Raw genomic sequence first — 72,089 nt, forward strand, 5'->3', positions numbered from 1 at the left:
TAAGCAGGGGTCTGCCTTGGACTAGAAAACTGCTTCCTTATTAGGCCCTGATCTTTGTCCTGAGTCACGATTATAGAGAAAAACATTTTGTAGGCAGTTTTTCTGGGAGGTAAGGTTTTTGGCTTCTAGAGATTATCTCCAATGCTTTTCACTGCTGGAAGCAACGCTCAGACCATTGTACTTGGAAGATGAAGTGGCATGCTCACAAGGCACAGTGAACAGTGAAATCGTTCCCCATCTTGGTGCAAGAAAATACCTCCAACTTTGAAAAGCATATGCGTGATCTGGTTATTTTTAAATGACTATTAATATTTTAAAAGAACCAGAGGTTTCCTCAAGCCCAGAAAATGAAAACTGGTGGGAAAGGCGTCCAGATGCCAATTCTGGGCTGCCTTGTTTTCAGTTTTCAAAGGGATGTGAACTGTTTCCACAGGGAGCATGAACCAAGGGACTCTAGGACCCAGAGGCTGCGCGGTAGGCTAACCGGGCGCGCGGTAACCTTTTGAGCTCCCGCCTGCGAGAGCTGTCACAGGACGCAGGTTCGCGGCCCGCCCGGGGACCGTCGCCACAGAGACGCCACAGGCGCTAAAACGCGCGGCGCGCGTGGGCGTGTCTCGGCGGGGCCGCGCCGCACGCCCCACCCCGGCCAGGTCCGCCGTACCCAGGTCGAGCTCCAGCGCCGGCCGGTCGGCCGGGCCCGCGTGCCCTCGGCGGGCAACGCTGAGCGCGACAGCCGGTACGGGCTGGGCATGACGGGAGTCCCTCAAGCAACCGCCTGCCGCTACCGCCGCCACCGCGTCCGCCCGAGTAGGCGCCGCTGACGCGCGGAGATGAAATTCCCGGCCTCCGTGCTGGCATCCGTGTTCCTGTTCGTGGCCGAGACGACGGCGGCGTTCTACCTGAGCAGCACCTACCGCTCGGGCGGGGATCGCATGTGGCAGGCGCTGACGCTGCTTTTCTCCTTGCTGCCCTGCGCGCTTGTGCAGCTCACACTCCTCTTCGTGCACCGCGACCTCAGCCGCGACCGCCCACTGGTACTGCTGCTGCACCTGCTGCAACTCGGGCCTCTCTTCAGGTGCGTGGGCCACAGACCCCCGCGAGCTCCCCACCCACCTGCGGGAACCGAGGGAGCTGGGCGGCCTTCCGGTAGGGACAGGTGGCTGGGCCCAAGGCGGGCCCGCCCTCCCCCCTCCCGTTCACCCCCCCACACCCAGTCCCATCATTCCAGTCACAGGAATACGACAGAGTCCTGGAATAATGGTAATAAGACCGAGGCGCACTGCATTCCAGTTAGGTTCCATCACACGAAATTGCCAATATTTAGCTGATTCTGACCAACAAATAATTGCAGTTTCTCATGGTTCATCCGCCTTAGACGCATTGCTTTCTCTGAGGTCTGGGCTCTCGGAGGTATTGGTTTGTGTGTCTGCAAACCCTTGGGAAGTGTGTTCTCAGCTGCGGTTATAGCCATACCATATACAGGCAATTAAAAAAAATTATCAAGAGGCAATAGCTTGAGGCGCTGTCTCAAAAAAATAAAAATTTATCAAGAATATGGAGCTTACCGTGTGCCAGGCACTGTTCTAAGAGCTTTACAAATACTAATATATTTAATTTTGATAAAGAAGTCTAGAAATCCACGCACCATTCTTTTTTCTTGGTGGTAGTATGAATATTATGGGGTGTGGAAAGATAAGGGGTTGTAGAAATGTGTTCAGGCCCTGTCTAACTTATAAACATCTCGTGAAAACTGGTACACGGTGTCCCATGAAGATTAAAATTTACTATGTGCTAAGCAATGAAAACCTGTTGGTGACGTTTCTGAAAATTAATTTTTATTAACACAAAGCAATTAGAAATATGTGGTAATAAATTAGATAGACTTGTGGTTATCTAAGGACCCTGAAAGGAGTTGAAAATGAGGTGTTTTCATATCTGTCATCTCTGTAGGAAAAGCAAAACAAAGGGTGTCTACCTGGATTAGAAATAAATTTATACTACTGAACTCCAGAAATCTATAGCGAGAACAAAGGCCAGAGACACCTGAGCTGGCAGAAAATTCAGCTAGGCCGGAACTTTCCCTACCAGTAAATCAATATCTCTCTCTCATTCTCTCTTACACGCGCACACACACAGAGGTGAACAGCAAGATAGATTTTACGAAGCCCTATTATAAAACTTTTGTACCTCATATTAAAGACAGCTGTCCCAGATGACACTCAGACTGCTGACTTGTAGTTTACGCCAAGTCACTGCAAACATGGTGAACAAGCTTCCCAGCCTCCAGAAGCCACACAGTCCTAGGAAGGAAGAGAAACAGTTACACTGGCTGGAGTGAGTTGTTACTGACATCCTGATAATCAGGCTAGAAGAGTTAGGGGATAAATGGGGTGAGGGGAATTTAAAAAGTCCACAATCTGGAGCCAGATAGGAGAAAGTTAGTCCTCTGTAGCCAAGTAAGCCCTGTGGTCCTATTTGTATTTACTGTACTCAGTAAAATAAATGCGATCTGACTTTGGACAAGGCACTCATCATTTCTTAACTCATCTGCAAAAAGAAAAATCATATTTAAATGGGGTAACAGGAACAGGGAGACTGCTATTTCCCAAAAGATTCTTGTGCTAGGTGATTTGTAAGTACTTACATCCCTCAGTTCATTGAATCCTTACTGTGAGGTAAATGTAACTCCTCCCATTTTATAAATGAGGGAAATGAGGCCCCAGACCATGTTCCTTCCCAAGGCTTCTTAAAAATGGACTTGAGTTAATTATGTTCCCTTGGCTTAATGAAAGAAAGCCAAGAGTATGTAGTACATTCTATAAGTAATTCCATTCTTAATAAAAAGTTTGATCATCTTGGCAAAATTAAATAGCCATCCAAGTAAATGATAATACCCTACTGTTGCTACCATTTAAAATATTTCTAAACACTAAGAGTAACCCAAGGAAAAATTAATGACATAATATTATATATAAAAACAGGATGACGGGTATAAACCTGAGCTCAAGAAATATGTCAGGATGTTTAAGAGTCAATAGTTTTTAAACAGTGGAGTTAGGGATGCTTTTAATATTTTCTTAAAAAAAATAGGAAAGTATTTTTTATTTTGTATATAAATTTAGTTTTTTAGTTATTATAATAAAATATTTAACTTCATTAAGGAAAGAAAAAGGTTAGTGCTTTGAAGAGATTACTTCTCAGCTATATAAAAGTTTCATCACAATAAAAAGACCTATTTTGAGAAAGTTTTGAATGGATCATTGTCTTCTTGGAGGAAAAACAAAGTAAAAGATAATAAAACAGCAATAAACTCCCTTCCTTCAACATGGAGTCTCTCATTCTATTGCAACAGATTTATTTCGAGGAGATATTAGGCCCATGATCTTAGAGCTGAGATATACAAAATACAGTTTCAATTCTCTTAGCTTCCAGATGAAAAGAAAAGCAATTTGTTGTTTTATATTAACATGACTTACTATCTTGCTAGAATTTCTTCCTGCTGACTGACTCTATTTTAACTCTAAGACATCAACTTTACATAAATGACAAACCTCTTTCCCAAACAAATGACAAACATTTTCCCCCAAAAAATGACAATCCTTTCCTTACTGATTGGATTAAGTGATATTTCTAAATTGATTTTGGATAGTATGGGTCTATTTACCTTTGGGTGGGTAGTAGCCAAACTTATGTTCCTTTAGGTAGGTGCTGTGTTTGAGTTCACATAGGATGATGGCTCGGTTAAACTGCAATACATTACACTAATGAGTCTGGGATAAATACAACTAACTAGGCTGTGCTCCTTCTTTGCTTTAGAGCAGCGTTTCTCAATCTGTGGGTGGCGATCCACAAGAACTGTATTAAAGGGTCATGGCATTAAAAAGGTTGAGAACCACTGCTTTAGAGAGACATAGTAAGAGTACCATATTTCACTTATATTAGTCTTATATCTAAAACTGTAGTTGCAGTCTTGTATTTAAAACTCCAGTCACAGAAACAATTGCAATAGTTTCTATGTTAAGCCTGGGATTGAATGATAGGAACATTGTATAATGTCTTGTTATTTTTTTACAATTTTAAGGAAAATCTTATTGTGAATTATAATAGATATCCTGGAAAACTAGAGAGGGGAAAACATCTCTTTCTCCAATAAAAGCATTAACAAAAACATTTCTGTTTATTATTATTTTATAGCCATGTTAATTTTAATAAATTAATTGGGGAAAGGCATGGTGGCTCACGCCTATAATCCTAGCACTCTGGGAGGCCAAGGCAGGTGGATTGCCTGAGCCTACAGGTTCGAGACTAGCCTTAGCCAAAATGAGACCCAGTCTCTGAAAAAGCCAGGCATTGTGGGGTAGGCACCTGTAGTCCCAGCTACTCAGGAGGCTGAGGCAAGAGAATCACTTGAGCCCAAGAGTTTGAAGTTGCTGAGAGCTATGACGCTATGGCACTCTACCGGGGGCAACAAAGTGAGAACCTATCTCAGAAAAATTAATTAATTGGGTGATACTTGTGGCTCAGTGGGTAGGGCACCGGCCGATATACCAAGGGTGGCAGTTTCGAACCTGGCCCCGGCCAAACTGCAACAACAACAAAAATTAATTAATTAATTGAGAGGAATAAATATAAATGAGTTTCAGGTTTAAAGAATTCTCCCCATTTTTCTTACTGATGTAAGGAAAAAAAATAGTATGTGAAAAATCTGGGTTTATAAAGTAAAGAGTAAGGAGTTATAAAAATCTTTCTAGAACAATGCACAATGATTCACTATAATATTTGCCTCTACAGTAAACTTTCAAAAGAATTTAAAATAATAATAGTCTACATTCGAAGGGTACTTTTTTTCATTCACAAAGTATTTTTACAGACAGTATTTAATTATTTCCACTGTAAAACCTTGTGAGCTGTCATTATCTTATTTTTACAGTCCAGAAATTGAGATTCAGTGAGATTAAGCAAGTGACTTTTCAAAGGTCTTATGGCATTTTCTGTTTAAGCAGTTTGGTTCTTGTTTAGCCTCACAGAGCACATGTCATATGAAGATAACATGGCTTATAGGAAATCATAATCAGCATTTCTTTGGAAAAAGTATTTTTATTAGGGTCCCAGATACCTCAAGCTATTTTGCTAGTATCAACATGCATGGTTTCAGCTAAGGAATAAATTCCTTCTGTTATGATGCTTGAAAAATGTGATAATGATGCTTGAAAGTAGGATAAAGTGAAAAATATAGATCAACCTGCTGATTATCTACATTGGGATCAGCAAACTGTGCCCCCCAGGCAAAATCCCTCACCTATTTTTGTAAATAAAGCTTTATTTGCAAACTAAAGCTTTATTTACAAAATCTCATGATCAGGCAGTGCCTTTTGCTCAAAGGAGTAGGGTGCCAGCCCCATATGCTGGAGGTGGCGTGTTCAAACCCAGCCCCGGCCAAAAACAAAACAACAACAAAAAAAATACTTCCAAAAATCTCATGATCTCAGCTCTAAGATCATGAGTCCAATATCTTCTTGAAATAAATCAGCTTTACTTATTGTTTATGTATAGTTTACAACAGCTTTTACACTATAGAAGCAGAGTTGAGCAGTTACAACAGAGACGGTGACCTGCAAAGCCTAAAAAACTTACTCTTTAAAAATTCTTCACAGAAAAAAGTTTGTCCTGGTATACAAGATATTTTAAAACTACCTTGAATAATTTTGATGACGTTATCTAATTTCTGGCCTTATTAGACTGTCCTCCAAGTGAAAAAAACAAAACGAAGAATAGATTTGGAGTAATTAAATGAGTCGTGCAGAATTCCAAGAACAATAGTTTGTTTCATATCAATTTTCTTAGCCAGCAGTGGCAGAGTTTTGGGGCCTTTCACAAATTTATTAAATAGATACTATGTGTAGAACTCTGTGATAAGATGAATGTATTACCTGGGGAAACAGGGGTTTGCAAAAGGGTCACGTGGACTTTAGGGCTACCTGTCCCATTAGCTCATTCTGGGACCTTCTTTGTTCCCATCTATTGATCATGGAATTTTAATTTCATCTAAAGTTCCATAGAATGCTTCCCATTTCATACAGCCTCAAGAGAGTTGCTTTCTCCTCTGAGCCCTCATTACATTCATTCAGCTCTTAACATTTGTTGGTGTTTCATTTCTTTGTTTTGTTTTAGTCTTCAAAAACCTAATGTTTGATTTTATCATGCAACTAAAACATTTATTGTTGAAATGAGAGAAAAGCAGAAACAGATATGCATAGTGAAGAAAATAAAACTTCTAATTCAATGGGGGCGGCACCTGTGGCTCAGTGAGTAGGGCGCCAGCCCCATATACCGAGGGTGGCAGGTATCAACCCGGCCCCAGCCAAACTGCAACAAAAAATAGCCGGGCATTGTGGCAGGTGCCTATAGTCCCAGCTACTCGGGAGGCTGAGGCAGGAGAATCACCTAAGCCCAAAAGCTGGAGGTTGCTGTGAGCTGTGACAATACAGCACTCTACGGAGAGTGACAAAGTGAGACTCTGTCTCTAAAAAAAAAAAAAAAAACAACTTTTAATTCAATGTCTAAAGAGAACAATGTGGTATGCTTGTACACTATTTCTTGGGGAAAATAAGTCCTAATTTTCAGTGTTTGCTGATTTCTCTAATGTGTATATTCCCATCATGTCTGATTGAGCTACCAGTTGTTTAAAATCTGGCTCATAAAATTACTGTTTAATTGAGCCTGTAAATTTACCCAGGGGATGTGCTATACACCCTCACTTTGTGAGTTACAACTTGAACTTTACCTTGGAAATGACAATAGTGAAACTTAAATATTTGTACCAGCATAGTAATTTGAAATTAAAAAATTTATTTAACATTTGGCTCTCTTTAGTCAGTGTGAGCCAGCTTACACACTTCAATTTTTTTTGTGTGTGAGGCACTTGTATATATTTTCATATATGTGATTTTCTTTTCACAAAATTGGAATTTTATTTATTTTATTTTTATTTTTTGAGACAGAGTCTTACTCTTTTTCCCTGTGTAGATTATCATGACATCACCATAACTCACAGCAGCCTCAAACTCTTGGGCTCAAGCAATCCTTTTGCCTCAGTTTGTCTATTTTTAGTAGAGACAGGATCTTGCTCTTGCTCAGGCTGCTCTTGAACGTCTGAGCTCAAGCAGTCTGTCTACCTCAGCCTCCCAGAGTGCTAGGATTATAGGCATGAGCCACCGTGCCCAGACAAAAAAGGTAATTTTCTATTGTAATTTGCTTCTTTCATATACCAAATATGGTAGAAATATTTATATATTAATATATATGTTTGTATAATCAATTTTAAAGACTGTATAATGTTTCTTTGAATGGATATATTATGATTTTTTTTAAGTTTGGAAACCGTTAGAGTATTCCTATAATTTTGCTGTTACAAGTAATGCTACAATTGAAATTCTTGCAGTAGGGTTTTTTCCTAAGTGAGATAAAATATGAGAAAATATTTTATATGCCAAAAGTGCTATAAATATTAGTTTTCAATACTTATTGTTCTTATAATGTATATATCCCATTATCTTATTTAGTTTGTGAGCACCTCCAAATGAGGCAGGGATATCCTGCTGTCTGCAATCCCCATAGCCCTTAGAAAAGTGCATCTGCATTCCTCATAGATCTGAGAATAAAGATCATCAGTATTCTGTCTTGTAATCCTTGCTGTGGTTAGTGGTCCAACAATGTAAAGTGGCTAGGCCTCATATAGTCCTTAGTCATAGATTTCACTTGTCCCTCAGAGAAAATTCAGTTGGACCAACAGGGCATGAACTCATGGCCTGAGTATCATTTACCATTACCTTCAGCTGAACAAACTGGTCCGTGCTGTATTACTTGCTTTTTATATAATATATTTAAGTGTCCTTGACCATACTGGACAAAAGTATAGTAGATAAACCTGTGTGTCTGTATGTTGTCTGTCTGTTATTTCTCTCTCTCTCTCACACACACACATACACACACACTCCTATGTACCTTATTTTTCCTAGGAGCAAATGACAAAGGTAATAATCAAAAAATATGTCCACTTTGTACTCACCAGAAAGGTTCCTGCATTTTCCTCTCTTATGTCAAGGTTTATTTTATTATTTTTAAATGGGAAATGTATTCTTGTTGTCATAGCGCCTCAGGCTGAGAGTATAAAGTTACCATTCAGTAAAATAGATGAAGCCATAAAATCTTCGAGCAGCATCATAAGGTTGTTATAAAATAACATATTTGAGGGTAAAAGTCCTTTAACAATATTTAAATATAAGGCCATGAACATTTTTCTTACTCGCAGTGAAAACCCATTTTTCTCCAGCATTTTATTATAAAAATATTCAAACATACAGAAGAAAACTTAAAAGACAGTGAACCACTATCTAGAATCTACAGTTCATATTTTATTTTACACATCTATCAATCTATTTGTGTATGTGTATATGTGTGCGCTTCAAAGTAAATTACGGATATCAGTACTTTACCCCACTTAAGAATCCTTATCATTACCTAGAGAGTAAACCCCAATTTTGAAAGCCAGGTATTATCTCAGTGATACCTGGCAGGCCTCCAGGTGTGATCGACTTTTTTAGCCCTGCCCTGTAAAAGCTTATAAGAACAGAGCGATAGGTAATAAGTTATGGTTTTCCAGTGATATGGATGACAAGCTGCCCTGTGATGGGGGATTTCCCTACCTTAGCTTCTGTTTTAACTGAGATAGTTTGAGGTACCTTTTGGATGTGGAACTTTACACACAAACCACCCCACACAAATTATATTATCACCATCTTTTGCAGCAATGTAGCAAAGTAAGTATTATCTCTCCTTTGTAATTGAGGGAAAAGGATGAGGGTAACTGACTTACTGAGGGACACACAGCTAATATGCACAAGGAAAGGAAATAGAACATTTTTCTGTGGGTTTAGACCCACAGAAAGTGGATGCAAACCACTTTCCATTGTCTTGTAGATTTTCTTGCCTCAGTGGCCTTCAGTGCCACCTCTGATTTAATTCTCACTGACCTGCTGGAGGGCCTCAAGAAGACTTTCTGCTCTGGTCTGGTCCTTGGAGTGGACAATTTAGAGCAGTGGTTCTCAACCTGTTGGTCATGACCCCTCTGGAGGTTGAACAACCCTTTCACAGGGGTTGCCTAATATTAGATATTTACATTACAATTCATAACAGTAGCAAAAGTATGAAGTAGCAACAAAAATAATTTTATGGTTGGGGTCACCACAACATGAGAACCTATATTAAAGGGTTGCGGCATTAGGAAGGTTAAAAAACAGTGATTTAGAGGATTGACTACAGTTCAGAGTAGCCAAGTCAAGGCTTTGAGAATCAGGTTAAGTATAAGCAGGATGAATGTGAAAAGACAGACAAAATCCTGTCTACCTCTAATTATTATGACTTGCTGGTTTGTTTCCAGGTGTTTTGAAGTCCTCTGCATCTACCTTCAGTCAGGCCACAATGAAGAGCCTTATGTCAGCATCACTAAGAAGCGGCAGATGCCAAGAAATGGCCTCTCTGAAGAGATTGAGAAAGAGGTGGGCCAGGCAGAAGGCAAGCTATTTACCCATCGATCTGCATTCAGCCGGGCTTCGGTGATCCAGGCTTTCCTGGGCTCAGCTCCCCAGCTGACCCTGCAGCTGTATATAAGCGTTATACAGCAGGACGTCACTGTCGGAAGAAGTATGTATAACTTTTTTTAAATTTCTGTCTGCATTTGAGGATCAAAATGGAAAGCAATGCATACTGTTTATTTTGTTTCAAGTGAAATTTATTCATAGAGGCATTCAGTCCTGCATCTGTGCTCTAGTACTATGCTCAAAACTTAGCGAGTTAAAATAACATTTGTTTTGCTTATGAATCTGCATTTGGGGCAGGGTTCCAAAGGGATACCTCACCTATGCTCCACTGTGGATCAACTGGGGTGACTCAAAGATAGAAGCTATAATCCAGCATAGGCCCATTCACTCATATGTCTTAATGAGGGTCTCAGGTCTTTTCCATTTGATCTCTCGATATGGGCAAGCTTAAGCTTCCACATAGCATGATGGCTGTTTCCAAAGTGAGTATTCTAAGAGTGAGAGACGTTCAAGTAGAAGCCATATCACTTTTTGTAATACAGCCTTGAAAGTCATGCACTTATGCTGCCTTCTCTTTGTTAAAGGAATCACTAAGTCCTGCAGATGTTCAAGGGAAGAAGAAGGAAGTAAACTCTGACTGTCTTTGGGAAATAGAAGGGTTCTGGAAGATCAGATGGGACCAAAATACCATTGTGGCCATTTTTACAAAACATAGTTTGCCAGAGGCCGAAAATACTTGTATGGCTGCCAGAGACTGATTCTCTTGGGATTTCATCTCTTTCAGTGATAGCTCTAAACTAGCTGAGATAATTGGTTTAATAGCCTTATGGAGAACAGAACAGAGCCACTTTCCTGTCTTAGAGTTCTAATAGGTTTATCAGCTTTTAAGTGAATGCAGTTTTCCACACTTTGGGCTATTCTCATATCATCAATTGAAACCAGATTTTGGTTAAGTCAGGGTCCCCCCGAAATCCTCTATTTGCATTGGACACAGTGAAAAGCCTTCAAATGATAAAGGGAAATAATTCCTCCCAAATATTATAGGTAAATCACAACTAGACATTCTGGTAAGTTTTGCTATAGGTACACAAAATGATTTAAAAGACTTAAGCTGAAAAAAATACATATTTAAGAAAAAATTTAAACTGGAATTAAAGAAACACTCTTGTTTATTTCATTGTGCATTTTAGAATGCCTATATTTTAGACTGGCAAAATTTCTTAATTTGTGGTGGGTTCACAGGATATTTGCGTGTTAGAGCTGTCTTTCTTATTCAGGGTGCTTGAATATGATTCTTAAGGTATGAGTCAGGATTTAAGTTAGAGGGCTTTAACCTTGGTGGATTAATATTTATATGAAAATGTCTCCCACAATCCCTGTTAGACAGTAGGTGCTATTGAAAGGGGAAAAAAAAAACTATATTAAAATTGTAATCCTCAGTATCTACCCATAACATTTATTATCTTATATATGGTATCTTGTATCTCTTGTAATTACAAAAGTTAAATGTGACTTGAGTATCACAATTTTAATAGAGTTTTTTCTTTTCTTAAAATGCATATATAATATATATATTATAGATACATATTTTGGCACCCTTTGTGTATAGCAGCATCCTTGTTCTCTAAGGACTTAGGACTGGAATGGGTCTTGACCAACCTGAGTCCTCCACATGCCACAATACCCTTTTCCAAGTGTATTACTTTTTCCATGAAGCAGGGACACAGCAAGAAACCAGATGCAGTAATAGCCTATTTGATTTTTACAAGTAGATTCAATTTTTTTCACGAGTTTTTGATAGTGAAGACTGTCCTATAGTTGAGGGATTGGTGAATTATAACCTATGGGCCTAATCTGAGCACTGCCTCTTTTTGTAAATAAAGTTTTATTGGAGGACAGCCATGCCCTTTCATTAAAGTGTTGTCTGTAGCTGTTTGGGTGCTGTGACAACAGAGCTGAGTAGCTGCAATAGAGACCTATTGCTACCTATGTAGCCTAGAAAGCCTAAAATATTTTCTATCTAGTTCCTTCCAAAGAAAGTTTGCCAACCCTTGTATTTTTTTTTCCCCCCTTTGGCAGTTTTTGGCCAGGGCCGGGTTTAAACCTGCCACCTCCGGTATATAGGGCCAGCGCCCAACTCCTTTGAGCCACATGTACCACCCAACCAACTCTTGTAGTTTTTCAAACAGAATTCTGTTCAGGAAAAAATAAAATCTCTTCTGTAAATTGTTATCAGTGTCACAAGGGATACGTAGTATCTTCCAGGAACCTGGAAAAATGTAAGTCCTTTGAAAGTTAAACAAAATATATAATATTCATGTAGAAAAAAAATCAACCAAGGAAGGAAAATCAGAGTTGTAGATTTGTTCTAATAATTATGTTGAAATATGACAGGTATATGTAAATGTAAAGGAACAGTGACAAAAATATATAAAATGTTGTTTATATGTGAAAGCATATAAGGACACTTATAAAAAATAGAAGATACTTTATTTAAAATAAGTGTTTTTAGGTACATTGTTAGCAAGTGAAAAACTAATAAAGTATAATGAAGTTTAAAAAACAATAAATCAAATAAATATGTAAAAGTAAGTGGGCATGATTCTGTTAAAAAGATGTGTCCACTTGTTGATTAACCCCAACCACTGCTTTAACATATTAAGGAAAGAATCCCTCAACCAGGAGGGTCAAGAAAGAGCCTTATGAATGGAGAGCATGGACATGGGTTTGTCACAGAAGCAAATGCTGGTAGTGTATGTCATATGGTTAGGAATGCATTTAATGCAAGAGACAAATACCTGACCATAGGTTTAAGCAACCCAGGGTTTATTTTGTTCATCTAACAAGAAATTGGAGGTAGGCAGTTGCTGGTATAATTTCAACAGTGGCAAATAGATGTATAAATCCATTGGCCTTTCACTTGAATTGCTACTGAAGCTCTAACCATCATAGCTGCATTCAAGACAGGAAGAAGGGTTGAAGAGGGAAGGACAGGTGTCTTTCTGCTTTTTTCGTAAGTATAGCTTTTCCAGAAACCTCTCTAATAGACCTTACTTTAGGTCTCATTGAACAGAACTGATCACATATTCACTTAGTTGCATGGGATGCTGGGAAAGCCAGACATAGAAATGATTGCTCCCAATGGTTTAAACCAGTGTTCCTCAAACTTGCGTGATAATGATCAGTCACCTGGAGGCTTGTTAAATATGTAGATTATCAGGACTTATCTCTAGAATTGTGATTTCTTAGGTCTAGGATTTTATTTTTCTCTTTCTTTTTAAAATAAGGGCCCCAGGTGATTTTATAATCAGGGAAGTTTAGGAACATTGGATTAGACTAGTCATGGCCTGCCTGGGTTTGGGCTTGTTGCCACCTAGACTGAAACTGTGTTTTGTTAAAGGACAGTGAGAGGAGTGGATATTGAATAGGCAACTAACAGTATCTGTAACACCACCTAACACAGTCCAGACTAATAAAAGTGTCTATTCTCTTGACAAGAGCAGCAAATAGAGTCCCATCAGAACCTGACCCTATTCAGTATTCAAATTATGTAACCCTCTCCTCTCTCTCTCTCTCTCTGATTCTGTGCTCACTGAGCAAACATTGATGAATATAGCCTCACAGAGTTTGGCACGAAGGAAAGGAGGTGGTACCAGCTACATGGTCACTAGAGAGTTTTGTTTTGTTTTGTTTTGTTTGTAATATCATTCATGTAAATTTCACCATTTTAAGTATACAATTCTGTAGGTTTTAGTATATGCACAATGTTGTGCAATCATCACCACTATCTAGTTTTAGCATATTTTCATTACACCCCAAAGAAACCCTACCCGTTAAAAGTCACTCATCAGTTACCCTGCTCCTACCCCTGGCAATCAGTTATCTATTTTCTTCTACATGGATTTGCCTTTTGTGCATATTAGAATCATACAGTATTAGAAAGTTTTCTTTCTCATAGTTGCTGAATAATGGACGCTGTTTCTGTGTGCTTCAATCTTGGAGTTTGGTCATCCTGAGACTCCCTGAGTTTTGTCATATCTCATTAGGGGCATGTTCAGGTCTCAGGCCCTTAGAGGATGGGTTGGGCTGAAGCCTAGGTGAGCACACCAAAGTTACTATGCTCTGTGAAGGCTGCTGCAGCCTGCCGTTTGGGCTTTCTTCCATTCATGGTGGTAGTGTTCGTAGTAATCATGACTGCTTCATGAACTCTTGCTTTGTGCCAGTCACTGTAATGGGCGTCATTGTGTTTCATTTTCACAGTGTCCCTGTGAAATAGATATTATATCTATCTTACTAAAGAAGGAAATTGTGCTCACTGTCTGCCAGAGGTGCCAGGATTTGAGGTTAGGTTTGTGTAACTTCATTCATGGATTCAATGAGCATTTCTTGAGTGTATTCTGTGTTTCAGACTTGGTGCTGATCTCTGAGGATAAAGCAGTGAATAAGTGATTGAGTGACAGGCCTTAATCATCTTGGAATAGGACAGACAAACAGGAAACAGATGATTAAAATCATATATTTATTTTATTCCAGGTAATCCTTCAAAGTGAAAGTTAAGGGACCTATGTGTGGGTATTTTGGGGGAACCTAAATGAGTCTGAGAGATGAGGCAAAGATTTCCAGAACTTAGGTTTAAACTGAAAACTGGTAGATGAGGAGAAGCCAGGTAAAGGAAAAGCAGGAAAGAGTATCCCAGGATTTCAGGCTTTATCTCAGAGGCAGTGGGAAGACACTAATAAGTTTTAAGCAATACAGTATCATGATCAGATTCAGTTTTAGAAACTGATTACTCTGGACAGTTGTTGGAAGGCAGTGAGGGAAGAGACAGGTAGGCCAGTAAGTGGGCTGCTACAGTTGTCAATTTAAAAATGATAATGGCTTGAACTAGAATAGTCAGAGTGGATTATTGAAACAATATTAAGGATGTAGAAGTGGAATGCCATGATGACTGACCGGAGATGAAGGTGAGGCAGTGGGAGATGTCAAGAGTGGTTCCTAAGTTCCTAACATGGGCAGTTGTGGCTGTAGATCCCAATTTGTATTGGTACAGCACTCTGGAAAAGGAACAGGTGTGGGGTGTATTTTTGCTTTCAGTTTCAGACTTTCCAAAGAATGAACAAATTCGAAAGATTCTATTTAACTCATAAGAGAACAATTATCTGTTGAAACCAGCTCAAAAGATAATCCAAAGGACATAAGAATATTGCCTAGGGATATTGAAATGAATATGTAAATAGAAGTAAAACTGGTTCTATTACAATGTAAGAGGTGGGACAGTTGAACCTCTACTGTAATAGACATTCAACATGTCTATCAGTCATATACAACTTGGCAGAGGGATGTAAATGAGCTCACAAGAAGTGCAAGGCCAGAATCGGAGAATCTGGAGAAGTACCTGAAGACAGGTCAGTATTTCCATTAAAACATTCTTTTTTGCTATAATGTTAAAGTTAAGTAGAAATTCAGAGGTCCCTCAAAAAAAGAGTCCAATCATTAGGGTGACCAGATTCCTGTCAGAAACATTTCTAGATCAGACTTGATCAGGGCTCAGAGGATATTGATAACATTGCAAAGTCTGTGTTGCCACAAAGGCAGCTCCCTGACCAATGAGGGGCTGGAGCCCAGGGATACAATGGACCGAAATAAGCATTTGGTATCTTGAAAAGCCCAGGCTAACAGGAAAACCAGAAAGGGCTGATAGGGAAAAACCCACCAAGACTGTGTGAGGGTGAAAAGGAGCCTTAGAAAGGAGATTCTGTCCTTCTCCATAAAAGCCTAAGTGTGGTTCCCAATTATCCACATGGACCTTTCTCTGCAAGAGGGTCTCTATGCCCAGCACCTCAGCTCAGCCATGCTGCTGGTGTTCTCGAGTATCTGACTGCCAACATCCTGGAGCTGGCAGGCAAGGTGGCAGACAACCGCAGGGTGTGCATCACCCCTGAGCATGTGGAGAGGGCAGTGGACCAGAACCAGCAGCTCACCTGCCTCTTTGAGGATGGCACCCACGCTCAGGTTGAGGGAAGGCCCCAACCTAGGAAGAAGTAGAAATGCCTGGGTCTCTGAGCCTGGCAGGATCTCAGCAGCAGTCTTATCCAGCTCCAAAACTACCACAGAAGAGGGATCCCAGGCTGCCTCTATGAACCCAGGCTCTAAAAGTGTTTAAATCCATGATAATGCTCCTGGCCCTCTCAGTATCTGTCACTTAGGGTAGGAGGAGTCTATGAACCATCCAGGGGGAGGCATCCCATAGAGAGTTGGGGGTGGAAGGCATGGTCAGGGAAGGGGGGTGTTTGAATCAGTGATTTCAGAGGTATAGTTTACAGTGGTGACTGTGTACGCAGTGGCCCCTGTGGGAGCAGCAGGCTGAGGGAGAGAAACTTTTTCATTGGCTCTGAGCAGGGAAGGCTTTGGGAGGCCAGGGACATAGCTAGGAACTTTGGTGGAACTAAAGACCCTGACTGAGGTGCAGGCAGCTTCATTCACACAGGAAAGGTCTAAAGTCAGAGTGCAATGATGGCCACAGGGGTAAGGGGATGGGGGGCACTGGCTGGCATGAGCTTAGTATGCCAGGGGGCTCTTACATGGGGACTGGGGGAATACAAAAAAAGGTTATGATCAGCTTGTTTTAAGTTAGAAATAGGTATCACATCAAGTGCTGTAGCAATCTGTCCCTTTGTCTATGAGTGCCCACATTTGAGGTTCTCACTATTGACCCAGTCATTGAGGGCCTCCCAGCTGCCTGCTGACCTTTTACAAAGGGCTGGTCATAAACTGCCCAGCCAGCTGAAACAGCAGGATCAGAGGACCAGGGTTCAAGATCCCAGTTCACCATTTTCTGGCTATGTGATATTGGATGTATTCTTATTCCCTCTGAGCTACAATTTCCTCATGTGAATAATGGGGGTAATAGGAGTCAAAAGGTCAAGTCTCTTGTAAACTGCTGCCTCACACAGCACGTGACACAGAGGTGACCTTAATAAACATCCACGCCTGTCCCCTTCCCTAGCCCCAGTCACACAGGAATGCCTCCCCAGGGTGCAGCTGGGCCTGGTTCTCAGGTGACTACTGGGAGCTTGGGGCACTGACTGTGAGAACCACAGCCTACCCGACCCTGTGCAGAGATAAGAGAGGGCCAGGAAAAGGAAGAAGGCAGGGCAGAGTTATGGGGCAGATGGTCCCCACTCTGCTTTCCTCTGTGCTTCTCCTTCCTGGTGACTCATTCTCTCTCTGCCTCTGTCTAAGCAGAATGAATTGCCTTGGACTTTGGCTAATCCACAGGCGTGTCCTAAGAATGAAGGAAATAGTGTTGGGATTGTGCTAAGGGCTCTTTGAAAGACATGCTTGTCTAAACCCAAGAAACCTTTCTTGCCCCATGATGCCCAGTGAACCCCATATTTCCAGATACCTCACTGCCATGTTGCCTGCCCATAAATGTGTGATTCCTAAGGAGAGCTGTGAAGCTCTTCCAGCATTAGCCAAGCTCATCTATTCCTCTTTGGTGCATCTGATTAAGTAGCAAGCAGGCCTTTTCCCAGAAAATGCAGGAAGAGAGTGAACTTCAGGTGATATTTGATGGTGACAGCATTGTTCCCCCCTCTCTAGAAGCATCTTTATGTGTGGGCATGGGTTTCTTATAAGCCTGTGTCTTTTCAGTCAAAAAAGGGTGTCTCTAGGTTGGTTAATTCCAGATAATTAATCATTACATTTCCATCTTGACATGTTGAATAAATAGCTGTTTTATGTTTAAAAATGATTTTGGCTGGTGGCTCTGGCTGGTAGCCCAAAACATAGACTCCTGGGTACTTCATTGGAATATACATCTGAGGAATTCATTCAAGACCCGAATGGCTATAGTAGGCAGGTTAGCCACATTGGGTTAGCTGGTCTGTGTTGGAAGGTGGTTACCTTATAGGCCATGTGCTACTTGACTCTCATGGTCACTGTAAGTAGCCAGGCTTCCTGGGCTCTTTCAGAATCTCCATTTGACATCTCAGGCAGAGTTTCGATGTTGGGCATAAATGAGCCCAGGTTGGCTAGCCCTCTGCAGACTCAAGGGGCAGGGGAGGGTCAGCAGAGAGACACTGCCATTCCTCTAAGAATCATGCTCAGCTGTGCTTATGGGTTTCATAGGGGACAGCGGGCCAGGACCAGCAGAGCTTCAGCCTAATCCAGCCCCTGCCAAATCTCCCTGCACACATGTAAGGAATCCCCTCCTCGGGGAGCAGGTGAGGGAGGCAGAGAAGGAAAATTGCTGCTGTGGGAAGGCAAGAGCCCACCTGAATCTAGGCCTTTTATGCATTTCTAGAAGTGGGGTGTGGTGAGGAAGGATTCCTTCTAGTTTGGCCCCTATAGAGAGGTGGAGAGGACACCATTGGCAGTCATGCCCTGTGGGAGTTGGAAACCTAAATCCCCAGTGAGTAAAGACAGAGGCTGGGAAGGGTGTGGCTGCCAAACAGGCCTGTGATCACAGACAATGTCAGTGCAGGCCAGGGTCAGACATGACTGGAAGAGATGAGCCAAGAGCTGAGCCTAGGAGCAACTTGGAAGATAAAGTTGCCTTGGTGTTGGCAGAAAACAAGGCCTGGTTACCAGGCTGGCCTCCTACCAGGAGCATCCTTTGCTATTGGGAACAGAAGAATTTTGATGGCCTAGATCCCCTGGTCCCTGCATGTGACATTTCCTGTAAGATGTAGCCATGGGGCGATAGCATGACTCTTCAGAAATGGCCTTTGTTATTTCCAAAATTGGATTCTAGAAAGAGGGGTGCTTTTCCTAACTTCTAATAAATTATTTCTTAAAGTACAAATTACGGAGTGGCAGCTTACAACTGAATCTGTATAGCAGATGGAATTGCTAGTCCGACATAGAAAACTTAAAAGTCCCCCAAACAGCAGATGCTAGTGTGGATGTGGAGAGAGAGGAGCATTTACACACTGTTGGTGGGTTTTCAAACTAGTACAACCTCTATGGAAAATCATATGATGATACCTGAAAGGACTAAAAGTAGAACTACCATTTGCTCTAGCAATACCACTGTGAGGAATTACCCAAAGGAAAGAAAAAGTAATTTTATCAAAAAGATACATACACTTAAATGCTTACTGCAGCACAGTTCACAGTCACAAAGATGTGGAAATAGCTCAAGTGCACATCAATACATGAGTGAATTAATAAAATGTGGCATATGTGTACCATGAAGTACTACTCAGTCATAAAAAAAAATGGTGATCTAGTATCTTTTGTAACAACCTGGATAGAACTGGGGGTCATTCTTCTAAGTGAGGTATTATAAGAATGGAAAACAAACATCACATGTACTGAATACTAAAGTGGAACTAGTTGATCAACACTTATATGCACATATGGAACTAAAACTCAATGGGAATCAAGTAGGTGGGAGTGGGTAGGAAGGGTTGGGTAAATTCACTCCTAATGGGTACAATGCACATGTTTTTGGTGAAGCACACGTTAAAACTTTGCCTTAAAATCTACAAAAACAAATTATGTAACCAAAACATGTGCATCCCTACAATATTCTAAAATAAAAAACTATAATAGTAAAAATAAAGAAAGAAAGCCAAGGAAAGTGACTGGTTAAAATCAAACAAAAAAGAACTGCCAACATTTAAAAATTAAGAACTTATTATTTGAAATTCTTGATTTCTGGCTTTTCTTGAGAAAAGAAAATGGGCATACACATGACTATAGTCGAATAGAAATGGCTTGCTGCCGCTCCATTAAAGCTGGGCCTCTGGTTTGCAGCGGCCCTTACTCCTCATTAAGTCTCATCACTGACATACTTCATTAATTCATAGTAACTGTCTGACCACAATAGATACTTGAGTTTTTTACTGTGACCATAAATTAATTCTAGGTCCACAGTGTTCAGAAGGATCTATCTTATTTAATGAAGTAACATAGTACAGTGCTTCTTAAACTATCTTTGGTATAGGGCCAGTATTAGCAAAATTTCTTGTTTTTCTTGTTCCAATTCATTGTGAACTGGTATGTGGTTTTGTTAGTAATATGCAACTCACATTTGATTTGTGGGTCCAGGTTAATACCTGGACTGGTATGTACCCTGTTCAACAAACGAGACCACTCCTTTAAATGTTGTGGCAAAACCAGATTGCTATGGTTCCTAAATGCCAATTTTCAGTTTCTATATCTGTTGTAGGTGACCAATAACAAATAATTCATTGACCTGTACAGTCCACAAACCATAGTTTTAACAGACTGAGATAATGCATTTGTTTTATTGTAGTCCTTTATGAGTATAATTTTAAATCTAATTAAAGGAAGTGACCAGGACCTGCATTTGGTATTTTTTTCTCTTTCAGCATCTTCATGAAAACAGATTTGTTCTTATATTTAGGATTTTAAAATAACACTGATGAAAATGTGGCTAAATTAATTTTGTTAAGGTAAAATCTACTAAGGAAACCAGTTAGCAACAGAGAGATATATTATATGTGTACTACAGTAGTTAGATTTTTGAGTTCTAAAATGTAGGATGAAAAGAATTCACCAACTGAAATGCGGAAGAGTTGGTATCCTGCAGTATCCTTTACTTGGGGGCCTGTCGGTTTCCATGGTTGTAAAATAAGGAGGTTGGACCAAATTATTTCAAGGGTCAGCTTAAGTTGTACAGTTATCAGACTATGATCTTTTCCTAAGAAAATGTCTCTACTTAAATTAGATAAATGAGAGACAGAAGTTACAGGGATTTGAGGGGAACCTCCATGTTGCATCTGAGGTCACCAAGGCCCAGTGATATATCTGCTCTCCAAGGGTCACATGATGAGTGGGCAGCACATTGGAATGACAGCCCCGCCCTTCTAACTTGTTTGAGGCTTTCCTCTAGCCAGAAAATGTGCCTCAAGATGGAAAGTGTTGAGTATTCTCTGGAAAAATGCAGCTCGAGTCTTCAATATTGAGGAATTAAGGTAGCCTAGATTTTTAGAAAAGCACTCAACAAGAACTTTCACTTGTGTCTTATTTGGGGCTGACCAGACAGATTGGGAGGAAAGGACTGATTTATAGTACGTGACTTCAGACTGTGCCAACCTAGGTCTTCTGTTGGACATTGTGTTAAATTGAGTCATAAACACAAATACTTCTCAAAGATGTTCTGGAAATTCTGACTGTCTGCTGACATCATCTTAAATGTAGTTATGTGGTAACATGAAAAACCTGTGCCTAAAAGCCAATTCTTTGAGGTATCTGAGGTACTGTTCTTTTTAAGGGGCTCTGAGACAGTTCTTTATTGAAGATAAAATCTCTGAGATTTAGCTGATTATAGGGCCTTTAGGATAGCAGTGTAAATTAAAAACTATCTGGAGATGATAGAGACTTACTGTGCCTTTGGTTCACTTAGGACAGTGGTTCTCAACCTTCCTAATGCCTCAACCCTTTAATACAGTTCCTGTGGGTCGTGACTCACAGGTTGAGAACCACTGACTTAGGACATGTGATAATTTTCATAAGTGACAAGTTTGGTGGGAGAATATCACTAACATAACATAACTGCAGAGGAAATTTTTGTGACATTCAAAATAAGGTAATAAAGCCAACATAATAAAAGGATTTTGTACAAACTGCCTGTAGGCGTAATGATTCAGCCAATTTTCAAAGAAGTCTAGAATAGATTTTAGACATCTGTATATTAATAAAGCTGTATAGAAACATTTGATGTGAATCTTTAATTAAAAAGCACTGGTGACATATGTTTGATAAAATTTGAAAAGGAAAGTTGTGATAAAATACTTTTTAGAAATTTACTGAAATGATGGCTGATAACACTAATTTTCTTGCCTAATATCATGAGGGAAAGCTCCATCAGGACTCTCATAATTAGAAACATATAAATAGACAGTAAGTTCATTGACCCATCTTATAGGACCTTCCCATACAACCTAGAACTTTGGAAACATTTATATTCATAATATTTTTCCTGTTCAAATTTAATCTAGGGAAGGATGAACACCTCTTTTGATCTGACATTTTCCATGCAGCCAATCAATGTTAACATAGCTAATGAAGCGAATTTTATATAACATATTTCTCTTCATAAGGTGAAAAAAATAAATCTATTTATTTATGTTGTTGTTTATCAGCCCCAGGCAAGGCTTGAACTCACCACCCATGGTGTGCAGGGCTGGTGCACTAACTACTGGCCTATAGCAGCCAGCTTTAAGCCTTCTTATTTTTTAAGGACTCCCTGGGAAATCTGAAAGACAGTTTAAAGTAAGAAAGAAATTGTGAAGTTAATTTTATCTCATTTTGGAATTGATTTTGGAAGGCAAAATTGAAAAGTTGCTAGAAGATTTGAGAATTAAGAGAGAGGATCATGGATGCCTGAGTACATGAACGCTTGTAGCTTGGCTATCTGTTAATTAAAGTGAAATACAAAAATAAGTAAGTGAGGTGATAGTTATGTTAATTAGTTTGATTTAAGCATTCCACATTGTATATCAAATCATCACATTGTACCCCATAAATGTATGCAGTTATGATTTAATAAAAATTAAGTAAAAAAATAAAGTGAAATACAATATTCAGACAATTATCCAGAAGTCCTTAGCATGTTCACTAAATGCAGAATTGATCTTCATTTATTTTAAAGAGAACAATTAAGGGCATTATAAAAGTCAGAAAAAAAATATTACTGTGGTATGGTACAGAATCTCTGCTATTTGGTCAGGATTGCATTGGTGATGTGGTAGGCTGAATAATGACCCCTCAGATTTTCAGATTCTACTCTCTGGAACCTGTGAATATCACTTGATATGGCAAAAGAGACTTTACAGGTAAAGAAAATGAGATGTGAAGATTACTGTGGATTACCCAGGAAGACCCCTAATGTCCGTATAAGGAAGATGTATTGGCAGGTTTGATTATAGAGAAGACAATGTGAGGACTGAAGTACGTTGCTGCACTGTTGGCTTTGAAGGAGCCAGGAGCCAAGGAATACAGTTGTACAAGCTGAAAAAGGCAAGGAAATAGATTCTTTCCTAGATCCTCTGGAGGAAACAAGGCCTTGTTGACCCCTTGATTTTAACACAGTGAAACTTATTTCAGACTTCTGATCTCCAGAAGTATAAGAAAATAAATCTGTGTTACTTTAAGCCATCATGTTTGTGGTTGTTTGTTACAGCAGTCATAGGAAACTAATACAGGCCAAGAGTAATCTTTTACAATCTCCTATTAAGAACAGACTAATACTTCAAGAAAGCCTTTTCATTTTCAGAGGCAAAAAACTAAAATCTATGTTTGTTTTGATGAAATATTTGATACTAAACAATTTACTATCCCTTTTTGACAGTCTTACAAATAAACCCATCAAAAATGAGTCAGATTTGGCAAAATGTTAATACAAAATGTGTTCCTTTTCAAATAATCTTGCTTCAGACCCTCCCAGGGGTCCTTAAACTTTTTAAACAGGGGGGCAGTTCACTGTCCCTCAGACCATTGGAGGGCCGAACTATAGTTAAAAAAAAAAAAACAACTATGAACAAATTCCTACGCACACTACACATATCTTATTTTGAAGTAAAAAAACAAAACAGGAACAAATACAATCACACTGCCGCATGTGGCCCGCAGTCCTAGTTTGAGGACCCCTCTTTATTCATTCAGATTTTGTCCTTCATCATTCTTCTCTTTCCTATTCTAGAATACGCCATTTTACTTTAGGATAGAAATATTCTCTTTTGTCCTCAATTAAAAAAATCTCATTATCTTGAGATTTGAGGATTAAGAGAGGATCATTCATGTATATTAATTATAACTTCAAAGCAGTAACTCGTATTTCACGAAGAAAATTAAGGGATAGATAATTGTGTATTTCTGTCATTATGAAAGTCTATCACATCTCATAAATATACCTAACCGAGCTTTATTCAGCCACATAACTCCCTTATTCAGTTTCATAATGTGGCAGAAATGAACATGTTCATTTACAGACCCAAAGATAGAGCCTCTTTGTAGCATGTAAATATAAGAAGCAAAAGTATACAAACTGAAAGTATACTCACTAACCAATTTTTCAGTATTCTATCCTACTTAGAAATGATCTAGAAAACCACTGAATATCCAAGATCTTTAGTTGTTTAAAGATTTTTTAAATGCTTTTCAAACATATACTAAAAAACTTCCTTACTGTGGAAATATAAATTCATCAAAACAGTGATTCTCTTTGCTTAAAAACAAATTTGAGTTTTATAATTTTAAAAATTCAAAAGGAATAATTCTAGGTGCTTTGGTCCGGAAGCTGTATAAGTTTAGGAAAAATATACCCAGGAAGCATAAAATAAATGTATTCATAAGTGAATGCTATATTGAAGTTTTATTTTGACAAGAGCAGAAAGGAATAGATCTGTGCTTTATTTTATTTTTGCTTTAATCAGAACTCCGTGATTTAATTTATATGCTCAAATGTTGTGGCTTTGGGACGAGCTTAATCCCATAGTTGGTCTATATTGAAGGATGGTCTAGTAAATTTTTCTAGACTCAAGACTTCTTATACCTAGACAGTATATTTTTAAATATATAAAGCAAGGGTTTGATATTTTTCTTTTTATATTTTCTTTTCTTGGATTCAAGCCCAATAGCAGCCTATTGAGATAATTTTGAATTACAGTTTTATTTATTTTCCCAGTTCTGTCCCAGCAATAAGCTTATGTCTTCATTCAGTAGTTGATAAGATTGTGAAACTAGGACAGCCCAAAAGCCAGAACTCCTCACTACTTGAGAAATACTTCTTAGCCTGAGATGAAGTAGTAAAGAGTATGAGTACAGATTGTTTATTTTTTATTTTTATTTTTTGAGACAGAGTCTCACTATGTCACCCTCGGTAGAGTGCTGTGATGTCACAGCTAACAGCAACCTCTAACTCTTGGGTTTAAGCGATTTTCTTGCCTCAGCCTGCCGAGTAGCTGGGACTACAGGCACCCGCCACAATACCTGGCTGTTTTTTGGTTGCAGTTGTTTAGCTATGGTTTAGCTGTCCCGGGCCGGGTTCAAACCTGCCACCCTTGGTGTATGTGGCTGGTGCCATAACCACTGTGCTACGGGCACCGAGCCATACAGATTGTTTATTGTGAGCCCGTATAACTGCACTCATATTACTATATTGCTCTCATTTTTCTGACTTGTCCACAGGGATGTCAGCATATGGTTGTGGTTTTTTTTGTTGTTTGTTTGTTTGTTTGTTTGTTTTTTTCTGTAGGCCTTGCTGATGACCACTCATCAAAGTCTTACAATATATCTTTTCTTAGTACATTCAAAAAAATACTGGTACTATAAAAAACAAATAGGAGTAGAGAATAATATAATGAACACTCATATAATTCCTTGACTGCTTTATCAAATCTTCACATGATATGTTTGTTTTAGAAATATCTTTATTTTATTTTTAAGAAACTACTAGTACAATTGGGGCACCACATGAGCCTTCCTTGTTGTGATTTTAGGGTCTATCATTCTCATGCATGATTTATAACTTTTCTGCATAGGCACTGTTTCCTCAATAGTATACATTGGTTTTATATTTCTTTAAAAGTTACACATATACCACATCGTAAATATCATTTTTCAACATGATATTTTTGAGACCTATATACACTGATGAATATAACTCTAGTTCATTCTTTTTGTGGATGAAAAACATTCTATTGCAGGGTGGGCAACATTTTTCTGTAAACTAAAGTGATGGAAGAAAAATATTTTAGATTTTTCAGGCCATCTATGGTCTCTGTCACATATTAAAAATCCAATATCTGATATTAGACTTAAACTTCTACTGATAATTCCATTTAATGTTTTTCTGCATCAAAGATAATTTTCAGCTATACTCAGTATAGCGTATATAGCTGCTATAGCAACCTAAATGATGGTCTATGTGATTATGTAATGTTAAATGTCAATATATAAGATAATATAAATAAGTCTGTAAAACTTGGGGGTGAGTTAATATTTATTCCTTCTAGATTGAACCCACCTCCAAATGTGCTAGGGAAAAAATGGTCTCATGGTACCCCCAAGAGTTTTCATTCATGCTTACCTTTTAACTGGTGTTACTTTGGAATTTTTCTGGAGTTTATGGCCATAAGCCAATTGAAGCTACTTAGTAGTACTCAGTGGAAGATACCTACCTCCCACTCATCTCCACACAAGAGTGTGTTGTCAAGGCTATGCTTGGGTTTATGAGAACATAGCAATGCTGCTTCTATAGCTCCTTAGATTTCTTTCTGGAACCTATATTTGAATTATCTGGTATTCATTGTAAGGCCTTCTGATTTTTCACACACATCTCTGTAAAGTAAGTAGATCTTGGTAGTACTTCTCAGAATTGGAGGTACTGAGCAGGTACAATGTCACACACAGAAGAACTGAGATCTTTGCAAGATGTAAGGCATTTATTTATACATTTATGTTTTATTCCTTTTATCCTACCTATTTCTAAAAGGTTTTCATGTTGCTGACAACTATGACACATCAAACAAATCCATAAAATTAGGAGAGCAGAATAAAGCACCTGAAAAGAGGGAAGGAAAGATATAGTTGAGGGAAAAATTATACTGAGTATTATTGTGGAAGTTTAAAAGATAGTGGGAGTAAGGATATGTTTACAAATATTTGTGAGTGTCTATGGTTCAAATGTTGGCAATGGTAATAATGCAAGAGATTATTTCAGTCATAGAGAATCCAATGGTCATGCCTGATTATTTACAAAGTTCATTGGACATGAATAATTGCTTTTTAAGGTGATTTACCTATCTTGCTCTAGCTGGGAATCTACAGCAGAATTGGAGAGCCTCTGTTGGGGTTCTGAGTGACCCTGCTACCATTTTGCTGTTAGATAACCTGACAGCAGGCCCCATACATGAGTTCAGATACCTATTTCCTTGATACAGCTATTGAGGGCAAGGGTTTTGTTGTTGTATTTTTTTTTTTTTTTTTGTCTAGCCAGACTTACTGATGCCCCTTTTCTCTGTCTGAGACAGGATGATAAGGAAGGAGGAGGACAAGTTGGTTGGGCAGATAGAGGGGTCAGTCCCTGCCCCACTTCTTTCTGATCATTGGTTGTGCCCTGGGAAGCAATTCCCAGAAATCAGCTTAGAACAGTGAGGCTTACCCTCTCCCTGGTTCCTAAACAACATGATTTCAGGGGACTTTCTATATAGAATGCTCATATTGTAGAAACCAGATGTGAAATTTGGGCTTAGTGAAAATGGAAGAATTGGACAACTCCCTAAAGTAACTCTTGGAGGTTTCTCCAGACTTCCTGAGTCCCTGGGTAGTTTTAAGGCTATCAGACTCTTTTCTCCCAGTGATAAAGAGATTGAGAAAGTAGATCTGAGACTACTGCTGGGGAAACAGAACTCATTATTTATTTAGTCAAAAGTGCCTACTGGTTAAGATCAAGTTTCTAGAGCATAGTTTGCTTAGGTTTGAATCCCAGCTCTGTTAGCTGGGAAGTTATTTTACATCTTTGTGTTTCCACTCTCTTGTCTGTATGAGGATAATAACAGTATCGCCTTTATGGGATTGTTGTTACAATAGAATTAAATGACTAGTACCTGTGAAATTTTTACAATAGTCCCTGGACATGAAGTAAGAGTGCAATAATTTTTTTTGAGCATGAGAAAGGTGAGGTGGAGGAGATCTTATTAACCATGTTTTAAGCAAGAAATTGAAACATGTTTGGGAGAAAGAAGACATGATTATTCATGATCTCTGGAAATTGTAGTGTATACAGTTAAAATTATATCACATGGGTTGTGAATAATGGCCCATAATATTTGTTCTGAAAATTCTGTGAACTAAACAAGATCTAAATATATATTGAAGGGAAATTCCTTAGTTTCCTACTAAACATCTGGTAAACTGGCAGATGTTCAAGAGAAATTTTGGTAGCAGTACGATCTTAGTCACTAAGACTTTAAGAAGTTTTTTACAGTACCAGGGTGTCATACTGGTGATATCTGTAGAACGAGTTTTGCATTAGTGAGCTAAGTATCAGTTTATGCTGTTTATTCTCTACTTGGCATTTTGCCAGGGTAGGTAGGGAAGCTGTCTCTGAAAATTTCATAATAATGATGAAAGGATAGCCTTTTTTTGCCTTTGAAAAATTCAATCTAATAATTATTTCCTGAGTGCCTACTAAGCATAGTAGTAGTGCACCTAGTTTTTTTTAAATGCATATTTTTATAGAAGTGTAGGATGCATATAGAAAGCTATACTCATCATAAGGGCATACTTTGATGAATTAACTAAAATAAACACACCCATGTAGCCCTTTATCCAACTCTGGAAACACAGGAGCACTAGCATCTCCTGCAACATCCTTGTGTCCATTTTCAGTCACCTTCCCTACCCTCCAAAGGGTAATAACTAAGCAGAAAGTAGACTTCTAACACCACAGATTAATTTTCCTGTTTTTTTTTTTTTTATGTTATGTAAGTGGAATCAGAGGTCTAGCCTCCTTCAGTTAACACTGTATTTGTGAGAGTTATTCATGTTGTAACTTATAGTAAAAGTTTGTTCCTTAGAATTGCTGTGTAGTATTCCATTGTATGAACATACCACGATGTATTGGTATATTCTATTCTTGATTAATATATATTTTTTTTTTTAGCTGGGGGCTGGGTTTGAACCCGCCACCTCCAGTATATGGGGCTGGCACCCTACTCCTTTGAGCCACAGGCACCGCCCTACTCTTGATTAATATTTAGGTTATGTCCGGATTGTGACTAAATAATGCTTTTATAAAATCCTTGCTTATATATGTCTTTTATTTATAAGAGACACGTGTGTGTGCGTGCATATATATATATATATATATATATATACACTAAGGAATTTCCCATATACACACACACATACACTAAAGATCTAAATATACATTGAAGGGAAATTCCTTAGTTTGTGTGTATAATATAGTAACTTATTGTAATTTGAATTTACATTTCCTGATGACAAATGAGCTTGATTTCCTTTTTGCATCTTTAGTATCTATTGTGATATTGATTTAAAAATTGAGTTGCATTTACCCTTTTGGTCCCTGTTCATACCTTCTTGTATCCTATGTGGGAGCATTTCCCATGGGCCTAAACTATGACCTTTAGTGTACTCTTTAATGTGGGTCTGCTGGTGACAAATTCCTTCTCATTTTCGTTTCATCAGAAAATATATTTCTTTTCCTTTCATCTTTGGGTATGGAGGTCTGTATTATAGGTTATTTGCTTCCTATTTTGAGGTCATCATTCCTTTGTCTTCTGGCTTCCATTTTTGTTAAAATGCTGCTGTCACTGTCCTCGTTGTTGTTCCTTTGAAGTTATTCTTGTTTGTTTTCTGTCTGCTTTTTAAGACTTTGGTGTTCATTGATTTTAGCATAATATTCTTAGTTGTGTTTTTTTTTCATAGTTTTCTCTACTTGGGTCTGTTGCATTTCTTCAATATGTGGCTTGATATTTTAGCAGTTTGGAAAAATTCTTAGCTTTTATTACATCAAATGTTGTTTCTGAACAATTCTTTTTTTTTTCCCTCTATCTCTCCATATTTTGACCTTCTCAACAGTTTCTTATGCTTTTTTGTTTTTCTATTTGAGTGTTTTCCTCTGACCTGCCTCATAGTGAGTACTAACTATTTTCATAGCTGTGTCTAATCTGGTATTAAGCCCATCTGTTGATTTCTTAATTTTTTAGTTCTAGAATTGTCATTTGAGCTCATGAAATAGTTTATAGTCTCAGAAAAGTTCCCCATCTGGTCATATAATTTCATAATTATATGAAACATTTACAGTTTAATTTTAGAGTCCATGTCAGATAATTCTAAAATCTGTATCTCCTATAGGTCTTTTTTTAATTATGTGGGCCATTATGAAGGTTCTGAGATATACAAAAATCAAGAAATGTAAAATCTGCATGGATGGAAACAAATGAAGCCCTTCTAGCAAAAACAAAAAGTCAAGCAAGATGATACTTGCACGTGTAAACCAAAAAAGACTCTGTTGACTGTGTTTCTTGGAAGTGAAATAATGAACCATAACGCTGTCTCAAAATTCCATAGTGACCCACATATCTATTTGTTATTTTTGGATTTTGATCTTATTGTTGTTGTTGATATGCCACATTGTTTTTAATTTAATGGCAGATATTTGTATTAAAAAATAGAGATTAATTTGAGGATCTGGATGAGATATCTTTCTCCAGTAAGATTTTACTTTTGCTTTTGGCAGGCATTTGGACTAGATGCTGATCCATTTGATTCAACCATGCCTTGAGTTAGTTGAAACCTATACTTCAGTTTTTGTGAGAGCTTAATCTATTTCCAGTCACCTTTACTCCTATTATCCTTTGAGTTCCCACCAGAAAGCTTTGGATGTAAAGTAGGGCTATCATGGGGACCGAATGTCAATATTTGTTCCCACACTCACGTGCTTTGAGAGCCTGCTGAAAGTTGTGTTCAGGTTCCTAGTCTCTTAATACCCCCTTTCATTTTCGCAAATGTCTTGAGGGAAAAACCAGCTTTAGAATTTTCTTTGAAGGCTTTTTTTTCTCTGTGTGCTCTAAGCTCCGGAAGTACTTACTGTTTTGATGGATTTCTTATGCCTTTGAACAGATGTTCGTCTAGTTGTTCTTGGCCGAAATAATGGATGAAAACAGTCTAATCTTGCCATGGCCAGCATGGAAATATTTTTTGCTTTTTGATGCCATTTTTAGGGAATTCAAAAAACCTAAGAAGACAGAATTTTTCCTTTTTTTTTTTTTAAATGCTCATTGATGGCTGTGGGTAATGCTGATATTTTATTCTATAGCACATTTAATCTGTACAGATTCAGCCTTTGGATTCTGGTAAACTTTTTGTGTTATCTATGTGAATTCTATTATGATTTTGATTTATATTATAGTTAAGAACTAAAAACAGCCAAAGGAGATATATAGATGGCCAGTAAGCATCTGAAAGTATATATGCAGGAAATCATTAGTCATCAGAGAAATGCAAATCAAAATCACAAGATATAACTTCACACCTATTAGAATAAAAAAATTAGATAATAACAAATGTTGATGAGGATGTGGGGAAATTGGAATCCTCATACACTGTTGGTTGGAATGTAAAATAATGCAACTGCTTCAGAAAACAGTCTGAGAATCCCTCAAACAATAAGTTAATGTGACCTGAACTCTACTCCTATAAACCCAAGAGAAAACAAAACATGTTCACACAGAAACTTGTGTACAAATATTCATAGCAGCCCTATTCACGATATCCAAATGTTTATCAAATGATGAATGGATGAACAAAGTCTTATATATCCATACAATATAACATTATTTGGTCATAAAAAGGAAGGAAGGACCAATACATGCTATAACATGGACAAACCTTAAAAACATTATGCTAAAGTAAAAGAAACTAATTGCTAAATACCACATATTATATTATTTATTCATATGAAAGTCCAGAATAGGGAAATTTGCAAAGACAGAAAGCAGATAAATGATTATTTTATATAAGGCTGGATGGGGAGCAGGGAGCAGTACTGGAGGAGTGATAGCTAAATGGTGTGAAGTTTCTTTTTGAAGTGATAAAATATACTACAATGGACTATACTGTAGTGATAGTTATATTAATCTATGAATGTACTTAAAACACCCCCATTGAATTGTTCACTTTAAATGTATGTGAACTGTATCTCTGTTTAAAAAAAGAACCAAAAGCAGGGTGGTGCCTGTGGCTCAAGGAGTAGGGCATCGGCCCCATATGCTGGAGGTGGCGGGTTCAAACCCAGCCCTGGCCAAAAACTGCAACAACAACAATAAAAAGAGCCAAAAGCAATATTTTTGGTAGCACCTGGGAGGGGGACATTTGGCAGATGTGAGCATAAGCTCATAGTGATGATGATTTCTGTTTTTTTCAATCTCTTTATTAACAATTTGCTAACCACTTGTTAAGGCCTAGGATGGAATTATAACAGAAGAACTCTGGATTCCAGAATAAGTGTTCCAGGCTATCCCCAGGAAGTAAGCCATGGAATCCCAGAATAGCAATAATGTGGGAAACTAGTCGGGAGAACACAACACTACCCAGATAGTCCATACTTTAGTTAATTGCTGCTTGGGCCATACATCCTGAAGCAGCACTTAGCTTCCTTAGTTACTCCTGTGATCAGAGAATACCACATTATTCCTGTATCTCCATGTTTTTGCAGGCCTCTCAGTTATTTCAAAGAATATGCTTAGTTATAGATGTAAATCTCAAAGACCTTTTCTAATTTGAATCTTACTTCTCGGGAAATATTGGAAGCAGGTGCAGCTTCTTGACTGAGAAAGGCATATGGAGGCTGATATATTTGCATAGAAAGCCCATGACCCCAGAAGCCATCCTATGGTAAGGGGCTTTGAGATGTCTCATTGTTTATTCTAGTTATGTCTGTGGGAGAGTTAAATTTCCTCATTCAGTGGTGAAAAAGTTCCTCATTCATAGCTTGTGCAGTTTTTCATTCACTTATTCATTCACTTATTAGATATATGGATAACCTTTATGCCAATCACTATGCTAGGTGCTAATGATAAAACTTCATATGAACCAGTAGCTGCCTTGAAGAGATTGTACTCTAATGAGAAAAAAGCCAAGTACCTCCAAGGTACCAAGTGATGAGATAAAGGTATATTTAGATAAAGGTATGCATAGGTGGCTATGAGATTCCAGTAGCATGGCAATTAAATGGGGTTGGAAGAGTCTTTGAAACATTTAGCACAACTGAATGAATGTAGTTGAATAAAGGCTGAAGAAGTGAGGAAGGCATCTTTAATGAGAGGACTCTTCAGCTGAACCTTGAAGACTAAATCAGGTTTAACCAGGCAGACAAAGAGAAGAAAGAAGATTGGTGACAGGGAAACAAATGAGTTAGGATCCTATGCCAAGAGCCATGTGAAAGTTAGTAAGAGACAGAACCAGAAAGAGAGGGAGGAAATAACTTTTGAGCAGTACTTCTCAGAGGTTAGTGTGCATACAAATTACCTAAAAAATCTTGTTGCAGTGCAGATTCTGAGTCATTGTGGATCTTGGGTGGGGTACTTTTACCAAACTCCCAGCTAGTTCCAAAGCTGCTGGTCTGTGGGCTATGCTGAATAGCAAGAGCTAAGAAATCTATTTGGGTGGGATGACAGAGGATGGTAAAGAGTCCTAGCTAACATTCAGCTTTCTGGATAGGATGATCTGGTGGGAGTGTGTGTGTCATGGGCTGTTAGATGGAATGCCAGAGGAGATTTACAGGGAAATAAATATTTTGTTCTGTCAGGTTTTTTTATTTTTATTTTTTTGAGCTACCTTATGGGATATTTAGGAAGAGAAATATGGTAAGCCCTTGGAGAGAAGGAGAATATACATCCATGTTTCCTGAGTAGGAAGAAAAAGATGTGCCTATGAAGGTGCTGAGAAAGGACTGCCAGGAAAGTGAGAGGATGATTAGGAGAAAATAATGTGATACAGGAAGAGTTTCAAGAAGGTAGGAATGAGTAATGTCAAATGTTGCAGAAAGATCAAAAAAAAGTAAGATCAGAATCTAGACTGCAAGAAAATGAGGATTAGGGATTAAGTGTTTTGATTAGAGACAACTCAAGTAGGATAGACAGAAAAGTCTCAAAGATAATGTAGTAATAGAGAGAAAGGCATGCAAGATAAATGAAACGTACCTTCCTTCTTCTTTCCTTCCCTCCCTCCCTCCTCTCCTTCCTTCCCTTCTTTTCTTCTTTTAACCTTCATTATTCTAGAAGTTTTCCAACATAAAAAAAGATTTGGAATATATTATAATGAACTGCCACAAATCCCTCACATGTCTTCAACAATTATGTATAGTTTTGCCAAAGAAGGGTGTTTTTGTAGATTCAGATGACTTGCCCAGATTCATGCACTGGGAGAAAGAGCCAGGATTAAGAAAACAGTTGAAAATTTAGACAAGAAAGATGATAATTGATGAAATAAAGTTTTTTAGAAAGCAAGTGATAGAGTTTAGCACAGGTGGAGATACTGGTTCCACATAGTAAGAAAGACACTCTGTTCACTGAGTTGAGAGAAAAAAAAGACAACAATCACACTCCATCTTAGGAATCTGGTTAAAATTCTAATTTCTGGAAGCTTATTGTGATAAATTACTCCAATTTCCCTTTGCCTCTATACTCCATATCCCCTTAGGTGCCTCAGTTCCCCCTTGATGTCATTCACAATTTTTTTGAAAGTCTATTCCACCCAAGCATTTCATGAGTTCAGTCATTTTACTGAAGATTCAGTATCTAGAGAGAGTAATTATGTTACAGAGAATACCGTCTACCATCGTCCGTCTTGCTGGCAGACTCTCTTATCTCTCTAAAGCAACAGAGAAATTGTTCCCTTAACCTACAAATAGAATTTGCTTGCTCAGAGGAATTCTGGGAAAGAAAATGTTCTCCGTCACTTTATAGAGAGATTAAGTTTCTGGTGTCAAGTCAGGAAATGAGCATATCCATACCTAGTGATGAGTAATTTCTCTGTAAAATAGGAAGAGTTCATTTGGAAGGAGTTCATTTGGCTGGAATTGGATAGGCGGAAGCTTTAGGAGTGTGGCAAGGCTTTGAAATATTGCCAAAGCCTTCCTTTCAGCTTTACCTAAAGTGACGTCTTGCCTTCTAATAAAAAAGGAAAGCCACATAATGCCCCCCACACATGCATATGCACATACACATACACACACAAACACCTAAAAAAATACACACACTCTCCTAGGAAATTAGAATAGGATTATTAGGGGATGTTAGACTTCTGTGAAGTGTCACTTAAATAGGCAGGACTGCTATCTGATCCCCTTTTGTGATGACTGTGGAAAAATAAGGTTGGGAAATGGTATCAGGGAGCTTTATTTAAATATGAATAACACATTTGCATGAGCATCTTCCCTGTCATGCATGAAGTAGCAGCTTCATTTTAGAGGTAAAAATGTACATTACAAGTATTTCGTACACTTCTTGTCTCCCAAGTATATCTCCCTTCCTGGCCCCATTTCTATCTGTGTGACATTTCACAGTGAGCACCCAGTAATGGGAATGAAGCCAGTGATTTCAAGATAATTTCCTCATATTCTCAGAAGGCTTCTGAAGTTGATTACCATGAAGCACCAACTGGATAGTAATTGCCTAATTCTCTTGATAGAGAAAAGGATGTAATTTGGAAATAATTGACCTAATAAGAGAAAAATGGATAGATGCTTGAAAAATTTTTGGAGGTCATTGTTATTCTTAAAAGCAATAAATATTTTAGAGTTAAAATACCATAAATATAATGATATAAATATTGTGTGTGTGACTACATAATTTACATTTTAATCATTTATGTTTAGCTCATCTTCTGCATTTAAAGTATTTTTCTTATAGTGGAAAAAAACGTAAGAACTAAAAGAAAAGAATTTAAAATCGGATCCTTCAAATTGTATGTAAAACCAGCACATCGTACCCCATGACTGCATTGATATACACAGCTATGATTTAATAATAAATAAATAAATAAAAGAATTTAAAAAATAATAATAAAATTGGATCCTTAGAATGTGGAAAATTTTAACCACACATATAAAAGTATATCAGTAACATGTTATTATTTACAATAATCTACTGATTAGCTTCTCAGGAAAAATAATTCAGTCCACTTATTTCTCAGTCTACTCAAGTGATGGCATTTCTGTCTTTTAAATTTGATTAGTAGATGCCAGCCTTTCTAGTGAATGACATCAATCATTTAAATCAGTTTCAAAAGATTATGAGAAAAGTTGATGCTTTGAATAAAGTTGAGCTTCTCCTAGGCAAATAAATACCAAGTCTTCAGAGTTTTTATGCTCACCAAGCATAGATTTTTTTTTTATCGATTCAGAACTTAAACAATGAAAAATCTTTATTTCTATACATTTCAAATTATGCACTTAGGTACAGACAATTATGTTACATAGACAAAATTACATAGAATTGAATTTTAAGAAGCAGACATGGAGAAAGCCACAATAATCAAGACAGTGTACTATTGGCAAAAGAATACAAGATAGATCAATGGAATAGAATAGAGAGCCCAGAAATAGACCCACATAAAAATAATCAACTGAGCTTTTACAAAGGAGCAAGAACAATACAATGGATAAATTATAATCTTTTAAGCAATTGGTGCTGGAATAACTAGACATACATATGCAAAAAAGTGAATCTATACACAGACCTTTTGCCCTTCACAAAAATTAACTCAAAATTGATCACAGACATGAATGTAAAACACAAAACTATAAAACTCCTGGAAAATAACATAGGAGAAAAATCGGACCTTGAATTTGATGATTATGTTTTATTTTTATTTTTATTTTTTTGAGACAGAGTCTCACTTGGTCACCCATGGTAGAGTGCTATGGCGTCCTAGTTCACAGTAACCTTAAACTCTTGGGTTCAAGTGATCCTCTTACCTCAGCCTCCCAAGTAGCTGGGACTACAGGTGCCCGCCACAATGCCTGGCTATTTTTTAGTTGTAGTCATCATTGTTGTTTGGCAGGCCCAGGTTGGATTCGAACTTGCCAGCTCTGGTGTATGTGGCCAGTGCCCAACTCACTAAGCAAAGGGCACCGCCTGATTATGTTTTAGATATAATACCAAAACCGTAATCCATATTAAAAAAAGAATTGATACAATGGGCTTCATGAAAATTAAAAATTTCTGATCTGTGAAAGACACTGTTAAGAGAATAAAATAAGATTATCTCCCATATACTATGTACTTGGACAAAGTATTTGTAAAAGACATACCTGATAAAGGATTATTATCCAAAATCTACAAATAATTATTAAAACTCAACACTAAGAAAATAAACAGTCTGATTAACAAGTGGTCCAAAGACACTTAACAGACACCTAACCAAAAAAGATGTACAGATAGCAAATGAGTATATGAAAATATGGTCCACACTATATGTCATCATGGAAATATAAATTAAGACAACAATGACATATCACTATATACCTATTAAAATGAAATATTATTAAGCCTTAAAAAAGAAGGAAATCCTGCCATTTTGACAGCATGGATGAACGTGGGGGATATTATACTAACTGAAATAGCCAGACACAGAAAGAAAAATACTGTATGATCTCACTTATATGTATCATCTAAAAAAGTAAAATTCATAGAACCAAAGAGTAGATTGGTAGTAGGAGCAGGGATGAGGTAGGAGAAGGGGAGATGTTGGTCAAACAATAAAACATTTCAGTTATGTAGGATTAATTAGTTCTAGATATCCAATGTACAGCAGGGTAACTGTAGTTAATAATACTGTATACTTTTTTTTTTGGCTGGGGCCACGTTCAAACCCACGACCTCTGGTATATGGGACCGGTGCCCTACTCCTTGAGCCACAGGCACCACTCAATTATGCTGTATACTTACTTGAAATTTGCTAAGAGAGTGGATCTTAAGTGTTCTCATCACAAAAAGGTTAACTATATGAGGTGATAGATACAGTAACTAAGTTAACTCTAGTCATCATTTAACAATATGTATGTATATCAAAACATCATGTTATGTACCTTAAATGTATTGGGCCAGATCCAGAACACTGACAACATCAAATGCTGGTGAGGATGTGGGGCACCAGGAATTCTCTTTCATAGTTGGTATAAATGCAAAATGGTACAGCCGCTTTGGAAGACAGTTGCGAGGTTTCTTACAAAACTAAACATATTACTATACAATCCAGCAATCACACTCCTTGGTATTTACCCAAAAGAGTTAAAAACTTATGTCTGAACAAAAGCCAGCATGGGAATGTTCATAGCATCTTCATTCATAATTGTCAAAACTTGGAAGCAACCAAGATATTCTTTAGTAGGTGAATGGATAAACAGTAGTATATCCAGACAATGAAATATTGAGCACTAAAAAGAAATGGGGTAGAGAAAACTTAAGTGTATATTACTAAGCAAAAAAAGCCAATCTGAAAATGGCTAACTATTGCACAATTCTGACTATATGACAGTCTGGAAAAGGTAAAATTATGAAGACAGTAAAAAGATCAGTGGTTGCCAGAAGTTAAGGGTGAGGGATGAATAGGTAGATTACGGAGGATCTTTAGGGCGTTAAAACTTCTCTGTATGATAGTGTCATGGTGGAAACATGTCTTTATACATTTGTCCAAACACATTGAATGTACAACACAAAGAGTAAGCCCTAATATAAACAATGGGCTTTAGGTGATAATGATGTGTCAGTGTAGGTTCATCAATTCTAACAGGTATACTACTTTGGTGTGGAATGTTGATAATGAGGGAGGCTGTGCTTATGTGAGGTCAGGGAGTGTATAGCATATCTCTGTACTTTCTGCTTAATTTTATTGTAAACATAAAACTACTCTGAAAGAGAAAGTTTATTAAAATAAACAGACAAACATATTTCAAGATAGTTAAAAATTGAAGCAGAAAGTATGGAAGGTATTATCATCTCAATTTTATGAGTGAGAAAATAGAATCCAGAGAGCTTGCCATTTTCTCATTGTAAGCAAGAGTAAAACCAGAGCCTGACCCTGGTTTCCTAACTCACAGACAGCCCTTCCTCCCATGCTCCTTTGTGCTATTATTTAGAAGTGGCCGCAGCCTGCAGTGATCATTTTTCAGTTTTGACTACATAGTCTGTGCTCATGGGTTGGTAGCATATTTCTTAGATAAAAGAACTCAAGGCCACGAGTGTTGTGTGCTGGAACATAATACCATGCTCCATTTAAATGAGCCACATATTTTCTCCCTAAACTGCTGCTTCTGTTATAAACTGGATAAACCTGTTAGCTGTAAGTCATTTTTAAGAAATAAACTGCTAGAGTTGAGACTTGTTGAAACGCCCAGGCCTTTCAGCCCAAAACAGATCAACTCTCAGTAACAGGGGGGTTCTCATTTCTTCAGTCTCTTCAAAATTTAACAGTGTAACTGCAGTGAGCATTCTATAGTCAGTATGTAAGTTTTTTTTTTTTTTTTTTTTTTGTAGAGAGAGTCTCACTGTACCGCCCTTGGGTAGAGTGCCATGACATCACACGGCTCACAGAAACCTCTAACTCTTGGGCTTACGCGATTCTCTTGCCTCAGCCTCCCAAGCAGCTGGGACTACAGGTGCCCGCCACAACGCCTGGCTATTTGGCTATTTTTTTGTTGCAGTTTGGTGGCGTCTGGGTTTGAACCCGCCACCCTCAGCATATGGGGCCGGCGCCCTACTCACTGAGCCACAGGCGCTGCCCATAAGTTTGTTTTTTATTTCAAAATATTAAGGGAGCACAAATGTTTTTGTTACATGGACGCATTGTATAATGCTTAAAACAGAGCTTTTAGTGTGCCTGTCACCAGAATAGTGTTCATTGTACCCAATAGGTAAGTTTGGATCCCTCATATCCTTCACACCCTCCCCTCTGCTTGGTTCATATGTTCCTTACATAGCTTTGTGCCCATGTATACCCATCATGTAGCTCCCACTTATTAGTGAGAACATATGGTGTTTGTTTTCCATCCCTGGGATACTTCACTTAGGATAATGGTCTCCACTTCATTCCAGGTTGCTGCAAATGACATTATTTCATTCCTTTTTTTATGGCTGATTAGTACATCATGGTATATATATATATATATATATATATATATACACACACAAATGTTTATCATAGTATAATTCACAATTGAAAATACATGGAATCAATCTAAGTACCCATCAATTCATGAGTGGATTAAAATATGTGGCAAATATATGTATCTATTTGACAAAATGGCTTATTTTCCTTTGGGTAAGTCCCCAGTAGTGGGATTACTGGATTAAATGAATGACTGTTATCAAAAAGACAAGAAATAATAGATGCTCGCATGGATGCAGATAAAAAGTAATGCTTATACACTCTAGTGGGACTCCAGTTGAGTACAGCTGCACAGCCTGTATAGAAGACAATATGTTAGATTCCTTAAAGGATATAAATTTAAAAGGTTCTGCAGATAGAGGGGACCATATTTAGCAACTTAACTTTTGAGTTCCTTATATTTCTATACCTATTACTGGTATAAGTAGAGGAGCATCATCAAGAAGAAATACCAGATGTGGTTTGTCTTAACTCTCTAGAAGCTTATAAGCCAATTGAGGAAATAAAACACACCATGTAAAAGACTCAGCATACTCAGACAGACCAAGATGGAGTTAGGAAGGTGTTTTAGTTTTGGTTGCCCCTAAAGCACACCCTGAGAGGAGGATTTGAGTGCATGTACTTGGCAGTAAGGTGTAAAGAGCATGGGGAAAGAGAAACGAGGCACAGAAAGGAAGGCAGCCAATAAAGGGAGCATTATTAGACTGCTATCACAGTGGGTGACTAGAAGTTAACACTATGAGGAAACATTGGGAAATGTTATAGAACACATGCATCAGAGTTATTCTTTTTTTTCTTTTTCTTTATTTCCTTCTTTTTTTTTTTTTTTTTTGAGACAAGAGTCTCACTATGTCGCCCTGGGTAGAGTACTGTGGTGTCACAGCTTACAGCAACCTCAAACTCTTCGGCTTAAGTGATTCTCTTGCCTCAGCCTCCCAAGTAGCTGGAACTACAGGTGCCCCCCACAATGCCCGGCTATGTTTTTGTTGTAGGTGTCATGTTGTTTGGCAGGCCCTGGCCAGGTTCAAACCCTCCAGCCCTGGTGTATGTGACTTGTGCCCAGCTGCTGAGCTACAAGCACTGAGCTGCATCAGAATTATTCTACCCAAGGGATAGGGGATCCAGGGTACTTATATTTAAGCTTTTAATTATGGCTTGAATTGGGGTATTGAGGGCTCTTACAAGAGGATTAGTTCCTGGCACTTTAGCCTACCAGACACCTGTGCAGAGCAGCCTTATTCAAATCTGGAAAATGTCCTCAGTCACAAAAGACAGATATTGACAGCTGGAAGTCAGCCTGTGTACATGAAACAGAAGAGTCCAAGCAATATGGACTGACAGAGTATCTGCCATGGTAGGTTACTGGTGTAGGTGAGACTTAACAATGCTCTTTCTCTTTTTTTCCCTAGGCTTCTTCATGACTCTATCCCTGTTGTCCATTGTGTATGGAGCCTTGCGCTGCAACATCCTAGCCATCAAAATCAAATATGATGAGTACGAGGTCAAGGTGAAGCCTCTGGCCTATGTCTGTATCTTCCTCTGGAGGAGCTTTGAGATTGCCACTCGAGTTATAGTCCTAGTTCTTTTTACCTCCGTCCTGAAGAGCTGGGTGGTTATGGTCATATTCATCAACTTCTTCAGCTTTTTCTTATACCCTTGGATCCTCTTTTGGTATAGTGACTCCCCATTCCCTGAGAACATAGAGAAGGCTCTCACTCGGGTGGGTACCACCATCGTGTTATGCTTCCTCACTTTACTCTATACTGGTATCAACATGTTCTGCTGGTCAGCTGTACAGCTGAAAATTGACAGCCCCGACCTCATCAGCAAGTCCCAGAATTGGTACCAGCTACTGGTGTACTATATGATGAGATTCATTGAAAATGCCATCCTTCTCCTCCTGTGGTATCTTTTTAAGACCGACATCTATATGTATGTGTGTGCACCTCTGTTGATTCTACAGCTGCTTGTTGGGTACTGCACGGCCATTCTTTTCATGCTTGTGTTCTATCAGTTTTTCCACCCTTGCAAAAGGCTCTTTTCCACCACTGTTTCTGAAGGCTTTCAGAACTGGCTTAGGTGTTTTTGCTGGGCCTGCAGGAGGCAGAAATCCAGTGAGTCAGTAGGAAATACAGACTTAAAGTCATCTAGAAGTGGAGATGAGATACCTTCTAGTGCTGGAATAAGTGAGGAGCCCACTCAGTTCTTGAATGCTGATGATATATGCTCTGCTTAATGGGATCCAAGGTCTCTCAGGGCACAGGCATATTGTTTTCTGGGTTTCATACCCACTCTTCATACAAGAAATGAACCCTGCACAGGGAAAAAGGCAGGAAGTTAGCTGTCAATTCTTTGTGACCTGCTTCTCTGTATAGAGCTCTTGAGTATTTAGAACTATGGGGAGAAGCCAGGGAAACCTGTGAATGTTGAAGAAGGGCACTACAGTTCCCAGGTGACCATGTTACATTCTTCTAGACATTACTGGCCTTTTCAGTGACGAGGTATCTCTGCAATCTGAATTGGGCTAGTTAAATCCATCAGGTAGAATGAAGAGAGAGGCTTACTTGTTTTCTAGTTTTCTGGACTGTGTTGGTCTGGGTAGCCTTATAATTTATTATTCCTGAACATAATTTTCACCCTAGAACTATCCTGATGACCAGAGAAGGTTACTGGTGTTTTGCCATCATTAATGTCATTTCTGTCAGAGTTTACAGGGAAGGATGTTCAGCTTTGGTTTTTGAATAGACAGATATTCCATTTTCATCTCATTAAGGTTCTTTGTACATAGCCAACTGTAGTGCCCCCCGCCCCAGCATGCTGTCTACTTGATTCGAGAGCCTGGATTTGGATACTTTATTGCTTAGCATCCATGGATACAAAAATGAATTCTAAATTTGACTATGAAAACCTGTAATTTCAGGAAAGTTCTTATCTTTTGGTATGTTGAAGAAATTCTGTATCAGGAGAGATGTTAAAACATCAAAATGATGGAGCTTATATAAGTAGAATTCTTACCATCCCAGAATGGTTAAATATGTGAATCTGCTCCAGGGTAGGCTTAAACCTCCTTAAGGTTCAGTCCTGTTGCATGATTCTGGGAAATTTCTCATAGAGTTTTCTAGGATTCACATTTTTAGGAAAGAAGAGAATACAGTCTCCACTCTCACCTTCCCCTTCCTTGCCTGTCAGGAAAGTTTTACATAAGAGTTACCTTGGTCGACAAGTTTTTCTGGTATTTAGTCATTTTCATTTTTATTTGAAGGAAGAGGGTTTTCCTCACCACCACCCCCAGTTAGATACCGACCTCAGAGAACTTTTTTAAATTGTAGAAAGAGATGACCATATTTTTGTCTGTCATTGAACACATTTTGATTTACCATAATTGTAAATTAATTTGAAAAAGATTTCTAATGTTATCCTCCTATACCCTTTCATCATCTGTATAATCTTTTTTTCTTTAATTTGGAACCCTGTTTATTTCATAAAAGAGGATTGGATAACACATCCTCAGTTGTCTTGGAAAAATTCTTGTATCCAATACCACTATTTCCACCATTAAAATATTCATAATGAAGTACTTGGAAATGGGTGACAGTAAAGATCCTACCAATTTAAAATGGAGATCAGAGTAAAATCAGAGAAATTTACAAAGGGGACTCTATTTATGGACTCTACGTAGTATTTAACCAGATGGAATATGGGTCCACGTCTCTGTATTAACCTAGAAAATGTATTCATCTGCCCATCACACTTCTGATAATTTTCCTTTTGAATTCTTGTTGGTGTCAAATTTATAAGTAATTTCATACGCACAGATAAAAATGCAATTTGGTAATCAATTTCTGCTACATTCAGGTGTCAAACAGTACATATTCTTTCATAGGGCATCTATATTGTTTAATATTTTTATACAGTTCCATAGAAATATATCAATAAGCTTCTAAACTGTAGAAATTTAACTTTAGTTTTATGAGATGGTTTTTCTCATTTCAAATGTTCTTGGTTTATCAGTATTTGTGGTTTAATATTGTGGAGATATCCATAAACAGATTGTTGTCTATTTTTAACCAAATGAAAATAAAACTCAAGATTGTCTATGTTCTGTCTGCTAGCACATCATCTATTACTTACCCTATTTTTAATAGGCCTAAAATAAGTAATGAGCACACCTAATCAAAATGAGACTTCATACAACATATACTTTCATGCACTCTCCAAGTGCATAGATTACAATTGTAATCCACAGTAGCACCCTTCAATGTCAAGACTGTGAATAAAATAAAGCTAAAATACATCCTTTTTTGACTATTTCCTAGTTAACAAAAGGTTCAGTAATGATGAGGAGAACAGTGAGGCCATTCCTAATTCATTCCAAGTGTTTCTTTTTATCACATCCATTAGTTGCGTTCATTGACACCGGATATTTCCAAGCTCTTTTGTGAGAAAGATATTTTCAAATGTCTTGAAGGTTTGCAGTAGTTGATGGTAGGGCTAATCGTGACCCTTTTCCATCTGAAATACCTTCAAGTCATGCCTTCGGAGTGAGGAGTGGGAGCAGCCGCCAGCCTGTCACTGACTGGATATGTTCAAAATTGGACAGGGATCGAGAAATTGGTATTTCTCAGCTTTGGTTTGGAAGCCTGTCTTAAAAATCATTACAAAGTCTTAATCTTCAAATACATTTTAAATCACTTTAGGTCAGTGGTTTTCAACCTTCCTAATGCCACGACCCTTTAATACACTTCCTCATGTTGTGGTGACCCCAACCATAAAATTATTTTCATATACCTGTATTTGTACGGGGTATATATAATGGTTTTAGGTAACCCCTGTGAAAGGGTCGTTCGACCCCCAAAGGGGTTGCGACCCACAGGTTGAGAACCGCTGGTTTAGATGATAAGTAAGCACCTTTAGTGACCCCAAACCAAACTACTGCCCCGTTTCCCCGAAAATAAGACATCCTTCGAAAATAAGACCTACTTACAGGAAAGATAAGATGTCCCCTGAAAATAAGACCTAGCACATCTTTGGGAGCACACCTTAAAATAAGACACTGTCTTATTTTCGGGGAAACAGGGTAGTGATGTTGTGTCAGATTCCCAAAGCCTAATTCACACATTGATAAGGACAGAAGTTTGATAACTAAATTGGACACTTTGTCAATTTTAAACCCTTGCTATACGAGTACCCTGTCTTTGGGGACACATACGTCCATTCATTTTGGGTGAGGGAAATAAGTGCTTTTTTATCTTGCATGGTGAAAATATAAGTTATGGTAAACTAAGAATTTTTGTATTTAAATTATATCTTTGAAATGGCAAAATTGCAATTCACACTGCAGAGCTAGTCGTCCTAAAAGCATAAAATAAGCCAGAAAATTTCCTTATGTTTTGAGAGCTAAAATGTGTTTTTCAGTTATAATTTCAATTTGTCAAACTCTCAGTGCTTTGTCTAATTAATCACATACCATAACCTGTCATGAGAGCTGCTCCAAATGAATCACTGTCATTTGGCTGAATGGGGGTAAAATATTTCCTCAAAATATATTGAAATAAGTTTACCAAACATGTTTAGATTTTCTCTCATCATTAGAAGAGACAGCCAAATATAGAGGTTTGCATCTCCCTGTCCAGCCCTGTAAGTTGCTTAATTGCTGCATGCTTCAGTTTCTTCGCTTACCAAATTTGGATAATACGCTTGTCCAACCTACCTCACCAGATTATCAGAAATATTAAATAATAGGTGTATAAATACTTTGAAAATATTTTTAAAGTACCATCCATATTTAAAGAGTTATTATTATAGTTATTAGAGTCCATAAGCAGGTTATTACTATTTTTTTACTGTTTGAAAAGAAGTAAGTAGTGTCATCCACATAGTTGTCTTGAGTGCATATCTGAGACTTTGGCCTTCTCAACAGTTGCCCTTTGTCTTACCAACCAGTTGCTTACAAAAATTAGCACCCAAGACTCGGCGCCTGTAGCTCAAGCAGCTAAGGCACCAGCCACATACACCAGAGCTGGCGGGTTTGAATTTAGCCTGGGCCTGCCCAAGAACAATGACAACTACAACCAAAAAATAGCCAGGCATTGTGATGGGCTCCTGTAGTCCCAGCTACTTGGGAGGCTGAGGCAAGAGAATCGCTTAAGCCCAGGAGTTGGAGGTTGCTGTGAGCTGTGATGCCATGGCACTCTACCCAGGTCAATAGCTAGAGGCTCTGTCTCAAAAAAAAACAAAAATTAGAACCCAAGCACAATGGTACTTGGAGGACAAAGACCAACTGAATCTGAGAACGTGATTCTGATGGTAAATGAGTTTATCATTTTAGTATATTCATGTACAACATAGCACCATGTTTTGATAATTGTGATTTACAACATGAATGCTTGATTCAAGTCATTAACTGAATTTGAGTTTAATCTTTTCAGCCTTGTAAATGGGAAAATAAACATTAAAATTGATTGTTAAACAGCATTTCCTTGGAAACCACCTTAGAACATTAGTGCTATGGTTATCAGTGTATGTGCCAGTACTCCTCAGCCAATACATTGTGGATGTGAGCTTTTGTCAACTGCTTCTCTGCAGTCATTGACTGTAATAAATATTGTTATGTTTCTTCATATAATAAATTAATTTTTCAATTTCTCCTTGCTTATTTCTTATTGCATGTAAAGTTCTTATGTGTCTTTTTTTTTTACTTCAGGGACTGTTTTAAAAACAGAAATTTGAAAATGGTGTTATTGTAACTAATAGTTTTGTAACCTCACCTGGAAATTCCTTGTGTAGAATAAGAAATTTGAGAGTGCTAAGATTCAGCCTTACAAGACAGCAACAGTTCATGAATACTTATCAGTTTTATAAACATTTACTCCCATTTGTTAAAGCTACACTACTATAAACTGAAATTCTGCCCAGTTGTATGTCACTTGCTGTGTGCAATACAAAAGAGAGGCACTGGGCGGCGCCTGTGGCTCAGTCGGTAAGGCACCGGCCCCATATACCGAGGGTGGCGGGTTCAAACCTGGCCCCGGCCGAACTGCAACCAAAAAATAGCCGGGCGTTGTGGCAGGTGCCTGTAGTCCCAGCTACTTGGGAGGCTGAGGCAAGGGAATTGCTTAAGCCCAGGAGTTGGAGGTTGCTGTGAGCTGTGTGAGGCCACGGCACTCTACCGAGGGCCATAAAGTGAGACTCTGTCTCTACAAAAACAAAAACAAAAAAAAAAAAACAGCACAAAAGAGAGGCACTATATTAATACATCTCTTCTAGAAAAACATATATAGTATACTGATACACTGTTTATATTCAGAAATATAAAACACCAAAGGCATGGCTTGGTATTATATTAGCATAAATAATCAAGTACAAATGACCATAATTAGTTGGAAAAAATATCATTCATTAAAGAGATCATTTTACAGCATGAAATAGACATGGATTCTCTCAATAATCCCTTTTCTTCTGAAGGTTGCCTTGCGGTTTGCAAAGACTTATCTGTAAGTCTTTAAAAACAGCTTCATTGTGGTAGAATTCTTAATAAAAACTACACTTATTTAACATATACAATTTAATGAGCTGTACATATATAAACACCCATGAAGCCATTGCCACAATCAAGGTACTACACATAGCCATCACCTCCAAAACAGTCCATGTGCTTCTTTGTTTCTTCTTTTAAAGAACACTGAACATGAGATCTGTCCTCTTGAAATTTTAAGTACAGCAGTTCTCTAGAACTCATTCATCCAATGTAACTGAAACTTTATACCCACTGAACAACAACTCACTATTTTCCCTTTCAACCAGCCCCTGGCAACCATCATTCTATTCTCTGCCTCTTGAGTTTTACCATTTTAGACTCCTCATAAAGGTGGGATCAAGCAGTATTTGTCCTGTGTCTAGTTTATTTCACTTAGCATAATGTTCTCCAGCTTTGATTCATGTTGTCACAAATGAAGGATTTCATTTCTTTTTTAAGGATGAATAATATTTCATTGTATGAATATGCTACTTTTCCTTTATCCATTCATCTATCTATGGACATTTGGGCTGTTTTCAAATCTTGGCTATTGTGAACAATGGTATAGTGAACATGGAATGTCTCTTCAAGATCCTGATTTCAATTATTTTGGATACATGCTGAGAAGTGGGATTGCTACATAATATGGTAGTATTAACTTTTTGAGGCGCCTCCACATTGTTGTTCATAGTGGGTGAATCATTTCCCATTCCCACCAACAGCATACAAGTCTTCCAATTGCTCTCCATCCTTGCCAACATTTATCTTTTGGTTTTCTTGATAATAGCCATCCTAGTAGGTATGAGGTGATACTGTTATCGGATTCAAAGAATGAACCCACAGACCACGGATCAGTGGTAAGATAGGATTTTATTAGAAAGGCATACTGAAGAAGTAAAAAGTACCAGAGATTCTGGCAAAGGGGAAGACCCAAGTCAGATGTCTCCCACCTGGGCCCTTTGTCTAGTGGTTATTTCACATTTTGGCCAGGATTTGGTAGGTGGGAAAACATCTTTTCAAAGTTAATGAGTGCATTAACGAATGAATGCAGTCCCGCTTCCGCTAGGGCAAGGTTATCAGTTCCTTGCAGTTTTTTCCTGAGGTAAGTGATTAGGGTGTGTGCTCCCTACTCAAGGTGGAACCACCCCAAAATGTTTCAATCTGCTTTGTTCATGACCTTACTAGAGCCCAGAGGGTGTGGCCTGGAAGTGCAGCCTGTTTGTGCTCAGAGATGGGGGTCTGATTTCCGAGCTCACCTGGGCCTATACAATGGGGGGTTCCTGTCCAGCCCTGAGTCGGGGAATCTTGTATCAATATCTCATCAGGGTTTTGATCTGCATCTCCCTGATGATCTGCATCTCCCTGATTTACATATATCTGGCAGCCATTTATATGCCTTTTTTGGAGAAATGTCTATTGCGGTCCTTTGTCCATCTTTTAATTGAGTTATTCAGGGCTTTTTCCTATTGAGTTGAAGGAGTTTCTTAAACATTTTGAGATTAACCTCTTATCAGATACATGGTTTGCAAATATTTTCTGCCGTACTGTAGATTGCCTTTTCATCATTCTGTTAATTGCTTTATTTGCTGTGCAGAGATCTTTTAAAAGAGATCTTTTGGTGTTAACTGTATGTCCACAAGTTTAGTGTTCAATTAGGTCAATATAAAATTACTTAATTTGGTGTTTATAAATGTTTTATTTTGAAATAATTTAAAACTAATAAAAGGAATTTCTTTGTATCCTTCACCTGGATCCAACTATCATGAACATTTTTCCATCTCTGCTTTATCACTCTCACTTTATATTTCTCTTTCTTATCAGGCATTTGAGATTAGGTTGCTGACATTATCCCCCCTTTATTCCTAAATACTTCAGTGTGTTTTTCCTAAGAATAAAGTATTCATAACCTCAGTACAATGATCAAATTCAGGAAATTTAATATTGACACAATACTAGTATCTATTCCATATTCCGGTTAACAATTGGGTCAATTACTTCATTTGTTTTCTCAAAGCTTTCTTGACTGTGAATCAGCTCAGTTCTCTTCTGTGAGGCTGTCTTTATTTCAAACTTAAGTTTTAACTTCCTTACGATTGCTTGGAAAACTACGGCAGACTTTGAAAAGTTATTTGAAGAAAACACATAAAATTAGTAGTAATAGCTTAAAATCACACATTTTAATTATTTATTGGCAAACTGGGTGAATCTTTTTTATAGATATGTTTAGTCTTCAGGTAAAGTTTGCTGTTTAATATGTGATCCTGTAGTTTCCTTTTCTCCCCCTTCTCACTGTGATAGCTATTTTATAGCATGTATGGGCCCAAGTTTTGAAACGTTATGATTGAGGTGAGGGAGGTAGATATTATTCTGCTTTGATCATATCTCTCTGGGTTATCCCCCTTTCAGGAGACTGTATTTTCTGTGAACATCTTTCCAACTGGGAAAGAGCTCAGAAATCTCAACTATATGAGGGCTGTCCAGAAAATATCCAGCCACATATTTCTCTATTATTACTATTACATGGCTGGGTACTTTGCAGACAGCCTTCATATATTGCAATTATTAACAAATGGATAAGAATTGAGCATTTTTGGGTGGTGCCTGTGGCTCAAGGAGTAGGGCGCCGGTCCCATATGCCGGAGGTGGCGGGTTCAAACCCAGCTCCGGCCAAAAACCAAAAAAAAAAAAAAAAAAAAAGAATTGAGCATTTTTCTTATTTCAGTGAACAGCAGCAAAGAATGATATCAAGCTGGGAATTCAGAAACAGCCCCAATCCCTTCTTTCCTAGTACACAACAAACCCTGTCAGCCTGGGCCCCTAAAGTGCTCAGAAAGTGAGTCTGCTGCAGAAGCCTGCTCTTGGGAATGCCTTCTCTTCTTGTCACCCTCTACACATGGTTGTTTCCATGGAAATTGTTAGGCCAAGGAAGTTGAATACAGTGTTGATTTAAGCAGGTTTTGTAACCCAGAGCATCTTCAAGGAGTGTTACAGGAGCATGCAGCGATGTCTTTCCACAGCAGGTTATCACAGAATTTCCCAGCCCGACTCTGCTGTGGTTTGCACCATCACGTGAGGGAGTTGCAGGATTTGCCTCCTCTCAAAGAGTATAGATTCATCCAGATTGATTTTGAGATTCTGCCTGTGATTTCGTTCACTCCCTGCCTCCCTTCCTGAATTAATTTTCTCTCTCTGAATGATGAGATCCTGATTGAAACCTGATTAGCCTGCTTCCTAGAGCCTTGGAAATACCATCCTTTTTAGACATCTGCATTATGCATAGTGGTTTAATATCAGTTTGCTTCCTATCTTAATTACCTAAACTCTACAGTTAATGAGTCAGGGTACAGGAGTGATAGCACTCAAGAAACACCATGGGATTTAAAAATTCTATTTTTGAGTGGTGCTGCAAGACCACCTTCATCACCACCACAGCAGAGAGGAGAATGATTTCCTGCTGTCACGCTCTCACAAGGTCACCTTCCTAAATGGATTGGCAGAATTTTCTAGAACGATGGTGCCCACTTTTAGGTCTGGAGGCATCCAAGAATTGGAGAGGTATTGTGATCCTCTTCCCTAACAGGAGATGTCTGGCACATAGTTGTGCAATTATTTTTAAGACCAATGAGAGGCTGGGCGCAGTGGCTCACACCTGTAATCCTAGCACTGGGAGGCTGAGGCAGGTGGATTGCCCTGAGCTCACAGGCTTGAGACCAGCCTGAGCCAGAGCAAGACCCTGTCTCCAAAAATAGCTGGGCATCGTGGGGGGTGCCTATAGTCCCAGCTACTTGGGAGGCTGAGGCAAGAGAATTGCTTGAGCCCAAGAGTTTGAGGTTGCTGTGAGCTATGACCCCACGGCTCTCTCACTCTACCGAGGGTGACAAAGTGAGACTCTGTCTCAAAAAACAAAACAACACACACACACACAAACCTGAGGAGAATATTGTTGTGAGTGATAGTATGAGACTGAATAAAAATGACACTGGTCACTTTGTCATTATTCTCCTAGTTCCCACCATGTGCAAATATTAAAAATTCAACCCCTATACAGTGCATGATGACCTTAAAATTGTCCTTTGTAATTGAAGCTACTGGGAGCTACTACCCTGGGAGGATTTTTCTCTGTTGGAATATTTTCTCCTGTGAATTAATAGTATACTCTTTTCCTTTTAAAATGAGTGTGGTTCACCCACAAATCACTTGACTTCTCTCATTTCCAGCTTGAGTCAAGAAATGAGAAAATATTTTTATTTTAAAAATAATGTTTTTACCTTCACAGAAAGTATGTCATTGCTACTTTTACAATTTCAAAGCATTAATAAATGTATATTATTATCATAATACCTACCCAAATAAAGTAATTTGGCAAGGTAAATGGAATTGTCATGGCTTCCTTTGAGTATATAACATTCACCCCTTGGAGCTAGCCAAGGGGCACCATCCCTGATCATTTGGAAGGAAGAACACTTGTAAGATTAGGGTCCTACCAGCGACAAGGATGGGGGGAAATGACTCTTGCTGAATGATCTGTATTGTATTTCACTGACATTTTAGGAAAATACTCAGATAAGCTGGTTCATTGGAGAAGAATGTGAAAGCTCTTTCCAAAGGGAAAAATTCTATTACTTACCCCATGTCCTCTTGCATTGTATGTCCCTGGTTAAGAAGCCCTCTCTAAGAAGTTGTATACCAAATAGATAAAAGCAATTATACCTGATTAATCTGGGAAAATGCCTACAAGTAGAATTCCTTGATGTCACATAATTGAAATTGTGGAGTTGTTGGGTATCAGGAAGGACCAGGGAGGCTAATTCTCAGCTCTGGTAAACTAAGCATTCCAGAGAGAGGGGAAAAACCAGATATTTATCTATTAGTTCAATAGATGAAGAGTACTTACATTTGCCAGGTGGTACACTATGTACCGAAGGTAAACTGATGGTAATACTGGCCCTGTATTTCCAGAATGCATAGTCTATTTGAAGAGACAAACATGCAAACTGGTGATTTCAGCACACAGGCGTGAAAGTTATGGTGGGAATATGCATAGGAAGTCTGAGAGACACAGATAAAGAACCCAGGTCTAATCTTGGAGGTACAGAGAAGATTCACATAGAAAGTGACATAAATTCTAAGGCTAAATGTGTGTTTACTCTGAAGCTGATAAAGCTTAAGCCTCAAGGCCCCCAGTGAATGCTGGGAATTGTAGCATCTTCTAGATGGGAAGGAGAAGTCAGGATGAGTGTCCTCTAAGCATTTCTGCCACTTGCCACAAAAGATCACAAAAGGAAAGGACGTGAATTTCTAAGACTCCCTTAATTTATTGTGATTTTATTTTCATCCTGAATAAATATTCTATCATTTTGTAGTTAATTGTGAGTTCATTTTTTTTTCAAGGTCTTTCCCCTAACCGAATTTCTAACCTTCAGGCCCCATAAAAATTAGATTTGCTCCTACTTGAGATCTGAAGCATGATTAGGTATTTGCCTCTAGACATTAGGAAGAGTGTTCTTGGCAAAGGGAACAGCATTGCAAAAGCCTGGATTTTTAGTAAAAAGGACATTTACTTCCAGGGATCAGCCAATAGGTCATTGTTGCTGGAACATGGGGAGAGAGGTGAGATTGGAGAGGTGATCAGGGATATTATTGTAAGAGGGAGCAGAAAATGGTGTTGACGTAAGCCAGGCACTGTGCTAAGCATTTTATTCACATGATCACTTTTATGCCTCACAACAAACTTGTGCAGCAGTCCATGTACTTATTTCCACTTTACAGAAAAGATGAAGCTTTCCCGTGGTTGTTCAGTTAGTAGCAGGGTTGGGTATCAAACCCAATATTATCTGATAACAAAGCCCAAGTGCTTAATCACTAGTCTCTCTTAATTCTCAGACTTTTCCCAATTTTCAGATGTGGTTAAGTCTGGCAGATGTCAGAGATTGAGGGGAAAAGAGAGTCTGGTAGCATTTTCCTCCTTAAGAGACAGGATTTTGTATAGGGCAGTCCTTACTCTACAGGGAAGTGAATTTTTGCTGGGGAGTAAGGTACAGGGCAGGCACATGAGGCAGGGGCACCCTCTGCAGCTACTAGCTCTGTAGGAGCCACAGGGACCATCAGGCTGAACCGTAAGAGTCAAAAAGGAAAGAACTTTGGGGTTGAAATCAAAGCTTTAAATAACAATTTTTTCACTCAAGACCACTCTCTTTAGAAAAAAATGATAGGACATACCCAAGGCCAACTAGGGATTTAGAGAGCATCTGATGCTAGGACCTAGGTTCTCACATCTATTTTTTTTATGCTTTGGAGCTAAAAAGTTCACATATTTTTAATATTAGAAATAATTCGAAATAATTCTACTTAATTAGAAATTAAGTAGAGATAATTAGAAAAAATATTTTCTTTGATATTTTAGGGGGCAGTTTAGTAAGTGCTCTCATTATGGAGGAAGACAGTTTGATTAAAGGGCCATAGTTACATGATATTTGATGATATCAGGTCAGGGGCCAAAAATTACTTAGTCCTAACCCAGACCATCTGTCTCTCCCTTCAATGTCTACAAGGACAATGTTTATCGAAAGAAAGAAGCAAGAAGTTTTATCTGTCCCAACTCCAATGCAGAACTCCAGTTATCTGGTATGACACATCTGGAAAGATCCTTCTTATTTTATACAAGTTTAAATGTTTAAAATTAGGCTATGCAGCCTGCCCTATGTATTCCTTCTCATTGCCAATACTAAACTCTTGGAATTAAAATACAAGACCAATGGGAGAAAAGCTCAACCACCTGTACCAGAGGGCATATCTTTCACCTACAAAGGCCTAATCCACATAAACCAATCCTGGCCCTGAAATCTGAGCAGTTAGCTCTGGACTTCTCCTGGAAGGATGGAAAGGGTCCTAGGACTTGTGTGAAGAAGCAGAGTGATATTCTTCAGCCCCTAAGGTCACATATTTCTCTCACTACCATGGGCTACAGAAAAATTAAAAAAAAGGGGGGGGTCCTAATTCTTCTGCCTGCTAATTGACCTCATTTTGTAGGTCTTAGAACTCCTTGCAATTGCCTTACATTCAATTTTCAACTTCCAAGAGTGAATTCATTCCCTACTTTTCTGGAGAACTGATTCTGAAGGGAAAAGATAAACAAGGTTTCTATTAAGCCCCAAAGAACTCTGGGATAAAGCCACCTGGGATTATAAGAGAAAACAAATCATTATGTTTTCAGGGCTTTGATATCATCTATCTGTTTCCAAGGAGAAATAAATTTGATGTTAGAATGTCATTCTCTTAGATAGCACTCAGATTCAGCATCTGTGAGTAATACTAATGAATGCCAAGTGTTTACATGAGCTCTGCTCGGTACGGCAGCCACTAGCCACATGAAATGTGGCTATTCTGTATTGAAATGTGCTGTACGTGTAAAACACACACCAGAGTTTGAAGACTTTGTACAAAAAACAATAGAAAATACCTTACTAATCGCTTTTACATGTGATGCAGGTTGAAATGATAATATTTTGGATATATGGGGCTAAATATTATTAAAATTAATTCCACCTCTTTCCTTTTATTTATTTTTGCTACTAAGAAATTTAAATTTTCATCTTTAGTTCCCGTTCGTGGTCTGTGTTATAGTGGGCAGTGCTCCTTCAGATGCTTGGCTTGGTAGACATCTTGTAGACCTGATTATCCATGAAGAACACTAAGTATACCAGAAAAATGCTAGATCAGCCAAGGTCTGCTCCTTGGATGGAATTTTTCCCCTCTGTCAGAAAAAGGGTGTTCGTAGTAAGAACAGAGACTCCTCACTCAAATTTACTATTTCTGGATTCAGAGAGTATCCCAAGCAATGGGGAAATGGTTTTCTATTAAGTGATTCTCAAACTTAACTGCCCGTTGTAATCACTTTGACTTAGTTGCTCAGGCTTTTGGAATGCCTCCCCTGCCCTCCAATACTAAAACTAGAATATCTAAAAAGTAAATCAATTTGCTAAAAAACTTCATCAGTTTTGTTTATGTCCATCATGAAGGCTCCTTCTCCTCACAGTCACTGTGGAGTCCAAGTCCTTTCCTTAAGGCTATTTGAATTAAAGACACTTCCGTCAAGCTAGCATTGCTTATCTTAAAAGGTTTCACCCCACTCCATAGCCGCACTCATCACTTCCTTTTAATTTGGTCTGTTCTTCACCTATTCTCTGTTCTGAACGATTCATACCAGGTCTTCATGAAATAGTATGTCACCTTCTGATTGCTTCCTATGTATGTGTTTTATTTGCACAGCTTCACCATACCTCCATGCAGGTGGGGGCTATATCTTATGTCATATTTACATAAGATATATGTAAATAGTAGTAGGTGCTCAGGAAATATTTCTGGATTGATTTACTTGAGAAAAGATTAATTATCTCTGTGTCATCTTTGTTACTCCTTTCCCTACTTATTTACTCTTCAAATCTTAGAAAATTACATTCAATCTCTTGATTCTTTTATATTTCAGATATGTGGGTTGGACTCTGAGTTAAACTGTGTGGGCTAAATGTTTAATACCACCAGGCCCTTACTGAGCAACCTTGGGCTAAGTGTCACCTCTCTGTGCCCGCTACCATAAAGGAAAAGCAGGAACATAATTGTACCGTTTCATAAACTTGATATGAGGAGTAACTGAGATAGTTCACATTCAAAACTGTCAAACTTCAATGAATGTCAGCTGTTTTAAAAAGGATGCAGGTTGCTCATTCCCTTATAATCTCACTTATACTGCTCTCTTGTTCCTATATTCCAGACACATATTTACATTCACAGGATGAAACACAGCATTATATAGTTTAAATTTTCTATCACTCCTGTTTGATCACATTTTTCAAATATTTGATTTGCAAACTGATCCCGGGACAGTCACATTCCCTTTGGCCAGCAGGTGGCAGTGTTTGCTCAGGCCGGTACAGAACATTGACGGGCCTTAGCACTGGGACCCCGAATGAGTTTGGGGTGCTGTTTTGGAAGTTGCATGCATTCTAATTTTCTCCCTTTCACTTTTCTTATTCCATGACTGGTTGTTTCTGTCCCTCTACTCCTTCCCCTCTACTGCTAGGCCCACGTCTATCCCACACCTAATCACCTCCTCAAATATATGCCGTGTAGGATGTGGCCTTTCAGAAATGGGGTTGAGGCTGCCATCCTACCCACGAAAGTGCTGCCCAGAAATAATGATTTTAAAAAAGAGCCACCGTGAAGAGCCTGGGAAATTAAGACTAAATCACTCAACATTGAATCCTAAAGGGGAGGAGAGGCAAATGCTCAGCTGGCCTGCCAAGGCTCTCCACTCCAATCCCGTGGTGGGCCACCACGGTCAGTCGGGAGGCTCTGTAGCCACACGGGCACGTCCCTTGGCTTCAGAGTCCTCAGCACAGCTATCAAAGAAACTTCTAGTACCCCAGAGACAAGCATGACATCCCAGGTAGGCAAGTTTCCGAGTGAGGGTGTACTGTATGGGTGGTTCCCAGGCATTACCTCTTACATTTAGCTGCGTTCCAGGGGCCACTGCTGAGGCCTCCTCACCACTGCCTCTGCCAGATACAATGAGGACAGGAATGCATCAGTAACAGAAGCCCCATCCATGAGCCAAGCTATCTGCCAGGCATTTGGTAGTTCACATACATTATCACATTTAATCTTTCAAACAGGCTGAAAGGTGGAAGTTACACAAGTGGAGATCACAGACCAAGTTAAAAACATTGGTCAAAGTCATGCAGCCAGTAAAGGGAAGAGCCAGGATTGAGTTCAGGCCATCTGACTTTCAAAACCTTGCTCTTAACCTCCCACTGCCTGAAGTCCTCCAAGCCATCATATGCTCTAACTTAAGCAGCTAAAAGCAGAACAGGGTCATGACCCTGATGCCTACCCACACGAGTCCTCTGGGTCACCCCCAGCTTGTACCTCTGCAGAGGGAACAGACTTGGCAAATCCATCTTGCCCTCTAGAAAGGCTGTGGTCCTTTCCTTTGGGGCCCTGTCTCCAGCAATATAGGAAAGCAGCGGTCCTCCCACACAGAGAGAGGCGGGTCAGGGAGGGAGCCGAAACTACCCCGGGGGCTACAGGAGCCTGGTGGACTGGGTATGTGGGGAAGCCCCAGGGAGGCTCAGCAGGGGCACACCCCTGAATCAGGGCTGGCTTTTGGCATCTCTGAGTCAGTAATTCTCCACACCCTGGGGAAGGGCCAGAGGCCAGCTCCTCAAAGGGCTCATAAAGAAAGAAAGAAATTCTCCCCTGAGTGGCTGTGAGGTGAGGAAAGCAGATGGCTGTTCTGCAGCCTAGGTGACCTACCCAGACAAACTGTTACTGGGCCATGAAGTTTCCTGTAAAGACTGGCTTGGGGTGGCTCAAAGGAGTAGGGCACCAGCCCCATATGCTGGAGGTGGCGGGTTCAAACCTAGCCCTGGCCAAAAACTGCAAAAAAAAAAAGAAAAGACTGGTTTGGTTCCCCTGTGAAAGCACTGTCCACAGATGTCACACTCCTGCTGCTTTCACTGTGTGCCGCACTCCCAGGTCTGATGAAGAAGAGAGGAGCAGATTGCCATGATAGTTTTGGTTCACTGCATGGTTGATCTTACTGGCCTCAAAAATGAGGAGTCACAGAAACTGGGGAAGGCTACTTCTGGAAAGACCTTCCTAGTGTAGCTTTGCCACGGATTTGGTAACTTCTGTTCCTCAATTCTTACACCTGAGAGTTGGGATATCAATTTAGTGAATCACAGCCAGAATTTTTTTTAAAGGAAATAGACTAGAATTGAATACATTTTATAGAGAGAGTCAAGCATCCTTTGGGAGAATTTGTGTTTCAATTTTATACAGTCATGATTCCACTGAGTCACAATACACACTGTATTCTCATTGTGACTAAGGTCAAAACATGTTTGTGGGCTGGGGGCAGTGGCTCACTCCTGTAATCCTAGCACTCTGGGAGGCCGAGGCAGGTGGATTGCCTGAGCTCACAGGTTCAAAAACAGCCTAAGAAAGAGCAAGACCCCATCTCTAAAAATTGCTGGGCATTGTGGCAGGTGGCTGTAGTCCCAGCTACTCGGGAGGCTGAGGCAAGAGAATCACTTGAGCCCAAGAGTCTGAGGTTGCTATGAGCTATAACGGCCATTGCACTCTACTAGGGTGACAAAGTGAGACTGTGAAAAAAAAAAGAAAGAAAGAAAAAGAAAAGAAAACCTCTGTTAATCCAAGTCTCAATTTGGCAGAAAGGAAACCCCTACTTTTTCAGAGGAGGGCATTTGTAAAAGTCAAACACTGTACACAACTCGAAGGGCCATCAATAGTAGAAGCAATAAATAAGATATAACATATTTCTATCATGAGAATACGACATACACAGCTAAAAAGTGAATGAAATATAGCTACATGCAATAACATGGATGAATATTACTGACATGTTGAACATAAGAAGCAAGATGAAAAAAACATACTTTATGATTCAATTTATATAAAGTTTTTAAAAGACAAAATTAGGGCGGCGCCTGTGGCTCAAGGAGTAGGGCACTGGTCCCAGATGCTGCAGGTGGTGGGTTCAAACCCAGCCCCAGCCAAAAAAATAAAAAAAAAAAAAGAGATAAAAGACAAAATTAAACTCCATGACTTAGTGATGAATCCATAGGTGGCGAAATTACAAAGGAAAGCGATAATTATGTCAAATCAGGGCAACAATTACTCCTGGAGGGAAGAGAAGACTATGCTCAGGAAGGAATTTACCAAGTAGAGGAATCTAGAGAACAGGTAGTGTTGAGTTTCTTACCTCAAGTGGTGCTAACATCGGTATTCACTTTATAATTACTAGTATATTGCACATTGAAGTAACATTCACTTCTAGGTATGTATATTTCATAATTAAGAAAGATGTAGGAAGCATAGTGATCAAATTTTCACCTTTCTGTTTTTAGATGTTAATTTTTTATTATGAATAATGTTGCCATACACAAGTTTGCACATATTTTCTGTTGCATTTTTGTGTACATTTCTATATACCATAATATTACTGAACTATAAGGTATGCATATTCTCAAATTTCCAAATTATTTACATATTAATTGTACTAATAAACTCTCACATGAACATCAGAGGATAGCTTCCATGTTCCACACATTTTCTGCAACTTAATATTTTTAGCATGTTTAATTTTAGTCATTTTGTAATTTTAATTTTACTAATGACATAGGGACATTTCAGTGTTTTCTTTAGTAGAGCTTCCAGTTTGAGTTGGTTGCCCGTTTTTCTACCAAGTGATTTCTTGGATGTGAAACCAAAATCACAAGCAGCAAAAACAGACAAGTGAGACTGTATTGAAGTAAAAAACTTCCGCACAACAAAAGAGAAGGCAACCTAACACATGGAAGAAAACACTGGCAAACTGTGTGCTTGATATGGGGTTAATATCCACAACATAGAAGAAAGTTCTACAACCAATAGTAAAAAAGGAAAACAAAATAAAACAAAAACTCTATGGGCAAAGGACTTGAAAAGATATTTACCCAAAGAACACATACCAATGGCCAACAAGTAGATGAAATGATGCTCAGCATCACTAACTATCTGCAAAATGCAAATCAAAACCAAACGAGATATCTCCCACCTGTTAGGATGAGTGTTATCCAAAAAACACAAAACATAACAAGTGTTGGCAAGAAACAGAGATATGAGAATACTTGCACACTACTGGAGGGAAGTGGAGGTACAATACGATTATCAAGCAATCCCACTTGGGGGAATATATCTGCAAGAATTGAACTCAGGATCTCAAAGAGATACCCATGCTCTGATACTCATTACAGCGTAATTCACAATAGCCAAGACATGGAAACAAGCTATCTGTCAATCATCCGATGAATGGACAAAGAAAATGTGATATAATGTACAAACAAATATTACTGTGGCTTAAAAAGTAGGAAATCCTGTCACCTGCCACAACATGGATGAGCCTAGAAGGCATTATGCTAAAGGAAATAAGCTGCATGATTCCACAAAGCACTTCAAATGGTCAAACTCATAGAAACAGAGAATAGAATGGAGGTTGTCAGGGGCTGCGGGCAGGGGAAATGGGAGCTGCTGCTCAATGGGTATAAAGTTTCAGTTATGCAAGATGAATAAATTCTAGATACCCACTGTCCAGCATTGTGCTGTATTGTGAGTGCTATAAAATTTGGTAAGAGTCTATATTTAATTTTAAATAATCTTACCACACTAAAAATAAAAATAAGCACTTCTCTTCATCAAAACATCTCATTAAGAGGATAAAAATGCAGGGTACAGAATGGGAGGATATATTTAGTGCATACATCTAACAGGAACCTTTACCCCAAATATGTGAAGCCTCTTGCAAATTTGTATGAGAAAGAAATGTTCAGCTTTCAACCTACGTGTTTTTATGAGTTGTTGCAAAACATCTTGTCAAAGAAAGATTCCCAGAAATGATTATGTGATTAAATTGTGTTACAGCCTAATTGTGTTAGACCATCACCATCCGGTAAAACTCTCAGTGATGAAGACAGTGTTTCCATGTGTGCTGTCCCATAGGGAGCCACTAGACATTTAGCTAATGAACACTTGAGATATGCCCCGTGTGACTGAAGAATTGAATTTTAAAATGCATTTGATTTTAATTAATTTAAATTTAAAGAGCACATATAGCTTGTGGTTACCATATTGGGCAACACTCGTTGAGACCCATTTGGTAGATATAATCAAAAGTACCAGAGCTTTGCTTTTAGACAAATCTCAATTAGAATTCTATTTCTGTCACCACCACTATGAGACTTTAGGTGGAGTACTTGGGTTTTCTAACCCTGAATACATGTATCTGTAAAATAAGGGTGAGAGGAGATAATTTATTTCATTTCTAATTTTTATAAATGCATAATAGTTACATACATACTTTGATGGGGTACATGTGATATTTTGATCAAATCAGGGTGTTCAGATACCCATCACCTCAAATATTTGTCATTTTTTTGTGTTGGGAACATTCTACATGTACTCTTTAGTTGTTTTGAGAAGTACAATACATTATTTTTAACCATAGTCACCCGTTTGTGTTACTGAACACTACAGCTCATTCCTACTCTTAACTGTATTTTTTTATCCCTTAGACAACCATCTTCTACCCCATCTCCCCGGAACTCTTCCCAGCCTCTGGCAACCATCATTTTCTTCTATACATTCATGAAATCAAATTGTTTTTAGCTTCTACATATGAATAAGGTCATGAGATATTGTTTTTCTGTCCCTGGCTTATTTCACTTAATATAATGTCCTCCTGTCCCCTCCATGCTACTACAAAGGACAGAATTTCTTTCTTTCTTATGGCTGAATAATATTTCGTTGTGTGTATCCACCACATTTTCTTTATCTGCTCATCTGCTGATGGGCACGTAAGTTGATTCCATATCTGGGCAATTGTGAAATGTGTTGCAACAAACACGGGAGTGCAGAAATCTCTTCCATATACTGATTCTTTTCTTTTGGATATATAACTAGCAGTGGGACTGTATGGTAGTTCTGCTTTTAGTTTTTTGAGGAACCTCTATGTTGTTTTTCACAGTGGTATAATAATGTACATTCCCACGAACAGTGCATGGTGGATGATTGATTCCCCTTTCTCTGCATCCTCAACAAACAGCATTCATTATTTGTCTTTTTGATGAAAGCCATCTTAACTGGGATGAGATGGGATGTCATTGTGGCTGTTGCATTTCTCTGATAATTAGTGATGTAGAGCATTTTTTCATATACTTGTTGGCCATTTATATGCCTTCTTTTCAGAAATGTCTATTCAGATCTTTATCCATTATTAAATAAGATTTTTTTTCTTGATGCGAATCCTGTATTAAATTAGTGAATGCAAACGAACCACCTACGACAGAACCTATCAGTAGTTGACGTTGAAGGAATATTGATTTCTCTTCCCATACCTCTCTGGTCATTTTTGAATTCTGTAACCTCCTTCAAATGAGAGCTGGATGAGAGAGTTTGAAAGATTAGTGCAGTCTAGCCAACATCTCTAACAGGAATTCCAGGCACATATCTGCAAGACAGCCGCAGCAACCACATCCCAGCAGTTCGCAATGGGTCTTCCACAGCTGCAAATCCAAAGAAACATTTATGCTCAAGTTTCTAAGTTGAAACACATGGCCAAACACCAGCCCTGCCCTGTAATATAGAAAAAGTCCACCTTCACTTATGATGTTTCTGTTTTGTCTTGTTTAGTTCTTTTCATTCATTTATAAATTTTATACATTTTATGCATTTGTATACTTTATACATTTTGTTTTTAGTCAAGAAAATGCTTTATTTCCTTTTCCCTCAATGACTAATCTTCAGAGACATTTTTCCCTTTGGTGTGAAGAGGTCCCACCCTTTACTATGTTACTGAAACTTATATTCGCAATTTTTAAACATTTCTTGTGCTTCTAACGTGTATGTGTGAAAATGGGACAAGAAGCCTTAACAAATTTCCAGTGTTTGAAACATGAAATTTTCATTCACAACTGGTATGGGCTGACCTTCCTTCCTTCCAAAATTCATATATTCAAGTCCCTTATCCCTTAGTCCCCCAGAATGAGTCTATGTTTGGTGATAGGGTCTTCACAGAGGTAACTAAGTTAAACAGGTATCATGAAGGTGGGCTCTAAACTAATATGACCCATGTCCTTATAAGAGGAGAAAGTTAAGACACAAGCATACACACACAGAGGATAGACCATGGGCACATAGAGAAGGTGGCCATCTGCAAACCAAGGGGACAGGCCTCAACAGAAAACCAAACCCCCGGAACCTTGATCTTGGACTTGCATCCCCTAGAACTGTGAAAAAATAAAATTCTGTTGTTTAAGACATACAGTGTTACAATTGCCAAGATGTGGCATCAACCCAAGTGCCCATCCAAACATGAATGGATTAATGAACTGTGATATATGTATATCATGGAATACTATTCAGCATAAAAAAGATGGAGGCTTTATGTCCTCTGTATTAACCTGGATGGAGTTGAAGAACATTCTCCTCAGTAAAGTATCACAAGAATGGAAAAGTAAGTATTCAATGACTTGGAAAAGCATCTCTTCAATCCACTCAATACTAACATGTTGCCAGTAGATGAACAAATACAGGCCAACACAAGAGAAAATCTCAATTAAATTTACATTGGGGATGTGGGGAGGAGGGAGGGCAATTGGTGTGCTCTTCAGGCACAATGTAAGGGTATGTGGCTCACCTCCTGGGTGAGGGGAACAACTACAACAAGGACTTTGATTAATAAATGCAAACAATGTAACCTAATCCTTTATAACCTCATATTAATCTGAAACAAAAAGAAAAAAAAAATTTAAAGACACCCGGTCTGATATCCTGTGTCATGGCAATGCCAGCACTCATACAACAATGATTCCTCCCATTCATATACATTTGATTTGATATTTTTTATCACATCAACTTATACACTTAACCTGATATTTTTATCAGCTATCCCAGCGCAATTTCTGCAATTTATATTAAAAAGAACTTTTGGTGGTTGCAGTTGATTGCACACTTCCACATGAGCCAATAGTGTGTGGCAAGCCTTGAAAAGGGAATTGTGTAAAACCTATCCACTGGAACTTCTCCTATGGCTAACAGCCTCCCTACAGCCTCAGCGATTCTCTGAACATCCTGCTACTTCATGGCTCCCTTGTCTTCAGAAGTCCACGTGGCCTACATACGGCTTGGCTAAGGCCCTGCGCTCTGGCACGTGCCTCAGCCAGGGGAGCTGCCTCTGTGTTGCTCCACGTTGATATTTCCAGACATCATTCCTCCCGCTGCATGCAGATCCCTGGGCTCCTTTGAGGTCACACACTGACCCCTAGTTGCCTTACTGAGAACCCAAGCTCTGCAGTACAGCCACCTCTGCACACTGACACCTGACTTCTTTCTGGGTGATTCCAGCAGATGCAACCCCGTGCCTCGCTCTTCCTTGGCTTTGTCAAGCAGAGATATTCACCTCCCTCCACCTCGACCACCCTCTCCTACAGCCGCTCCCTGAACCTTATCTTCCCTCAGAAGTGCACCACCTCCTCAATCTCCATCTCAGACTCCCACCTTCTGACCACCTCTTCCTGCTCCTCTGGCTCCCAGTTTATTCACTCACACTCAAGATGACTATTCTGCAACCTCATTAAGGCCTTTCCTTCTAGCTAGGCGCCCGTAGCTCCATGAGTAGGGTGCTGGCCACATACACCAAGGCTTGTGGTTAGAGCCCAGCCTGGGCCTGCTAAACAACAGGGACAATTGCAACCAAAAAATAGCCAGGCATTGCGGTAGGCACCTGTAGTCCCAGATACTTGGGAGGCTGAGGCAAGAGAATTGCTTAAGCCCAAGAGTTGAGGTTGCTGTGAGCTGTGACACCACAGCACTCTACCAAGGGCAACACAGTGAGACTTTGTTTCAAAAAAAAAAAAAAAAAACTTTTCCTTCATGACCCTTTGAATTTATTTCCTTCTTCTGTTCACTTCTTGGTGTTCTACCCATCCCAGACTCCACCATCCATCACTTCAGCCATTTTCTTGCATGCCTCCTGGATTCCCTAGTGCAGTCTCCTTCCCTACCACCTGGCAGGAAACCCAACCCTGAGCAGCTCAACTGTCCTCTCCACTCACACATGGGTTGGTAGGCAAAGCTGGAAATGTCACCCACAGACTCATACAACTGTTGATTAATGATCTCCAGGCCCACTGGGTCCTTAACTCAGCCTGGAAATCATTTTGAGTTTCTCCAGTCGAGTTTCCCCTTCTTAGCAGCTGATACAATATCAAAAAAAGTCTCCACTTTCTTGAAATGTATACTCACCCCTTTGCTTTCAACAGATGATGTTGCCCTCTCTTCCACAAAAGAAATGGAAGCCACAAAGAGGAAGTCCCTCTCCCTTCTGCCAGCAGCCCTACAAATCCTTCATCTGTGCCTCCTTCCCTCCTACTAGAGAAAGGCCTCTCCTCCTGTCTAAAATTAAATTCCATTTCATTCTCTCCATCTGCTCGGAAACCATGCTCTATTCAAGATCTTCCACGTTTAGCCCTTTCCTTTGTTCCAGCTCCTTCCCAACATTTACAAGCTCCTATTTCTTTAACAATATAAATCCACATTTTCTGGTGTCTGCGTTTCTTCTGCATCCCCGCCCAGCTTCTCTTCCTTCTCTCAGCCTCAGCCATTGTGCAGTGACTCACTCCCTCACCTCAACCCACAACATCTGACTCCCCTCATTGCTTTCCAATGGGACCCCTTACTGAGGTCACCCTCGACTTCCTATTGCTAAGCTAGGGGTCACTTATCAGCCCGGTTTATACTCAAACTCTTGTCATCCAATGAGTGGTACCTGTGGCTCCAGCAGTGGCCGAGGCCCCATCCTTCCACCTTTGCATTCTCTTCTCTGCCTGCCTTTCTTCTTCTCCCTTTCAGATGCCTTCTCTTCTGCCATCCTTCAAAGCAAGGTCTTTAAGAAGTGTTCTCCCTGGGCCTCTTCCCTTCTTGTTACTGCATTCTCCAGTGACTCTGCTTACCTTCTGCTTACTGGTGACAGCCACATTTATATCTCTAGGCCAGACCTGTTTGTCCAGCTCCACATAGGTCCATCCTACTAACCAGCCAACACATCCCTTTGAAGACTTCCCCTCCTCAGCCCACCTAAGCTCAATCCTGTGCAAAGTTCAATTCATCCTCTTTTTCCACATAATGTTTCTTCTTCCTGACACTTTTTCCAATGAGATGGCATTACTATTAACTCATATGTCTAAGCCAGAAAGCCGAGGTCAGCCTCCTACTGTCCTTCAGCCCCATTCTAGCTTATTACTCAGTAAGCAATTCCTGCCAATACTAATTCTCGGTCTTTGCTCTCCCTTTCCTTTCTCTCTAGTCTACTGTCATCTATTCACATAACTACTATCTCTCAATATGGTGATGTAATACATATTTGCTATGTTGTTTGAGAATACTAAATTCTTCTTTAGAAGAGGAAAAAATAAATAGGATGAATGCAACGCATACAAATTGTGAGGTACAAATAAGTGTCTTAGTCTGCTCAGGCTGCTATACAACAAAGCACCATAGCCTAGATGGCTTCAAAAACGGAAATTTAGTTCTCACAGTTCTGGAAGCTGGATATCAAGACGAGGGCGTAAGCATGTTATATTCTACTGAGGGCCTTCTTCCTGGCTACCTGTGGGCCACCTTATTGCTGTGTCCTCACATGACTTTCCTTGAGTTCGTGTGTGCTCAGAGAAGAGATATTTCTCTTTTATTCCTCTTCTAATAAGGCCGCGAACTCACCAATCAGATGAGGACTCAACACTTATGACCTCAGTTAACCTTAATTACCTCCTAAAACCCTATCTCCAAACACAGTCATATTAGAAGTTGGAGCTTCAACACATGAATCTTGGAGGGGTGCAATTCAGTCAATAACAAGTTATTGTGAGATAAATAGAGTGTGTATGGGTGAACATAGATAGAAAAGGGTGGAAAAACCAAGGAAACACTAATACTCATGATGGTACGGAAGGCCCACTATGTTTATTTCAGAAACGGGAGGCAACTCTATTTATGAAGTCTTAATTTGGCCACCCATTGCTGATGCTCATCTTGGCCCCATGTGTCCTCTGTCTAAGAAATACAAATAAAGTCTTAGTCATTTACCATGTTTTTTTAGCAAGCTATGACTGTGGCCAGGTATACATGTCTCAGCATCTCTCAGAGGAGAATGTGTGTTATTGGTCCTAAGAACTTTTCCTCTGTGAAGCCTCTACTCACACCTCAACTCTGGTGGTTATAACCACACCATTAGCAGGGAAGGCTGGTGCAGCAGAGAGAGAAAGGATGAATGCACACTCGCATATCCCGGGATTCAGGTAGAGTGGTCCTACTGCTTGTCTGAATGCTGTTAGAAGTGTGTGAACTTTTCTCATGTCTTTTCCTTTGATTCTTTCTGGGTGCATTAAAATATATTTCATAAATCATGATTTGAGCATCTTATGTATCTTACTATAGTCTGTGAGTCTTTTCTATGACTGTTAAGATAGCCTGCCTACTAATGTACTTGGAGGACCATTATATCAAGATAATTTCCTACATCACAGGTGGATTGCATTAATGATCTCAACCCTTGACTGCTCTCTATATGCACAACCTTTGCTGTGTGTGACTTTATAGTTTCTCACATCAAGGGACAAAATGTATTTTTCTGGCTTTCAAAATTTAACTTAGTCATGTGCTCTGCTTTTCCCTATGGGATGTTAGCAGACATGATGCTAGCAGAGGCTTGTCTACTAGGTTTGCCCTCCTGAACCTCTTGCATATTTATGAGAAGGACATTCCCAAGATTGCCCACTGTGTCCAGGAAGATATTTTAAAAACACAGGGTGTGAAGCCATTCCCAGCCAAATCCAGTCTAGATCACCTAACTCTCAGTTTGCTGCAGATACCCAGATGAATCCAGCTGAGATTAGCCATTATCGACTGATCTGCATATTCATGAGAAATAATATTTGCATGTTGTTTTAAGCCCTTGAGTTTGGGGTATTTTCTTACACAGTAACAGGCAACTCACATACTCACCTAGACAAATTCTGTAGCCTCTTAATTTTTTCTGGGCTATGGAACCTCCCTTCAATCTATTTCCTATTTGAAGTCATAGTGCTCTTTTTATGCAGAGATCTGATCAGTAAATTTTCCTCCTTAAACCATTTAATGAGCCTTTTCTTTATCTTTAGGTTAAGTTACAAACTTGTGCATAATCTAGCCTCTGTCTCATTTCTGGGCTTTACCTTCCTCTCTCCCTAAATTTCACCCACACTAAGTGTTCGCATTTCTCTGACTGAGCCATTCTCTCTCTTACTTTCAGACCTTTAAACATGTTTTTTTCCCTCCTATTGGGGACATGTATTAGTTTCCTAGGGTTGCCATAACAAAATACCACAAACTGAGTGGCTTTAAACAGTCATCAGGTCTCATTCTTGATAACAGTTCATCTAGGAAATCTTTCTTTTTCTCCAAAACCTGGTTAACCGCTACTCCAATATATAAATAAGGTGTCGCGAGTTGCTGAATATGAAGCAGGGGCCATAGGTTCCACCCCCATATTAGTAAGGGAAATTTTCTCGATTTATTGCCAAATAGTTCTGCATAGTTGTCTCAATAGCGCTTTGGGTAAGAGTCTCCCTCCATTTCCTTCTTGTTCCAGTTTACATAAATTATAAAGCAGAAATGAGGAATGAGGAGTCAGTCCAAAAAATAAAGACTAAAATCCCCTGATGGAGTTGACTTCACTGAAGGCAGGAAACCCATCTTATTTATCTTAGTTTTCCTGTTCTTGCCCAGAAATGAAAACACTTCCTGGACTTTATGAATCTTCTAGTGGATTGAATTAAAGTGAACTGAACAAGACAATTTTTAATTTCAGACACAGGCCAATTTGAACACAATTGCAAGCAATGTATAAACAAGATGTCATGAATTGCTGAATATGAAACAATTACATTATAAACTTCTACTGTTACACTATTTACAACACTGTAAATATTATAGTGGTAGATTGTAGTTACAAAACCAAGCAATGGCTTTCCTGTATCTACTCCTTCCCTTCCTTCCTTCTCCTCTCACTCTCCCCCTCTCTCTTTGTCTAGAGACAGAGCCTTGCTCTGTCACCCAGGCTGGAGTGTAATGGCACAATCGTATAGCTCACTGCAGCCTTCAACTTCTGGCCTCAAGTGATACTTGTGCCTGAGCCTCCCAAGTTACTGGGATTTCAGGCATGAGCTACTATACTTGGCTGAATCTACACCTTTTGCCTGTAACTTTGTAGTACTGTGCACTTGGAGTCACTGGCTAAGTCACTTGGTTTGGGCAATGAAATGTTACTGACTGCTATGCAATCAGAGATTCGAAACACCCATGTGTGTCTCCATGAGCTCTTTTGTATGATTGGACTCAGTTACTCTTGCACATTTAATTCATCATAAGAGTATATCTTGGTTAGCTGTATGGAAGGATAAGATAAATTTATGGAGAAGAACTGAGGCCATCCTAGACCAGCTAAGCATCAGATGCCTTTCTAACATAGAGATGAGTTCAGCCAAGATCAACAGAGCCACATACTTCATCCAAAGATATAAAAGTGAGGCTGGTGAAGACCAAGAGAACTACTCATAGGGCCCATAGACTCAGAAGCAATAATACATGATCAATCTTTTAAGTAGCAGTTTTTTTATGCAACATTTTTGTTGCAATAGATAATAAATATATCTCACTCTTAAGATGGCTCAGTGAGTAGGGCGCCGGCCCCATATGCCGAGGGTGGCGGGTTCAAACCCAGCCCTGGCCAAACTGCAACAAAAAAATAGCTGGGCGTTGTGGCGGGCACCTGTAGTCCCAGCTGCTCGGGAGGCTGAGGCAAGAGAATCGCGTAAGCCCAAGAGTTAGAGGTTGCTGTGAGCCGTGTGACGCCACGGCACTCTACCCGAGGGCGGTACAGTGAGACTCTGTCTCTACAAAAAAAAAAAAAAAAATAGATTCATTCCTGGTATTCTTTTTCTCAAAGCCTATTTAAATACATTCTCTCAAGCAAAACAATAGATTAATTATTTTCTCTGCTTTTTATCACTTATTTTTGGCTCCTTTTCTCTTAGTCATTTCCCAAAACTTAATAGTTGATGGGCCTTGAAACTTTGACTCTCTAATTTCCTGTCCTTGCTAATTCCCTAATTCCCTCTTTTTCAAATTAATAAGAATATTTTAGAAACATAGTATTCCTTTCTTTTTTTCTAACAAATACCTTTTAGACATTTTATTTTTGATCTTATCTCCTGGGCCTTATTTTATTCTTATCTACTCAATGTTATGCCCAAGGTCACATGAAAGGTCATGAAAGCTCATTGTTAAATTTTTGGAAATTTTACATATGAGTAGAATATTAAACTTAACTATCTTTGAAATTTCCCATGGTGGGAATATTTGCACCATAGAAATTGGAAAATACTACAAATCGAGGCTGTTTCCCTAAACCCAGACATCCAGTTGTTAAACATTATAAGTGCACTATTGTCTATACTTTTTATATTTTATTACTGAAACCCACCCACCTTTCAACCTCTACCAGAGGGGCAGGCAGATGCCCCACCGGTGAGCTTGGGGTATTAAGGAGAGGCAGATAAAGGTTGTTCAATCTCTAGCATTTCATTTCCTATGCATCTGTGCCCCATGGATGCACATGTTTCTACAGCCTTGATTTGTAGTATTTTCCAATATTTCTGTAGACTGTCTTCCACTGGAAAAGGCTTATGTGTGTGGGTTTGATCAAAACTCCAGCCACTTACTTTTTCTTCACAGGTGCCATGATGGAAATTAGTCAATCCTTAGCTGCCCATCCTACCAAAGCCCCTTCTGTGCTTGAGGAATCCACCTCTGTGTCAGATGATGAAAAGATAAAATATTTATTCTCCTTGTTCCCTGGCAGCTGGAACAACACTCACATAACAAGATGCTCCTAGAACTTCGCATCTGGTGATGGTGATGAGAGGAAGTAGGAGAGTCTAGAATTCATTCTATGGCCAGTGCTGATAGTAGGTGCCCCTGACCCAGATGGTTTCCTTTGGCATAACCTTGACTTTCTGGAGCCCCAATTTCCCTTTGCTCTTGTTTCATTTCCACCCCCATTTCTCTATCCTTCCTGTCAATTCTTCAAGGTGTGGCATATTTTTTGATAAGTTATGTTTTAATAGCATTAATCAAGGTTGGCTTGTGTTGTTCGCAACTAAGTGTGCTGCCTGAAACAGGCCGCATGTGGAGAAATACATAAGAGTGCCACCAGTAGGTACCAGAGCTATCAAGTGGCTGTTGATGTCACTGTATGGCTGTTAGTGCCTGTTTTTTGCAGCCAGATTTTCACTAAAGGGATTAACTCAGTGCAAAGGAGCATAGCTGACTTTCATATTTAGATATACTTTTTTTCTATAATACCAGAGCTCTTCATTTAAGCAAATGGTATAAAAGTAGAGTATGAGTATGCTGTATTAAAATAGGATATATAATCCTTTAGAGAAAGAGACACAGTTACTGAAACTAAAATAAATGAGAAAGATATATTTCTCATTCATTTTTAAGTATTCTCAGTTGAAGCTTGACTACTATTTCCCTCCCACCCTCTTTGCTTGAGCAGAGTGAAATTAACTCAGTATTTCGTGGTTTTTCTTTCTTTGGAAGATTGTTTTTGGCTCTTGAACTCTTAAGCAACTTTGCGTCAAAAGTGTTAGCACCATTGATCCTTTGATCTAGTAAGGAGATTTAATAATGACTATATTTTCTTAATACCTGGACTAATGTGAAAAGTGTTAGCACCATTGATCCTTTGATCTAGTAAGGAGATTTAATAATGACTATATTTTCTTAATACCTGGACTAATGTCAAAAGTGTTAGCACCATTGATCCTTTGATCTAGTAAGGAGATTTAATAATGACTATATTTTCTTAATACCTGGACTAATGTAAGAGGAATGGCCACATTTGGTCACCTCACATTGGTCTCCTTTCAGGAGAAAGGATTCTGGATATCATTTCATTTTTTTCCTTTCTTTTCTGTTGACAAAAGCAAGTGCACTTGGTAGCAAGGTCTTTGTGTAAAGCCCATGAAGAACTTTTTGCTTTTAAATCAAAAGAGAGTTTTGTTAGACAGTTAGGTTCATTATTTTCACTTTTAGTTTTAAAGATTTGATCACACCTGTGGTGCATATTACAGGGGTATTTGCGAAACTTGGTAAATGTAGAATGTAAATGTTTTGGCACAGTAACTGAGATAACACCAGAAAGGCTATGTTAACCACTGTGATAAAAATGTGTCAAATGGTTTATGAAGTGAGTGTATGATGCCCCATAATCATATCATTGTATACAGTTATGATTTAATAAAAAAATTAAAAAAAAAAAGATTTCTCTTTAAAGATACATTAGTTTTGTTTTACAGTTATATAAAATATTTCATAGTTTCCAAGTAAATCTATAAAATGAGGCACAGTCAGGAAAATCAAGATTTGATTCAACACCTTTTCTTAAATAAATGTTAGCATATATATATATATATATACTTACATATAAATATATATATACATTTATATATTTCACCTATACATAACTACTAATGTGGTAACTAAAATGAAGCTTATTCACAAGTAAAAATAAACATTTTAGAAAGTAAAAAAAAAACAGAAAAATATAATAAAAGTAATACTGATTTATGTAGTCATTTTAC

At 38.8% G+C, this 72,089-nt stretch overlaps 1 protein-coding gene across 1 annotated transcript; it reads left to right on the forward strand.

Annotated features, from left to right (window-relative positions):
* Positions 1 to 507: 507 nt before the first annotated feature.
* XK (X-linked Kx blood group antigen, Kell and VPS13A binding protein) lies at positions 508 to 45,915 on the forward strand. The gene is made up of 3 exons (XM_053580878.1): positions 508 to 1,075; positions 9,440 to 9,702; positions 40,682 to 45,915. The coding sequence occupies exons 1-3, from the start codon at positions 831 to 833 to the stop codon at positions 41,506 to 41,508; spliced, it is 1,335 nt and encodes a 444-aa protein (XP_053436853.1). The 5' UTR covers positions 508 to 830; the 3' UTR covers positions 41,509 to 45,915.
* The last annotated feature ends 26,174 nt before the right edge of the window (positions 45,916 to 72,089 follow it).

The sequence above is a fragment of the Nycticebus coucang genome, chromosome X (genome assembly GCF_027406575.1).
Source record: "Nycticebus coucang isolate mNycCou1 chromosome X, mNycCou1.pri, whole genome shotgun sequence".
Classification (NCBI taxonomy): domain Eukaryota; kingdom Metazoa; phylum Chordata; class Mammalia; order Primates; family Lorisidae; genus Nycticebus; species Nycticebus coucang.

What these genes read in the sequence shown, in the direction of transcription:
- XK (XM_053580878.1), top strand. Translation starts at nt 831, where the DNA reads ATGAAATTCCCGGCCTCCGTGCTGGCATCCGTGTTCCTGTTCGTGGCC. An exon ending in CAACTCGGGCCTCTCTTCAG is followed by an intron (nt 1,076 to 9,439) that starts GTGCGTGGGCCA and finishes GTTTGTTTCCAG; the next exon opens with GTGTTTTGAAGTCCTCTGCA. An exon ending in GGACGTCACTGTCGGAAGAA is followed by an intron (nt 9,703 to 40,681) that starts GTATGTATAACT and finishes TTTTTTCCCTAG; the next exon opens with GCTTCTTCATGACTCTATCC.